Consider the following 72089-nt stretch of genomic DNA (forward strand, 5'->3'; position numbering starts at 1 on the left):
CGAAGTGTGAAAGAAAATCTGAGCCTAAGATGGGGTAGGTCACGTCAGCAATGATGAAAATCCATCGAAAGATCTTACGAAGCCCTAAGTCCAGGGTCAGAGATTGTCTGCCATATGTTGGAATGTTTGAGCCATTTGCCGCGACGAGATGCGAACCGGGCAATGGACGTCGCCTCTCTGCATGTGTAGGTGGAATTACGCACATTTCAGCTCCTGTGTCGACGAGGAAACGGCGGCCCGTTATTCGGTCTGTGACGAAAAACAGACGGCTTGTTGTTGGCCCGACGTCACTTGCCGCCTCTAGTGACGGGTCGGAGCGTTTCCCTGCCATTCGCACGGCTGTTGGCACTTACGTGCGTCGCTACCGAATTTCTGGTGGTACCAGCAGAGGACGTCAGTCCGTCGTTGTGAAGGACTGCGACGCCGAGAGGATCTACTTCTCCGACGACGTCTCGAATCGTTTCTCTTTGTGCCGAGTGCTGCGACGGCGGTTGTCAGGGCGTCGATGCGGGCTTCAAGGGCTCGCATGGCGGAACACTGATAAACGTTATCCGTGACGCTTGACAGGGCGGGCGCAGCATACTCCGCGACGCAATCAGCCATCTCGGCAAGGCGATCGAGTGGAAGATCGGTGGCTGGTGCAAGCGTCATGCGAATGCCTTGTGGCAAGCGCTGGAGAAACAACTCCCGTAGAATCAGAGTGTTCGTGTCCGAAGCTTGCTCACCTAACAGCTGGCGCATGCGATGAAGTAGCTGAGAGGGTCGACGGTCGCCCAGCTCCTCTGTGTTCAGGAGCTGCTGTAGCCTTGAAGCCTCTGACTCCGTCTTCCTAGCGAGGATCGTCCGCTTGATGTAGTCGTAGGCGTCGTCGGGAGGGGGAGACGCCAGTACGTCGTCCAGCTCATCAGCCACCTCTGGGGGAAGAGCAGAAACCACATGGTAGTAGCGGGCGGTCTGGCTTGTGATGTGCCGCAGGTGGAATTGTGCTTCCACTTGGGAAAACCAGGCCCGAGGGTTTTTCGCCCAGAAGGCTGGAAGGCGGAGGTGGACGGTGGAGAGAGCTCCGTCGCCGTTGGAAGAGGTGCCAGCAGCACTCTGGTTCATGTTGGTCGGACGTCCGGGTCACCAATTTGTCGGCGGTGTTCTATAAACGCCGGAGAAAAAATGCAGGCGTCCGAACCAGAGCTTTGGCTAGAGTCAACTTCTTTCTCTTTATTTTCCTGGTTCCCAAGCCACGAGCGCACCTCATCACTCCCGATGGCATCGAACCTCTCCCATCTAAGGTGCAAGCCATACGAGACTTCCCACAACCCAAATCTCTACGTAAGCTGCGGGAATTTCTGGGCCTCATTAATTTTCATCGGCGCTTCATCCCACATTGTGCACAAATCATTCAGCCTCTCACAGACTTGCTCCGAGCTCCAAGCAAGTCCTCGGCACAACTATCATGGACCACCAGCGCAGTGGAGGCTTTCACCGCGGCCAAGCAAGCCCTCGCCGATGCCACACTACTCGTGCATCCTATGTCAAACGCCCCGACGCGTATCATGGTAGACGCGTCCGATGTTGCTGTCGGCGCTGTCTTACAGCAGTACGGCGAAAATGGGTGGAATCCACTTGGATTCTACTCACAAAAGCTCAAACCTGCAGAGACACGCTACAGCACGTTTGGACGCGAGCTCTTTGCAATTTATGCGACCGTTCGGCACTTCCGGTACTTCTTGGAAGGCCGAGTTTTCCACGTGCTAACTGACCATAAGCCCCTGATTTACGCATTCGTGGGAAATCACAATTCCTACTCCGCCAGAGAAATTCGACACCTCTCGTATATCTCCGAGTATACTACTGATCTACGCTATGTCGCCGGAAAGGACAACACGCCAGCAGACGCACTCTCACGCATTGACGGTGTTTCAACACCTCCTGTTGTCAGTTTTTCGGAACTGGCCTCCGCACAACAGGGAGACTCCGAGCTGCAAACGCTACGAGCGTCCTCTACATCTCTGCAGCTCCAACCCATCACACTGCCACTCGCCAACTGCGAGCTTGTCTGCGACGTGTCAACCGGCACACCTAGACCATACATACCCGAACGATTTCGACAAGCCATCTTCCATTCCATTCATGATCTTAGTCATCCGGGCATTCGTGCAACGCAACGCCTCGTTACGGCACGATACATCTGGCCCCGGATTAATTCTGACATCCGTCGATGGACCAAAACATGCAGCAAATGTCAACGTTCCAAAGTACTTCGACACACGAAGACACCGCTGCATGCATTTCGACCTCCAGATGCCAGATTTGATCACGTCCGGGTCACCAATTTGTCGGTGGTGTTCTATAAACGCCGGAGAAAAAATGCAGGCGTCCGAACCAGAGCTTTGGCTAGAGTCAACTTCTTTCTCTTTATTTTCCTGGTTCCCAAGCCACGAGCGCTGGCAGAGGCTGGCGCTCGTGAGAACCAGCATTGCGAGCCTAGCGCGTCTGTCTGTGTCACTATAACGTCATCAGTGACGTCACTGATTACCTCACCGGCATCCGCATCGTCATCGTCATCATCGCTGATGACGTCATCAGTGACGTCACTGATGACGTCACCGGCATCCGCATCGTCATCGTTATCATTACGAATGACGTCATCAGTGACGTCACTGATGACGTCACCGGCATCCGCATCGTCATCGTCATCGTCGCTGATGACGTCATCGGAGTCCGCATCGTCATCGTCACTGATGATGTCATCAGTGACGTCACTGGTGACATCATCGGCATCGTCACGTGACCCCCCCCTTCAGGTCCCTTCACCCCCCCAGTACCCTTCCCACCTCCTCCTCCTGAAGAGCTGCGCTCTAATTCGGTGTTACAGGGAGTTGTAAACGGCTTTCACTTTTTCGTGGTGCTTTTGTAAAATACATAGGGGCGCGTGGGGAAACTATGATGATTATGCACCCAGAGCACCTAGAAGCGATGTGAGCCACGTGAGCAGAGAATGAAATACTACTTTGTTCTATTAAAAAATATCGCCAATTAGCAAGGCTGATGCTTATTTTCGATTTGAATTGACCGGCACCTTGTCAAGAAGAAACCTCAGCATCCAGCTAAGCTATGCCAGTATATCCCTTTATAAGCAAATGTTCACGTGTGTACCCGCTTCTCTAAGCCAGTCTGGATCTGAGTACGAAGTTGCTTATAGATTAAGTGAACGATTTCGATCACTCCTCTTGGCATGATTCTTCGCCTGCATCACGGTGCTGAGTGTACAATGTAGGTTAGGAAAACAAGCGTTGTGATTGCCGCTCGGTGTTTCTATAAAAGGTAAACTGCAAGAGCTTGTCCTAATGCTTTCAATACTTTTTTTTAAAATATGATTGCGCATTCCATGATTTTATGCACTTTAATTAATGCAGTTCAGAAGCACAACTATGATTCAACTTTTAAAACTGCGACGCAAAGTTGTAGGTAACACGGGTATATTAAGCGAGCGAGCTCACTTCGTGACAACCTGTCGACCCAGGTAAAATATATGCGTTTGATGTATACAAATGGTTATTAAGTCGTATAAAAACGACGCTTTGTATGTTAATGCAGATTTTTGCTGTACTCTAGCGTTGAAAGGAAATTACACAGTTTCTCATTTTCAGTATCTGAAAATAAAATAAGATTGTACAAATTGTAAAAAAAAAGAATATATATATATATATATATATATATATATATATATAATTTATCGGCAGAAATAGTGCCTATTGCCTAAACAACGCGGAAAATATATTTTTACTTTAGCGGTTCAAACCGGTTCGAACAGATTTGAAAAGTTATGTTTGCTCCCCGGAACTGAACCGGAACTGAACCGGATGCCGTGAACCCGAACCCGAACCGAACCGATAATAATTTCGGACGACTCTGTAATCCACATAAGAGGGCTTCGAACACCACAGAGATAAGGAAGCTTGGCAACAAAGGAAAAGGCAAAGTGAGCGACAGCGGCTGCTCTCTTTGCAGTCCTTGCAGCGTGACACTACCAGAGACTGTAAAGCTACCTTAGCTGTAGTGGCAAAGCGCAAAGAGTACGACGTAAGGTATCAGCAATTCATGCATTACGGATGACACACGCATTCCTTACCGGTAATGAAGCAATGACTACAGACGCGGGCGTTGTGGAGGTTCTTCAAATCCTTCCGGTGTATGCGGACAAGTCAGAAGCTCCGGTGTTTCTAGGACAGCCGTTTCGTGCGCCCAAACTATCGGTTTATCACTTTAGGCAAAACATGCAGCCTCACATATGCCATTGTGTTACTCTCTTTTGCGGAAGACTCGCTTCTGCTGCTGCAACCCATAACATCGTGTACACTGCCCTTACTGCTCCACTGTGACCGCTAGTGCACATAACACGAAAACAGGAAAGAAGAAACGCGCACCAAAAACGAAAACAGCCTGAAACAGAAACTGTCAGTATACCTGGTGATGACGGCGACATATCCCATACGCCCCCCGGCAGTGACGTTCGTGAAAACTATGTACACTCTATTCCGTGTGCCAAAATGACGCCATGTCGTGCGATCTCCAAGTGCTCACCTTGAATTCGTCGAGTTGCTCTGTGGAAAGACTGAGCCGCTTTGCGTGGTCGCGTTCCAGCGGTGTCTTGTCGACGAGGCAGACGCTTTGGTCGTCCAGGCATCTGGCGTAGCAGGGATCGCAGAGCGAGTGCGTGCATCGCAACTGAACCACAGTCTCTGGTATTACGCCGCAGAGACTGCAGATTCTGAACGAAGGAACAGACTCTTGGAACACCGTGGGCCTCCAGTCGAAGCCCCGGCAGAAGCCGGAGACGCAGTGGACGTCCTCCGAAGCCATCAGGCTGCGAGTGCCCAGAAACCGGTAGGCCAGCCAAGAGACTTCTATAGGATTTGAGGTTCGAGGCTTTCGAAATTCACGTGATCTTACAACTGACGTAAGATTTTCGTTTTCTTCTAATACGTATGGCAAGAAAGTCAAAGCTATGGAAGCACGTGCGCTTGCGCTTTTGGGCACTACCAAAGCTGTGCACGCGCACTCTTCGCTTATTCTGTAATGTCACAGAAAGTTGTCCCCGAGTGTACAGGATTTCAAGTAGTGATGTAGGGTGTTTGGCTGCCACCATTTCTTAGCTTGTCGGGGGAAATAAGTGCGACGGACGACCCGTTAGGAAATCTCGCGCTCTTCACTCAAATATCAAGAAGAAACGAAAACTGCATAATTAATGTACCATATTGAAATCAAGTCAGAACTCGAAAGTAAATGAAAGTAATGTTTGCTACTAAAAACATTAAAGGGCTTCTCCAGCCTAGAAATAGCGATTGTCGGCCTTCATGCCTCGCACAAATTTCTTCACGCCTCACGCAATCAGGAACTTCGTTCGAAATGCACGGATTTCGATACACTTTTTTTTTTCGATTCTTCATTTGACAAACCCCTTGACGTAACAAGATATTAGAACCACTAATCGTGGCGATAGCCTTTTTCGGTTCCAACATCGAGCCGCTCTCCGGAGACATCCGAAATGTATGTTGGACCAGAGCCTCATGAGATTATAGCAACGTTGGTGTTCAGTGGCGGCCATAGCTCGCCGCTGCTGAGCACGTGCTGACAGCAAGCTTCCACAACGCTTCCAACACGCACTTTGCACACGATCAAGATTGTCTTCTTCGGAAGGCCATAAATAAAAACTCATCTTGAGCATACGCTGTGAGCATTCACCTCAAACATGGCGTCCAGTGAATACCGGAAGCGCTGATCGGACGAACTGGCAGATGCCTCTACGATCGGCTGTAAGAGCATCGTAATGCCCGTGTCCCACTAGAGCGACAGACTGCAGAAACAAAAGACAGCGATAAGCCTCAAATTCATGCAGCATGCTCACGATGGTACCTTTGCAGGCGTTTATGTGTTCGGTGCTCGTGAAGTAAGCACGAGCGATTGCAAGCCTGCCAAAGATACCCTCGCGTACATGATGCTCGTGTTTGAGCCATTACCTTCTTTATTCTACAAACCCTCTCAAATCGCGAAAGACTCTGGTTTGAGGTTTGTCGAACAAGACTGTCTCTGTCAACGTAAGGATTCACTGCCCAGACTGTGGTTGTGATCCCTAGTGAATAAAATGCGTTTTAGTGGCACAGAGGGGCGAGCATTTAATTAGAGAAATTACTGAGGCAGAGAAGATCACGCGACTCGATGACAAATGTATCCGTTTCAATGTGATGTCAATGTGATATGATAAGCGCAGTCAATGTGATGAGAGCAGATTTCCAGGGTGATTTTTTGTTGTTTTCTTCTTGTCATCTTTCTTACAAAAAAATGAAAGCCGTTTACAACTCCCTGTAACGCCGAATTTGAGCGCAGCTCTTGAGGAGGAGGAGGGAAGGGTACTGGAGGGATCAGTTGACCTCGGAAGGGGGGATCACGTGACCTGGGAGATCACGTGACCTTGGGGGGAGGGGTCACGTGACCTGGGGGTCACGTGACGATGACGTCATCGGCATCGGCATCATCATCACTGATGACGTCATCGTCACGTGAACCCCCAGGTCACGTGACCCCCCCCTAGGTCCTCCCGAAGGAACCCAAGGTCCTCCCGAGGTCCTCCCGAAGGAACCCGAGGTCCTTCCGAGGTCCTCCTGAAGAAACCCGAGGTCCTTCCGAGGTCCTCCCGAAGGAACCCGAGGTCCTGGGGGGGTCACGTGACGATGACGTCATCAGTGACGATGACGATGCGGATGCCGATGAAGTTGTAGCGGCAAGGTAATCCGAGCCGACGAGAAGAGGACGAGATGGTCAACTAGGAAAACCAGAGGCGCGAGAGAGGAGCTCGAGGACGGCAGAACGATTCCTGATCTTGACGGTGACAGACACCCACCTATCTGTCACGCAATAAAGGATCCTACAACTGGTGACCCGGACGTGATGGGAGGTGGAGCGTTGCCGAGATCAAAACGAACAGTTCGTTGGGCATGCATGGGAGCATCGGAAGGGGAACTGTTCGACGTTGAACTTGTGATATTTGAGCTCGGGCGTTTTGGGATGGCTTCATCAACGTAAGCTGGTTTAAGACGGTCCAAGGAAACGACCACCTCTTTGTTTTTAATGTCAAGAGTAAAGTGCTTTGGACCACGGTGAAGAATCTTGAAAGAGCCGTCATATGGATGTTGTAAAGGTTTGCGCACAGCATCCCGACGTACAAAGACGTGCGAGGAGGTTTCTAGATCGGGGCTGACGAATACACGGGGTTGACAGAAAGCAAGTGGTTGCCAATGTTCACCAACTTCACTTATGGTTGACGCTTAATATACCGCTGTCGGATAGGTGCTCCAACAATTCGTTGATGAACATTGGCAACCACTTGCTTTCTTTTCGAAGACATTGTCACAAACTGAAACACGCTCCTACAACTGATATCGCTCGAGGCCCCTCTGAGGCGCCTCAACGCTAGGGGGGGAACCCTGTAGCGGCAAGGTAATCCGAGCCGACGAGAAGACGACGAGATGGTCAACTAGGAAAACCGGAGGCGCGAGAGAGGAGCTCGAGGACGGCAGAACGATTCCTGATCTTGACGGTGACAGACACCCACCTATCTGTCACGCAATAAAGGATCCTACAAAGTCATTGGCATCCGCATCGCCATCGTCATCGTCACTGATGACGTCATCAGTGACGTCACTGATGACGTCATCGGCATCCGCATCGTCATCGTCATCATCACTGACGACGTCATCGTCACGTGACCCCCCCCCCCCCCCTAGGTCCTCCCGAAGGAACCCGAGGTCCTCCCGAGGTCCTCCCGAAGGAGCCCGAGGTCCTCCCGAGGCCCTCCCGAAGGAACCCGAGGTCCTCCCGAGGTCCTCCCGAGGTCCTCCCGAAGGAACCCGAGGTCCTCCCGAAGGACCTCGGGTTCCTTCGGGAGGACCTCGGGAGGACCTTGGGTTCCTTCGGGAAAATTTACCCATAATGCATTGCGCGGTTACGCCGACGGCGACGGCGACGCCGACGCCGCTCAAGCCGGAAACGGGCGCCTAAGAGCTGCGCTCTAAAAGTAGAAATAGAAACATGCCGTGTAAGTCATCGCCAACGTTACTAGAACCCTCAGTTGGGAAACTCACCGTTGAAACATGGGCCGCTGGCGTCCACCGAGACCGAGCTAAATTAAAGCCCCTTCATGTTTCAAAAGTAGCGCAAGGTTCGTCGATGCACGAGGCACGTGCAACGTGCAGCCCTTGGGAAGATCATGGCGGCACAGCGCAGCGCTACAGCAGCACTGAGCTAGATTTCAGGCGCCATGAATTTCCCAGAAGTGGCGCGCGGCACGTGCCTCGAGCATTTCCACAACAATGAATGGCGCCACTTTTCCCAGGATAGAGGGGCTTTAAGCTAAATACGACAAAAGCGCCACACTTTATTATTTATCTTTACTGTGGTCACCTTCAACTTTCAGACGCACGTTTTTGCGTAAAAACCAACGGGAAAAAAATCTCTTTTTGTAGTAACTTTTATTGGAGTTTAGTACAAACTGAGGGCGCGTGATGTTTTCTAAAATATTTCGTTTGCAAAGTTTTGCGGCACAATTAAAATTGTTTTATACAACCATGCCTCAGCGGTGATTTCAGGTAGCGCGTCCTGACCTGTGCATCTTAGCTTCGGTAGTACTTCGCGACGCGACCGCTGGGGAGACGGGGGTGGCGCCCCCGTAAACTCTTCCACCGTATCGATTTCGGCGCCATGGCCATTAGCTCGGTTCTGGAGGACGGGTCGGTGCCACTTTTTCAGAGCGTCTCTATGGCTGTTTCCCAACTGATTGGTTTAGTAACGTTGGTCATCGCTGTGTTTTCATTTTATGTTCCCTCTCTTTTTGTCCTTGTTTGGGACGAGCTGTTGCTGATAATGCTGACATCCAGGGCCGTAACCAGGGGGGTGGGGGGAGGGGTTAGGGGGCTCTGCCCCCCCCCCCCCCCGAAATTTTTTTATGGGTACGGCCCTGGTCGGTGCACTTGCAGCCAGCCGATTTTAATCTCCACCTCTGCGCACGCGCAGTGGCACCGGTCGGCTACCGGGTACCAAACCGGGACCGGTTCTCCGGTTTGCTATAACTCTCCATTATATGCCACCGATGCACATGATTCATAGGCGAAAATAAGACAATAGACAGTTTCAAAATGGCCGCCGTTGTCCCCGAACCCAAACCCCCTCCCCCCCCTTCCCCCCCCCCCCCCCCCCCCCGGCCCGAAATATTTTTCTGGGTACGGCCCTGCTGACATCATGAGCACGAGAAGCGCAGAGCGATGCGACGCGACCGACGCGATGACAAGAGGCAGGGCCGAAGAGGGCAGTGGAAGGAGAGCGCTAGGGTGACGGCACAGTATTTGGAGACGGCATCCTGATCCTGTTATGTCACGGCTCCTTTATCGAGTAAGTTGCGATACGAAACTTTTCGTGGACACTTCCACGAGGAGGTCCTGGTACCTGCCACAAGGTTTTTTTTTTTTTTTTTTTTTTTTATATATAACTACCCTTCTTGTAGGCTGAATTTCGTGGACACTTCCACGAGGAGGTCCTGGTACCGGCCACAAGGCTTTTTTGTTTTTATATATAACTACCCTTGGTAGGCTGAAGATGAGGGGCCATGAAACCAATGCAGGACTGGGATAAATGATTTTAATTTGGGACTTTACTAATGCCATATCGTTTAGTTGCCCAAAAGAAAGAGGGTGGAAAGTCAACAGCCAGCTTTTCGGTACGAACATTTGAAAATATAGCGGACTATTTTGTACCTTCTTGCCTTCGAAAGCTCTCCGCCTTTTCACTATGATACATCCGCGGTTCCCAAAGCGCGTCAGCGGTGCCAACCTGACGTCAGCCGAGCCCAGCTCACGCATTGGACACGAGAACTGCGTCACTCGGATGTATGCGCTCGTCAACAATCAATCCGTCGACGAATATTTGGATTCGCGTTCGTGGCCAATGAGTGCCCTGACGGAACTTATCGTCACTGGGGAATGACAAGTTCTATGGTGTGCATAAAAAGCACGGTGGAAGCTATACTCTATTTCCCCTTATGATGTACCGCAGGGAAGGCTACAAGCGCGAGCTCCTTGCTCTAGGGCACGTCTCGGCGGCACAAGCTCTCGTGCATTAAAGGGCAACTCCACTCCATTTTTACAATTTTTGGGTTATGATCTGTTTAGTCGAAGCCGGCGACCCTGAATCACGAAATATAATTTGTTTTTCGGTAGTGTGTATAGTTTTGTAGATATCGCGAATGCAAGAATCGGTCCGGCGGCACGGCGAAACCGAAACTACCGGTTGAAGCAGCTTGGCAACACTGATACTATTGGCGCGTCGTCGGCATGACCTAGTTCTAGTCCCGCGCTTCTGAGCCGACGCGCCGACAAGGTCGGCTCAGTCGTACGTGGAGTTTCAAAACAGAAGGTTAGATGCACATTTTCTTTTTTTACCGCTTCATTTTGTTAATATGCACCAAATGTAGTAATTTTTAGTGTGTATTTATAAATTTGCCGGCCGAAAAGCGAATCCGACTGCTATAAATATGACACGGTCGGTGCCGGCACAGCGTGACTGTATTTGTTTCTTGCGCGCGGACCGAGAAAACGAAATAATGGGAGATAGATGGACGGATCTATCCACAAGTGGTCTAAGTTGTTAAAGCCAAGGTGCCTTTATGTGCACGCTAGTTAGATCCGCCGCGACCTGCTGCGTCCGGCCGATCGTGCTGGAGCAGCCGGCTGACGGTACGCGAACAGCGACGGCACCGCATCGTTCTTCAAAGACGCCTGTTTCGTGGTGAAACCCGCAACAGTCAGCAGCCGCAGATCCCGTGTGTAGTAGTCTGACGTAAAGTGCTGGGAGCAGAGCTTCGCGTTGGAGCTCGGAGTCAACGGTCTTCCGAAGTCTATCCGGCGAACGGCACCGACCCACACCTTGTGCCTCTCCCGGTCTCTTGGGAACTGGTGGAACCGCAGCTCCGGGTTGCGGACCGGGTTGTTGGTGCAACCCACAGCACTACAAATCCTGCTCGACATTGCCCAACGCGAGACCGGCGAATCTCTCCGGCTCCACGACCCGCGCGTGAGCGAGCAGCACCGCTTTGCTCTCTTCCGCGCTGTCGCGGAAGCAATGCTGAAATTAAAGGAACTGCCTGGACGCTAATAAAAATAGGAGAACACAGGATAATGTGGTAAACACCTCGTGCCGTCAGCAGAATCGCAAAATGCCACGGGAAACGAAGCGTCCGCGACGTCCGTACGAGAGCGTAGGACTAGACCTACGTCATTGCCCAGTGTTGCTTCACTAGCTCACCCGGTGCCAGCGTTGCTCACCCGCTTTCGGGCCGCTAACCGAGCCGGGAAAACATTTTTAATATTGGTTTTAATCGGTAACGCGGGGTCAGTTTGACGTGATATTTTGGGTATGACCGTATTTTGACTTGCTAAAGCGATATCAGTCATTTCGATAGGGTCGACTTTTTGAGTGGAGTTGCCCTTTAAGGGCAGCTGCCGACGCTATGAGCTCGCGCTTCTAGCCTTCGCTGCGGTACAATATAAGGTGAAACGGAGTATAGGAGTCATCGCACCGGTGCCGAAGAATGTCACGGTGACGTGATTTCACAATTCGCATTTGAGGATTAAAGCTAAGGAGGAAGAAGTAGGAAAATCGTTTCATGACCCCTTTAAGCGGTTTTCGTTCTAGTATGCGGGTATTAGAGCAATAAAAGGTTAGTGAAACTCTACTTTTATAGTAATTATTTATTCCGCATTTTTATCAGTGGTCGGACAAATAAATCAAACTGCCAATTTAAAAAAAAAAAAAAAACTTATGTATTTACGTCGACTCGCATTTCTCCTGGAAGGTACATAGTCGGTCACTGTTATCATCGTGCAATCGTTCTTTGGGCTACCTAAAACATTCACCTCGTTGTGCTCCTTTAAAGGGCAACCCCGCCCAAAACTCAAAATGAAATAAATTACTGGTACCGCTGTAGTGACACAAAATACGACCCCAGCCAAAATATTGCGTCCATGGGACGCCGTATTCTCAACTAATCTCGATAATAAACATGCGACCCGCCGCGAGCCGCTGCTCCTTAGCGGGCGGCCAGCGGGTTGCCGATCGCTAAAGCAACATTGGGCCGTGACGTCAGTATCGTTCACCTTTTTTCTTCCGGTCCGGGCGTTGCGCGGAGTGCGCTTCTTTGAGCCGCTACCACCGCTGCTTCGGCTTGTGACTGGCGTGTTTAACCATTGCTTTTATCTGTAGCCCGTGTAGCTTCGGTATAGCCTTCTGTTCATTTGCTTGTGAAAACTCTAACACTCGTTTTAACAAGCAACTCGGTGCGCCCAAGACTGCTCAGCTGTTCCTTGAAAGATGCCGAGTGCAACTTGTAGCGCTGTGGGCTGCTCAAACAACCCGCTGCGCAACACGGAGGTCCTTTTTCAGAAGTTTCCAACGGACCGGAAATAGGAGAAGATGTGGGTGGACGCTGTTCGACGAGTGAACTTTGGACTTCGGCTTTTACGCGCCCGAGGAAAAAAGAACGAAAAAACAGACGTGTACAGCTCAGCCCACGTGTGTTCGGGCGCCGCAACCCACGCCGGAAAGCCTCAAAGCTTTGTGTCTGGGACTGACCCGCAGCGCAAACGCGAGAGGGGCCCCAGTACTGTACGTCACTGACAGCGCGGCGTAGAGCAACGCCGCTCCATTCACGGAGCCCCGATGACAATTTAGGCCTAGGGACGAGTACGGAAGACCGCACACACGGCGACAGCCGCCGAGTACGGCAGCGAACGAGTTCACTCGTTTTCCAGTCGCTAGCTTTTGGGTATAAGAAGTATTCACTGGACGCCATACTTGTGGGTGCTGTTTAGAGCGCATGCTCAGAACGAACTCGTATGGAATGCACGTTGCAAAAAAACTGTGGAAGCTCGCCACGAGCGCGCGCTCAGCAGTAGCGCACACGGCTATGGCCGCCAGTGAATACTCCCTATACAAGCGACGAGTATGGCATAGCGCACGCACGGCAGCGACCGCCGAGTACGGCACCGTACGAGTTCACGGGTTGTCCAGTCGCTAGATTCTTGCTACATATGCTGGATAACTACCACGTATACACGTATACTACCACGATCCTGACGTCACGTCCACATAGCGGCTGATTTCCAGTGTTGCCGGGGCCTCGAACGGCTAGTTTCGGTTTTGTCGGCCGCGCCCCAAACAAAACTTTCAGTCGTCGATATCTTTAAAACTACACACAATAACGAGAAAAAAAATTACACCTTACAATTCAGAGACGCTGACTACACTAAAACAGTCATAATCCCAAGATCGAAAGTATGGACCGGAGTTGCCCTTTAAAGAAAACTGCATACCTTACATTGATTTGGCCGAAACTTGAGTACGCATTGAGCATCTGGGATCTTCACCAAGCATATTTGTTCACTGAAATAGAAGCCTTTCAAAACCGTGTCGCGCGCTTTATTTTATCTGAGTATTCTCGACATTCCAGCGTCACCTTATTAAAACAGAAAGCCGCAAGCTTTCTTGCTTATGCCTTTTTCATCGCATTTACTATGCACCATTTCTTAGCCAAGGAAGCCTAACACAGTCGCATTTCATTACACCTCGTCTTAATCACTCATGTAAGAGGAAATGTTTCACCTGCCGCACTTCCTTTTTTTTTTTTTTTGCATTCCTTCTTCTCCGAAACAGCAGTGTGGTGGAATGATCTAACAGAGCTCATCGTCACCGAGATTAACCCTGATAGTTTTCGTTTTCTCATCAGCAGCCATTTAGGTATTGTATGACTTGCAATTTCTTGTATGTTTGCACTACTGTGCAAGATTTTCTTTTTTGTTGCTTGATTTACGATTTCTTGTATGTTTGCACTGCTGTGCATGTTTTTATTTTATTACTTTTTGTGTGTTTCATATATGATGTAGTTACACCCTCCCCCCCTCTTATGTAATGTCCTTCCCAGAAGGACCTTTAAGGTATTTCAGTAAATAAATAAATAAATAAACAAATATAGTGACAAAGAATCGCTATTTTCTAGTTAGTGGGATATAACAAATTAATCCGATTAAAAAAAGAATACTCTGATTTAAGTTAAATAAATTTGCTTTATTTTATGTTTCTTTTTTTTAAATCGTGACTTTTTTCTACTTTATCGATTATCTGAGGCTACCGAAGCTGTCATATTTTGGCGATCGACAATGCTATTTCGTTCACTTTTGAAAAGGGTCTTTGCAAGCCTGTCAAATGTGCCCTCACGCGTATATTGCACCTGTTGCAGGCATGGGGCGACAACATGGGAGAGCAGTCTAGTGTGTATGTATATACGACTCGATAATATCTACGCTAAAATCGCCAGCTCTTTTCTTATAGTCCCCGATCACTGCAAATCGATTCATCTGAGCCTTTCTCATACGTTTTCTGCCGACAGAACAGCAGCGATAACGAATAGAAAACATTTGTTGCAGACAGGCAGCTGAACAATGTGATCGTCCTCTTGTGCCGGCGGCACCATTGCTGCAAAATTTGTACAAACCCTTCAGCTTCAGCCACCCTACTAACCGTACAGACTGCATTAGGGTACGCCTACTGAATTGATAAAAATAATAGTGGTCTCACATAAGGAATAAAATGTTTATGTAATCCCACATATGTATTTGTTGTTTGCTATTCTCTAGGGGATATCATTCCTTCTAGGCTCCGGTCGCTGTCTTAAAGTCCGCTAATTCCGTTCAGCTCGTCAAATTTCTTCAGCAGTTCCTGTTTCTCGTGAACTGGCAGGAAACTTGCCAAGATGGCGGACCGGTTCTGTGAAAAAATGCAAAGCGAAATTAGTTGTACGCTTCGGTAACGTAACGTAACGTAAGAAAACGATGAAGCGTGAACCGTGCCTCGAATAGTGTACACGAAAGGTTGTACTGTAAACTTACAGATTTCACGATGTCTTCCGGGGTTAGTCCGAGAGAAAGTGCGAGGCGGTACTCGTCTTCCAGAGTGGTGTGAGTCAGGGTGGGTCCATCCGTACTGATAGAGAAGCTCGCGCCGTCCTTGCATAGCCTGCGTTGACGTCGGAAAAAAATGCCCCACGAAATTTATCGCAGGCTGATCGCCATGACAAGCGGTAAAAATATCTGACAGGCTTCCCTACAAGCAAAAGCCGTATACACGAAACCTGTCGTTTTACGGTGAACACGTTGTACATGTCTCGGGCAACTTCTTTTTGATCCCGCAACTGCATCGAGTGATCCGGTTCTCGCTGCTTATCCTGGTAAGTTTAGAGGTTCAATACATCGCTAAGCCTGAAACATCAAAACTGGTGATAAGACATACTTCGGCTATAGACTTTCTGGTTTTAACTTAAAGACATCGATAAACATCCGTCGGTGTCAAAATTAGTGGCGGTTAAAACCGAAAAGCACCGATAAACATCCGTTTCTGTGAAAGATACAAAATAGGTTAAAACCGAAGCACACCGATTTATGCGAATCTTTTCTACAGAAGGGACTGTTTTCGCCGAAATCCTCTCCGTTTAGACTTAAATTTTTAGTTGCTTTTATTAGCTATTTTTCGCCGTTAATCACCGTTGTTAGCGTCGATCAGAGTTAGATCACCGGAATACAACAATTTTTTGAGACCAAACAAGCATCAAAAAAAAAAACATCCGCCGATTTCTTTATAAATAAAAATAAACACTGGAAAATTTACGGCATAGTCATTCTGTGATTCCAAGCAGATTACTTCACATTTCTCCTCCTTGAAGGTATCACAGCAGTGGCCATCATATTTGTCACTGTATGCCAATGACGACCATACTACACCAACAATACGCGTACGAAAAGTAATAAACCACTTTCAACATCTCAGACAGCTGTGGAAGTTGTAAAGTTTTTAATCAACTGGTCCTTCGGTGCACGTTCTGGGCCAGCAAGTTGCCTTTCTAGTGCGCCTTTTTGGCGATAAAGAAGCTGTTTGCGTCAAAAAGATGAGCTTAAAAGGACCCCTTATAGGTCTTTCACATAAAACCATTTTAGGGGTGCTTAAAATAACGTTTTACGGTAAAAATAATAGACTAGCCGAAGAAGCCCTAAGAGTTCTTTTACGACCAATTCTTTTATAGAGTGCAGGCTTGGCAGGCTTCTTTTTTTTTTTTTTCGCATGGTCTAAGTTAAGACGCTGACTGTAACTAGCCCACCCTGATCACAAAACGATGTGCTCATGGCACAGCTGACCAAAGCGGTCTTGCGTCTATAGGCCACACCAGCAACCACAGAACCACTGAGTATATCATCCGGAGAGAGACGAACTATTTCTCATTTAACCCAATATTTCATTTACGGCGCTTCATTAAGTATAAACTCGTTTCTAACTATTCTTCAATATCCTGTAACAACTATGTAGAAAGTGAATCTTTGATCGCCAGCACTGTGTGCGCTGTGGTTGACAAGTTGAAGGCGAACGACCAGCACGCTATACTTCACTTGATCATAGCAGTTCTTGACATAACGCGAGCTGGGGTTACTTTACCTACGAATCGCACCAGTGAACTATGAGTATGTCACATGACTGGAACGAAGGATTTCCGCAATCAAAACCTCGTTTGTTCTTTGTGAGGTCTGAGTAAAGATTCGCCGATGTCGCAAGTCAGATGATATTTATTTGTAAATATGTACTGCGCCTGCGGTGGGATGTGTGCATGTTTAGACAACGGAAGGTTCGTCAGCTCCAATGGCCTTCTGATGTTTCCACTGTAGATGAGAACTTTTGCGACTGCAGTCTTGACTGCTAGCCTGGCGTCTTTTCTTTAACGCATAAGAAATCATAAGAAAACCTAGGCGTTTTTTAGTATTTCTCCGAAGGTGGCTACCTCTCTGCGGCCGTGCTCTTTTTGGCAACTGTCTCTAAACTCACCTGACGAGAGGATGTTCCTGGTCTTTCTTGACCGCACCCGTCAGGTAACTGCAGGTAGGGCAGACCTCGAAGTGGATTCTTCGGCGCAGAGCGAGACGATACGTGCTGCCGTTTTCCATGATGGCGCTGTAGCCGTGGCCTATCCGCTCCGCCCCAAGTACTTCGATTGCACGTGCCACGTTCGACGGTGGACCAGACTCACCGGCGTGTATGGTGCGATGAACGCCAAGCTGAGATGCATTCTGAATAGAAGTAGACGACACATAAATGAAGCGTCTAATAACTGTCGACACCGATTATAACGAAGTCAAAGGGAATCGGAAATCACTTCGCTATATCCGCTATTTCGTTATAACCGACTTCGGTTATAATGAAGTGCAAAAGGGAATGGAAAAACGTGATCGCTTCGCTGTAGCCGCTATTTCATTATAACCGAATTCGTTATAAACGGTCTTGACAGTATATGAATGACACAGCTAAAATAAAATGAACACTTATTAAATATTAGGAGATTGAGCTCTGGGGGGCGCTTTGTTCAGCTTGTTTTTCAGAGAGCCCCTCTAGCTCACCAGGTAAAATTTCCTATCGCGGTAACAGTCGGGGCAACATGGTCTCCCAACGTAGAACATTTTTCTAGCATACGGGTAGCAGTGTTGCAGTAGCAGTTACAACACTGCGTAAGGATCCGCTCCTAAAGCAGAGCCGGAACGGTGTCACATAATCGTTCAGCAACCAATTTTGAACATTATAGCCGCAGGTTTTTCTTTTAGGTGCATAAAGCGTTGCGGATTCTTCTAACACGATCGCATACCGGACGCCTTGCATTAGAATTGTGTTCAGAAAATAATTGACACGACATAGTCGCGGCACAAAATGTCTTCTGAAGCGTGTTTCACGCGATTTCTGCCGTCGCGGCGCTCTGACCAGCACCAGCGGTTGAGTGGCACGAGCGCCGCGGCGGCAGAAATCGCGCCGCTCTAACCGCTCATTCACACTGGAAGCGGATCCGCGATCGCAATGCGGTTGCGAACGCGGTTGTATAAAGATCCAGTACTATTGCACGTGCATTCAATGACATCAAGTACGCGTGCAATTGTACTGGATCTTTATACAATCGCGTTCGCAACCGCTTTGCGAACGCGGATCCGCTGCCAGTGTGAATGAGCGGTAAGGCCAAAGCCGCTGCATGTGAACCACGCTTAACATCAGTGTAAGAATATCGCGGTAGTAGCTAGACCGTGCCAGGAATGCCCACCCCTGAAATGGTGACACGACAGTTTTTCAAACTGCTGCAAAACATATTCACAACAGTCACCATGATAGATTGATGCATGCAAATGGTAATGCGTTTATGTGTTTTTTCTTTCTTTAGGGCGCAGCTCTTAGGCGCTCGTATCCAGCTTGAGCGGCGTCGGCGTAACCGCGCGGTGCATTATGGGAATGTCCCATAATGCAACGCGCGGGGAGGGTCACGTGACGTCACGTCACGTGTTGCCTTACGGGAAATGTCCCATGATGCAACGCGCGGGGAGGAGGAGAGAGGAGGGGTGGAGGAGAGGAGGACGAGGAGGAGGGAGGAGGGGAGAGGGTACGGATCAGGAGGCCCGGGCATACCCTCCGCTCAGTGCCCTCCCCCCCTCCTCCTCCTCAAAAGCTGCACTCTAATTCGGCGTTACAGGGAGTTGTAAACGTCTTTCATCTTTTCTTTTTTTAAATAACTGGGCGTTGATTAGCGGAAGAGACGATCAAATCACAAGGAAAAGACGTGTCACCTTTAAAGCTTGGATGATTTCCGGTGCGAGGACTTCTTCGCCTTCTTCGGCGGTTGGCATTCCCTTGATGCTTCCGCAAGCATCGATGCCAACGACACCACGGTCACGGTACTCGTAGCATAGGTTGAGCGCCTCTTCGGCAGTCTCTGCAGTATACGGAAGGTCCAAGGGGAAAGTGTCAATGACATTTTTGAAGTTCTATCAGAATTGTAAATTTTTAGTCCTATTTTTGACACAGAGTATTTTTTTATCAGCCCACTTCCGCGAGAACTCTGTTACGACGAACCGCCAAGTAAATGTGGCCGCTAAATTTAGAGTGGAAAATATTACCAGGTGACCACGCCAAGTGACAAGGCCACTTGATGTCAGTTTCCCCAAGGAAATTGACGGGACCACGTCATGTCAACTCAAGTCACGTGACGTCAATTTCTGCGAGGTGGTAGTTTGAGCTCTACAGATTCTTCTCAGCATAATCAAACTTGTGTAGGGTAGGGTGACCACCCGTCCCGCAAATCGCGGGACTGTCCCGCATTGAGGGCTCGTGTCCCACGTCCCGCAAGAAATACCAAAATTTTCAAAATGTCCCGCATTTCACATTGTCCTAACATTCACTACACAAATTATGGCGCTTCCAAACAACGGGGCACCGGGAAGCACGGAGGTCACTGGTAAGCGTGTGAATCTTGATGGTTATAACATTTTCTATCTGAGCACTGCGGAAAGCGACCGTCGTTCTTGCAGGAGTCCGACGCGCATGCGCCATTGTGCCTCTCCCCTCGATGGCAAAATATTGCAAGCGAAAATTTCTCACAAAAAGTTGAAAAATAAACTATTGGAATTATTTGCAAATCCTACTCTGTCATGCAAAAGAATCGTTGTAAAAAGTTGTTGTTGTTGTTGTTTTGTAAAAACGGCTGTACAAGGCAAAAAGCCTGCAACTCCCAAGAGTCGGAAAAAATAACACAAGGTTCTAATTTTATGTAGGAGCATGTTAGTATAAGAGTAGTGTCGACAGGAAACAATAAGCCGAAAAAGATTTACTGTTTCTTAGTTCCTTTTAATGCATTGGGGTCTGGTGCAGTCGATTTTTATGTTATTAACCTAGACAGCTTTAATAAAATGTTTACCATTACAATTGTCGCAACACAATTTTAAGGTGTTTAATATTCTTTCGGACAGCACAGGATTGCGAAGTGTGCGTGCTGATGAATTTTCTTTAATACGTTCTTCTTCAGTCGTAAAAATGACGTCCTCCTCTTCTTACCCCCCCCCCCCCCCCTCCCGGGGTCAGGGTGTCCCGCATTTTGACGGCAGGAAGGTGGTCACCCTAGTGTAGGGCGGACTATTTCATACCTCCTTCCCATCGAAACCTCTCCGCCTTTTCACTGTGATGCATCCGCGGTGCCCGCGAGCACGTCATCCGAACCCAGCTCACGGGTTGGAAACGAGAACTACGTCACTCGGACGTATGCGCTCGTCAACAATCAATCTGTAGATTTTGATTGGCGCTCGTGGCCAATGGGTGCCGTGACTGCACTTGTCATCACTTACGAAGAACTGGCCCAGCTCACCACCCTTCTACAAATTACAGGGTGTGCTTAAAAATAACGGTGGAAGATTGGAATCATTGAACCCGGCGCCCAAGCACGTGACCACCACGTGTTTTCTCATTTCGTTTTTGAGTTGGGAATCAAAGCTAAGGTACAAGAAGCTGAAGAAAAAAAATAATAATTTCCTGGTTTCTTTAAAGACCGACGACCAGTTCGCGCTTTCCACTTTTCCCCGCTTCCTCCTCTCCCCCTTCTACTCTGTCCGCCGTTGCCTGTTTCCTCCTCCCCCAGGGTAAGGAGGATCTTCTGCCTTGCAGAATCTCGTATCTGGTCGTCGGCCTTTAAGGAAGGAGTTAGAGAAAACCCCGCCTCCAGTACGAGCCTTCGTCATCGTCGGGATCCCCACGATCACTTAAGAGAATTTGACAATTCAATCAATTCATCAATCGATCCATAACTAGCGTATGAATTGGTTTCTTGTCGATTGATTGATTGGTTCATTGACTGACTACTTGATTGGCTGGCCGATTCATTTCGGTCCTGTTTTGTGGAACTGCTGCTCCCAAAATAAGGAATTCTAAAGCGCCAAACACACGAGCGATGAATACGGGCGGTGCATGGTTACCGTATAGAAACCGTAGTCGACGCTGTGACGTGACCCAACACTCTAAAAAAGAAGGGTGTACTTTTACACCCTTTGTCCCATATAATACACCCCAAAACTTCAGTTGGACGTACAGCGCACTTATGTCGATCTGTCGGTACTAACTTTCACGAGAGGCTTGATAGCCGTGTGGTGCAACTTATTAAAATAATTAATGCACCTGTTACTGACTAAAAAAATAATCGGGGTTTTCTTGGCCCTACTGCACAACCTCAATGTTTTCTTTCTGTGGTATTTGATACGTACTGTAACTATTGCATAAGTTATATCGCACCGCTGTCAAGCCCCTCGTAAACTTTGGAGCCGTCTGTTCGACTACAGTGCACTGTACGTCGAACTGAAGTTTTGGGGTGCATTATATGGGACAAAAGGGTGTAAGGCGATACCCTTTTTTTAGAGCGTATGACGCGCCACCACACCCCAGCGTCGGCGACGATTGCTATGGTGACCGCCAACCCACAACGAAGCCTGGTTGGGTAGCCTCGATGAGGGACCGTATAGTGTGCACCTGGTAGCGCCCTTGCTATGACAAGCACGAGTCTCAGCTTGATGTCCTTCTCCCGCTCTGCCTTGGCGAAGCCCTCCAGCACTGCTTCGACCACCTCCGCCGCTGTGCGGAGCGAAGAGCCCGACGCGTCGCCGACGTACGTAGTCGTGCCGAGAAACATCTCGCCGTAGAGCACGCCCTGGGCGGCCAGATCCACTCCAGCTTCGTAGGCGATGCGGACGACAGCGTCTCGGTCACCTCTGTGCGAAGGTCGTGATACAACTAATGTCTCTTTACACAAACATTTTTGTTTTTTGTTACAGAATTTTTTATACTTGCATTCACCCCAAGAACCGTATGAAAAGGGTCCGGCCCCTCTTAGAGCATTACTAAATTTCACCTTTTGATCGACAATTAAGATATATTTAGGGGCATTTTAGAGTAGATATATGTTATCGTATCAAGTCGTGCACGTTTAAAACTCCAAGAATATCGCTTCTTCCTCGTACAGAAAATATTGTGAGAACTACTTGGCGTGGTGTATTGACAAAGCGCAAAACTTACTGTTTTTTTTTAGGTGAAAACGAGTTGAGAAATTGTTGCACAGCGCGTAATAGACATGTGCAGATATATGCAGCAGACAAGACAATCGCAGCTCTTCAACTAACCATTTGTTGAAACTATGTCCAATAAAGAAAACAACCACACCATAGTCTCGTCAACCGATGCTCAAAAAGGCAAACTTTTTTTTAATAAACCGAAAATGGGTTTACATATTTATTGTCCACCTGTCTGCTTACGTCGTACGCAAAAATGTACGCGATGTAAAGGGAGGGTGTGGATAAATACCCCCAGCATCACAGATTTGGCCAATCATTGGCCAATGGTTGGCAATGATACTTTGGCCATTGGCCACTGGCCATCAGCCATCGGCCAAACATTGGCCGATGAATGGTCAAAAGACCATCGCCAGACATTTGCCATTACCAAATATTGGTGTGAAACGGACTTAGTGTAAAACGGGGTATAAAAGAAATGTTTCTTGGAGGTCTGTGTGTCGCCTGAATTCCTGACATCGTAAGACGCAAAGCGGCTAAGGTTCTTATTACAGAACGACGGTAAAGAAGGTCAATGTACCTTATAGCTTTCGCAACATTTGCTATCTCCTTGAGGTAATTGGCCAGCGTCGAGCTGGGTTCAGCTTTAGTCTTCTGGACCACGTCTTCGATGCTTTTATAGCCCAAATCGAGTTTTTTCTTCCTGCAAGAGGAGCAACACGATATTCGAACAACGATGACACGAAAACCTTTGTTGAAGCAGAGTTTAATTGGAATTAATGCGATACTCAACTGGACCAAATCCCAGATGGTAGAGTGCCGCACGTGGGTCTCCAGGTGGCCGTGGAGCTGAATCTGTGTTAAAATACAGAGAACAGAAAAAAAAAAAAAAAAAAACTAAAAAGGTTCTTGGCGGTAAGGGGGTGCGGAGATATGAGGTGGTTTTGTTATGTATTATAGTATGCTGCCTAGAACGCGTCTTCGACTGGTGTTTTTAGCATCCTATGTCCCGGCCATAATCAAAAGTGGCCCCAAAATGGTAACAAATGTCGTCACAAAAGTCGGAGTTTCCGGCTTTCGGATGTGGCGATCCTGGCGTTTGGTCGTAAAATTGCCGGCGAAAAGCGCGAGCGAACGCGGGGTGTCGCTGCCGTCGCGGCGTCCCAACTCATGGCTGCCTAAACTTCCGTGTACTGTCACATCGGAGAGCGACCTGCGGCAGGACAGGCGTCTGCCATCTCCGCCACCGCTGCTGGGACACCGCCAGGATCGCGACCGGCGGCAGCGTGATACCTCTATGACGTCATCAGGCGGAAAGCGAGGGACCATACACTTTTTCGGTCGTGGTAATTACACCGGGCGAAGACGCGCGTTACAGGCACCGTGTTGGGGTCTTTTAGCAAACTGTTACCGTGTTCCGCGTACCGTACTACCGGAGCCTTTGAAGCGTGCTTTTAAAGGGATACTGAAGCGAAACTTGAAATACACCTATTATGGTCAGAAATAGGTTCAATATGATCAATGATATTCATAAATCATAATCGCGCGTTTGTATTTTGAACGGATGGCTATATTTTTCACCCTGATGGGCCCGATTGGGCGCGCGCTCAAAAATCGGCCATCGGAGAGCGCGATGCGTCTTGGGATATTGGGCGCATTCGTGACGTCACTTGTGCCGGTCGGGAAAGGCTACGGCGTGAATGTTGTGGTTACGAGCGTTGCCACTTGGTGGCGCGTCGACGATTTACGACCTGTGACAACGTGGCCGTTTGAGATGTGCAAGGGCTGCACGCACGCTGCACCACGGGACCACGGCAGGTCGGCAACCACGGCAGCACTGACAAAACCAGCTCTGAGGCCGGATTCTCAAAGCGAATTCACGACGAAAAAAGTGCGTACGACAAATTTGAGAGAAAACCCGTGCTCTCGAAACGAAATTGTCGTAACCTTTGCGCAGGTTACGACAGAATCCTACGACAGCTCCGAAGCTGTCTTACGCACTTTTTACGATCAAATCAACAAGGCCGACAGCGTCGCTCACTTACTTGGTATCGGCCACCAACGGACATTTATTTTTCTTCGTACTCTTCTCGTGCGTCCCGACTTCGACCAGCAAGAAAAAAGGAAGGAGTACTTAAAACAGACCACGACGATCAAGAACGCAGGATCCACAAACACACGAGAAGAGCTCCAACAGCCACGATTCTGCCGACCGAGCGAGCTCGGCAGAATATATAGGCCTAGCAGCAACATCGACTCGGCGCACCGTTGCTCCGGCGGTCCTTGGCCAAGACCGTCTGTCCATGACCGGCTGGCCTGCTGAATGGAATATGCCCGCGCGACCCTTGTGGACCCTTACCGGATGAGTAGTTTGATCCCTGAACTAAATTTCAGAGGTCAATATTTTCCCCTTGTCATCTCGATCTCCTTGTTTTCCGAGACAGCGGTGACGAACGCTGTCGTCGAAAAGGGACTCTCATTGATTCTATCTCCTTGTTTTGTGTGATATAGAGCTCAAATAAACGCCATACGGATTACCTTGGCAACTCGGTATGTACACTGTTATTAGTATGCCATTTTTATTCTGACTCGACGCTACGTCAGTGTCGAGCTATAGCAGTTCGTGGGAGCTACGCGATGTCGGTCTAACCTTTCTTTGCCGAGTGTCATGTCAGTATCGAGTTGCAATCGTAAAAGATCGGTCCAGAAGCGCTTACCGAAACGCGGTCTAACAGCGAATCCAGCACTTCGATCAAACGCGCGTGTCCGCTCCGAGTGTGAACAGGTATTTGGCATTTGCGTGGCTCTTGCTGCCACCCTCGTAGTTCAAACATATCCTTTTTAACGTCGGCTTGCAGCTCGCGACTCGCAGCAACTAATACCGGCCGTGCCAGAAGCGTGCTCGGGCCGTGTCGTGCAAAGAGCCGCAACGAGAACGAGCTCACTGTGGCCAACTACGCTTTGGCTTTCTCCGCCAAGGCTTTGTAAACGCGTTCAGGCCTAGGCGAGTTCTGCCGGCACGCCGTATTGCCGCAGAACGGCGCTGCTATTTTGGCACAAGTGATGTCACGAGAACTTCCCCCCATCCACCAGATGAGAATTTGAAATCGTTTAATTATGTTTAAAATTAGTTCTCCTGTGTTTTACAGCGCAATATTTATATTTCCGAGGTGGTGCCTGTCCCTAGCCCATATTTATGCAACAAGATCGGCGCTAAAATTTCGTTTCACTACCCCTTTAAAGTAAGCGCGCACGGGTAATACCGTGACCACGGGGCGCGCGCTTAAAAGCATGCTTCAAAGGTGCGGTGCGCGGAACACGGCAGCGGTTTGCTAAAAGTCACCACTATGAGTGAGCACGTTCCTGACAGTGCACATATTAGGAGGGACGATATGTTAAAGTGCAGGGGAAATTTTATTCAATCGTACCTTGTACTTTGGTAGCTCCATGAAAAGTCTGGAAAATCAAAATGTAACACATATTATCAAATAAAATCAGTATTCAGAAAAGCCATACAATCTAAGTTACATATATATATATATATATATATATATAGAGAGAGAGAGAGAGAGAGAGAGCGAGAGAGAGAGAGAGAGAGAGAGAGCAGCAGGCTTCAGAGTCACTGATAGACGAAGCAAGTATCTGTAGACAATCGAATAAATCACACAAACAAAAAATAAAAAAAATATTTCATTATTCTTTAACCGGATTCCTCAGTTAATGTGAGTAGAAATTAAGTGCAACATATTAAACGGGTCAAGGTTAAAGGGACACTGACAGGGCATTTATGCTCGCCAGTGTTTTCATTTGCATAGGGCACGTGAGCGCCCAATTACCCAGAACAAAATTTGCAGATCCAAATTCGTTTCCTTTCCGTCCGAAAACCGCCGATCGAGAATTGGCCGGTTTGAGCCGCGCTCACTCTCTTCTCCTTGGTCACGTGCCGGTTTATATGGTTTAGACACAACCACCAAAGATAATCAAAGTCGTGGGTCACCGAAGGCACACACACAATATTAAAGATATAAAAAAGATGATGCCTATTTTTTGTGGCTTCTAAAAAGCTGCAAATACGTTGATTGAAAAAAAAGGGTGCACAGTTACGTGATCTACGGCAACGCTCTCCACCTCTATATTATTACTGCCTCCACAATCCAGTTTCGGTTTCCGTTCAGTTTCGAGCAGTTGCGTTTTTTTTTTATTTTATTAAAAATATACGTGATGCTGTAGCAAAATATTGTTTGGGTAGTCTTCTGGCAACGTTATATATCGCCTAACACACACACAAAAGAAATATATATATATATATATGTATATATATATATATATGTATATACAACACGGGCACTTCACGTCATTGTACGTGGTCTCCGAGGAGGATATGAACGACTATGTGCAGATGAATGAACCGTACTTAATCCAATGAATTAAAGAATCTAAGTTTTCAGGAACCCGCCGAAAGCCAAAAATTGGCGGAGCCAGGATTTGAACTCTGGGCCTCCCAATGTCCGGTCTGGGCCTCCCAACGACCGGACATTGGGAGGCCCAGAGTTCAAATCCTGGCTCCGCCAATTTTTGGCTTTCGGCGGGTTCCTGAAAACTTAGATTCTTTAATTCATTGGATTAAGTACGGTTCATTCATCTGCACATAGTCGTTCATATCCTCCTCGGAGACCACGTACGATGACGTGAAGTGCCCGTGTTGTATATTCAATAACGTGGCTCTTGATTCTCGCAGATGATGATGATACCGTGTCTCTAAAGCTCATAAACAAAGAATACTACTACATGTACACGGGGCGAGACAAACAGTGGGAGAATTTCTGGAGCACAAACGAGCACGTACCACGTGACACTAAGCGTCGTACCGCGTTCCACGCAGCGGCGTGTGTTTCCAGAACACCTCCGATTGGATACATTTCGTTTCTTGTGCATTAATAAGACAGGTAGGAAACGCCAGAAAGCCAAGGTGGAGTTGTGGTCGACGCTCTATTCTGACTGTCTGAAAATTTTAACTTCTTGCTAGGGCCCTTGTGGCCCTGGAAACCGCTGCGGAGAAGGCAGCGATTTTTCAAGTAAGATGAGCTCGAAGGAGAGTAGTATGACGGTCATTGGTGACCGGGTTAATGTTCATGAAGATGAAAACTCCAAGGTGTACAAGGACTACAGGATCATTCTGCCACGTCTACCGACAGGTATGCTGGTTTCCAACTCACTCTTTTTGCACGCGGATATCACCGGAAGACCATACAAGCCGACAGACTTCAAAGAAGCTCTTTTTTCGATAATTGAGCGTGAAGATCTGATCGCACTAGGCCCCTACCAGATGAGCCATGTATGGATGGCAGTCTTCGCCAACGGAGCAGCCAAGTGCAAAATCAAAGCGTGTGAAGAGCTCGTAATCAAGCAAAAAAGGTGCGTCGTGATCGATCCCACTAAGGACGAGATCAAACTTAAACTTCTATGGTTACCACCCCAACTACCGGACAGCGAGGTTAAGAAGGTTCTAGAGCCGTTTGGAACGGTAAAGGAAATCACAAGAGAGAAGTGGAGATTTTCTGATTTTGAGGAAACAGCCACCTTGACACGGGTTGTGACTCTTGTCCTTAAGGACCACCTCTCTGTTGACAGGGTACCCCACATGCTCAACATATATGGAGTGAATACTCTGGTGGTCATTCCCGGTCGACCTCCCGTCTGCCTACGCTGCAAAGCAGTAGGCCACATCCGTAGGCACTGCTCTACCCCACGTTGCACTCAGTGCTGGCGGTTCGGCCATTCCATGGAGGAATGTGTCGTGACCTACGCCTCAAAGCTTCAGGGTAATGCTTCACCTAGCGTTGATGTAAGCGAACACATCATGGACGTCGAGGAAATGTTCCCCAAAGATCAAGAACAACCAGAAGATTCCCAGGATCCCAAGGGCTCTGTCGACCAAACAAATTTGAAGTCTCCAGAACATCAGGAGAGTGGACCGACGCCCAGTTTGGACGACGCAGAAATGCAAGGTTCCCAAGGGGACACTCCACCTACAAACGTTAAAGAACCAAGAAAGTCTCCCGCCCAGACGACTCCACCTACAACGGCTGAGGATAAAGAAGAGAGACTGCGCAAGAAAGCGAAGGTGGAGAAAACTGAAACCTACCCCACAGCGGAACCCTGCTGTTCCAAAGACGACATCGCTGTGAGAGATGAACAGCAGCGAAGTCCCGACCTCCAAGAACAACGAGGAAGGTCAAAGTTCAAGGATAGACAGAAAACAAGCCAAGCCCGATCCGGCCCTAACGTTTAAATGACCACAGCCAGCTTTGGCACCACTCAGAGAAGCGATTTCACTATATGTACCCTTAACGTCCGAGGTATTAATTCACGAAAAAAACAATACCAACTCCTTCGTTTTTTGGAACCTCACAATTGTGATATATTCGCATTACAAGAAACCAAAGTGTCAGGAGACACGGCTTTGCTTTCAGCAAACACGGCCTGGGCTAACTTGTACGACATATACCACTGCCCAGCAAGAGACTATTCTGCTGGATGTGCCCTGTTGTTCAAAAAAAGTTTGCAGTACCGCATGTGCAGTTTGCTTGAAGGAATGGACGCAGGTAGGCCCCTCGTAGCTAATGTCCTTATACAAGACAAGCCCTGGCGCATAGTCGTTGTTTATGCGTACAACACCACCATACAAAGGGAGAGCTTGTTCAACCAAGTGAGGATACATGCAGACACTAGATTCGACGTTATTGTCCTTGGTGATTTCAATTGTGTTTTGCATGCAAAGGACAAAGTTCCAAGCAAGAAATTCGCTGATTCCAGTGTAGACATCCTTCGGGCCCTCGTCCAAGATTGTGACCTGGTCGATGCATCTACTACAACGAACGTTCTTCAATACACGCATTTTCAAGGATCGTCTCATGCTCGTTTGGACCGTATATACGTATCTGGCTCTTCTGGCAGTAGGCTTTGTGACTACAACGTGATCCCTGCATTCTTCACAGACCATTGTATGGTCACTGTCAGCGTAGGGCCTAGTCGCAAGCAAACGAAAAAAAAGCTACAGTCATGGGAATGTTGGAAAATGAACGAAAGCCTGCTCGAAAACGATGACTTTAAGACTGGAGTAGAACGTTTAATTGATGACCTCGGACAAGTTAAAACTGGGTGGTGCCAAAAGTGGGAACTGTTTAAGATAAAAATACGAGAACTCGCGATCGAGATATCTTCAATAAAAAGGTATTACGAAAAAATAGAAGAGAAACGCCTTAACAAAGACCTCTTATGCCTATACAATCTCGAAAGCCAACAACCGGGGCTGTATAAGAAAGAAATAAAAAATATAAAGGCACAAATCGAAGAACACGACAAGAAACGATATGAGGGAGCTGCTGTGAGGACATGCACCCTGCAACTAATTGAGGGTGAAAAGCCTACAAAGAGATATCTTTATGCTGAACGTGAATACGTGAAGAAAAAGCTGGTGCCACTAATACGGAAAAATGGCCAAGAGTTGACAGCGGACAACGACATTGAGCAGGCATTTGTGTCTCACTACGCTGACATTTTTGCATCGAGTACCAATGCCCCTGCTCCCCGACTGCGTGAAATAATAACAAGATTACCATCATTACAAAAAGAAACAACGGAAAAATTGAACGCGCCTTTCGATGCACTCGAAATTACACAAAATATCACCGAAATGAAAAGCCGTAAAGCTCCCGGACCGGATGGTCTACCTGCAAGTTTTTACAAGAAATGGAAAGAAAAACTAGCCCCTATTCTATGTCACGTGATCAAAGACTCTTATACAGAAGGTACACTGCCACTATCGTTTCGTAAGGCTCACACCATACTCATTCCGAAGTCAAAAGACCCTGAGAAGTTACAACAGGTTGAAGGCTATAGACCAATCAGCCTCCTCAACAGCGATTATAAGATACTAGCTCGAATGATAGCGGCTAGACTCCAGACTGTGATAACTCAAATCGTTGGAGATCACCAAACGTGTTCTATCAAAGGCAGAAATATACAGACCAATCTTCATATCGTTCGATCAATATTAGAGATTTGCCAGCGTACGCATGAATCAGCTGCTATATTACAATTGGACCTGGCGAAAGCTTTCGATAAGGTGGACCATTCTTTCCTATTTGCCCTTTTGAAGCACGTAAACATCGGCGACATCCTTGAAAACGGCATTAAGTTATGTTACAAGGACATATCAACGAAGCTACTCATCAACGGATCTCTTTCTACATCCATCATGGTGAAACGATCGGTACGCCAAGGCTGCCCAATGTCACCGCTACTATTCAATGTTTACCTAGAACCTCTTTGCAGGGATATCATCAACGATACTAACGTACAAGGTTTTCGTCTTCACGCCTGTGAAGTAAAGCTCCTGGCATATGCAGACGACTTGGTCCTCATTTGCTCCGACAAGCCAAGCATCACTACAGCAATGTCACGTGTTGCAGACTACTGCTCTGTGTCCGGTGCCTCCGTGAATAAGGAGAAAAGCAGTGGATCTTGGTGCGGGTCGTGGGGAACAACGCCAACCATATACGAGGACATCCGATGGTCAACGAACAAACCGAAACTTTTAGGCGTTCCACTAAGCGCTATGGACAACCCCAGGTCCATGTGGGACACTGTAAGAACTAACGTTAAGTCAGCTGCTCACATGTGGAATCTAAGGAATCTATTTTTGGGAAAGCCGCTGTCTGTAATATTTTCCTTTTGTCTAAGCTCACATACCTGCTCCAAGTCATGCATTGTTCCAGAGTTACCGTTAATGAATTCAACAGAATTTTTGCGACATTTATTTGGAATTCGTCGTATGAGCCAATGAGGAGATCTAACCTTTTTCGACGAACTGAAGATGGCGGCCTCGGCCTTGGCCATATCTTTGTGAGGCAACTTATCGCGAGATGGAAATTTTTTAGAACCTTACAGCACCCGTTTCTAGAAAGATGCAAAGAGTTTTTCTTGGCGAGGTACATAGGATCCAGAGTAGACGAAAAGCTTTCGGGCGACGCAATCACTTTACGTGGTTTCTATAAAGAAGTTGCCGAAACTATCGATTTCTTGAATGCACGGTTCTCTAGTGCCTATTTAGAGTCATGCTCCAAAAAGAACTTAGTTACATCTCTCATCAACTCTTTGTTTCCCGAACCATTGTATCGCTTAAGTGCGTTTGCGGCTCCTCACAATTGTAAGCAGGATGTCCTGAAACGGGTTAAACGTATGCCAATACCACCTAAGTGCAAGACGTTCTTTTTCCGCTTTCATTCTCGAACGATACCTGTGAAGCAATGGCGCGAATCCCGTGGGTTTGACGTATTTTGGAGCACGGACTGTAGACTGTGCAAGACAACTGAGACATTGACTCATGCCTTTGTACTGTGCGTTGATGCTGTATTTTTCTGGGACGTCTTCAAGCGGACACTGAAAAAGGACTTTGAAGTTGAAGAGTGCATTCTTCGTTACTTGCATTTTGGAAGCCAACTGGATTCAGTTCTTGACACACTCGTCGTGTTAGGTTTATATAGCCTATGGAAAACTCGAAAAGTGGATACGGATGGGGGTGTGGCCAAACCTTCTTGGGTAAACTTCAAAAACATAACCATATTCGTAGGCCAAAGCATGCTCGAAAATTATGAAGGACATGATGAATGGAAAGAAGTTGTACAAAGCCTCAGTCGTTCACCTGACATCATTTAGGTTATATTCAAAACACCTAGCTTATATAATAGCAAAACATTTTTATAAGAAAAGTTAAGTTTTAGTTGAGGCGAACTGGAATCGGTGTCAATGAAAAATAACAAATTTTGAAGTAATGCGCCCTAACATCTTGAGTGTAGAGTGTGTGACATGTGTAACCAGTTCTGTGAACAATTTATGTATAAATTGTAAAATAGTGTAAAAGTGTATATAATCATGTAAATAAACGTTTTGAAAAAAAAAAAAAAAAAAAGAAAAAAGGTGGAGTTGTGTAGTGGTTAGCACACCCGACCGGACATTGGGAGGCCCAGAGTTCAAATCCTGGCTCCGCCAATTTTTGGCTTTCGGCGGGTTCCTGAAAACTTAGATTCTTTAATTCATTGGATTAAGTACGGTTCATTCATCTGCACATAGTCGTTCATATATATATGTATATATATATATATATATATATTTTTTTTTTTTTTGCAAGTGTTAGTCGTTCTTTAAGCTATTAGTTAAAACAAAAGAAGTTAAACCACGTATTTATTGTCAAGTTTTTTTTCTTCCCATCATATTTTTTGTTTAATGTGTCAAAACAGATAATCTAACGTAGAATAGCGCTGATTATCTTTAAAGGCTTATGCTGTTTGGGGTGTTTTCGCTCCGCGGTATAGTCTTTCTTCTAGGATATATATATATATATATATATATATATATATATATATATATATATATATATATATATATATATATATATATATATATATATATATATATGTGTATATATATATATATATATATATATATATATATATATATATATATATATATATATATATATATATATATATATATATATTATTTCTATAATATGTTGGATTCCTGACTATGTCAACAGATTCGTTTAATTATCCGCTAACAGGTATTGAAGGCATTAGAAATGTAAACTGATCTGTGTCACTTTTTCAAAGGAAGCTCTACATAGAGCCTCCTCTGAAAAAGCGACACTGATCCGTTACTAGAACAACTCAGTTGGGAAACTGACAGTTTCCCAATTGAGTTGTTCTAGTGACGCTGGTTTGTGAGCAGACCTTCTCATTGATGACTCTGAACAAAGAACCGCCTTCGATCTGCCATGACGGATTGCGAGATGTGCTAAAGACGGTAACGAGTGCGATGACACCTGCTATCGGAAGCCTGGCCGCACCCAAAATGTACAACACGTCGCACTAGGTGACGCCTGACTAATTTTTGGCCCGACTATTTTTTGAGTTGTGCACCCCTGGTCTAAAAGACAGGACAGGCGTATTTTTTCCGGCACCCCCAATGACTGCGCCCCGCTGGCGTATTCGTGGCGCCATCTCTGAATAAGCTAGGCAAACGTGGCCGTCGTTCGATCTCCCTCCGACTAGAGTCACTAAATAAGCTACATAAGCTACGCTTTCAGAGTACCGCATTAATTTTCTTTGGCATTTCGCCGACAATAGAGTCGCTCTATCCAACAACAACAACAATACTGATTCGCTGCGGCGTCATTGGACAGCGGCAGTCACGTGAGTCGCTATCATCATCATCACGTTTTCTCAACGCCACCATCTTAGGTGCAGCTAGAGCATGGAGAATAGAAGGGTAGGAGAGGGCATGACGTCGGCCGCGTAGCCTCCACAAGCCATGCTCCCTTGACGCCTCGCCTCTTTCTCATTTTCCTCCTTACTCTCCTCACTTACCATGCCAACGTGACCACATCACGTGACCATAGCTAGACTTCGTCTTGCTGTGGGGTACTAGAATACACCACAGTCTAGACTTCGACCTGATAAAACCTACCGGACGGAGCGCGCGCAAGCCTGCAAGGAGTCCTTCTACAATCAACCATCCATCTCACACGTGACATGTCACGCGCACCAATCGCCAGAGAGATCTGCGGTCACGCTGGGCACAAAATCGTTTAAACTTTTTATGACTAGGCTTCACCAATATTGCAACGTGCCCCCTCCTAGTACTTCTAACCTCCTTGAGCTAGAGTCACTAAATAAGCTGCGCTTAGAGTATCGGCACTCCGTTCCCCGACATTGTTGTGGGCGCCGCCATTTTGGCTCGTATGCAGAACAGACGCAACGGCCGATCGTCTTGATTCAAAAGTGCGACTTACTCAGCATTAGATTCGGTGTTAGGAGGGTCATGTAATACTGCTTTGCTCTGTCGCGAACGGTTTAAACATTTGTGGAGGGCGGAAAAGGATTTCCTGTGATTTCAGATAAAGCTTCAGATAACTGGCAACCGTGATTTTAAGCCACAATATGGCCAAGTGTCGTTACTCTGAAGCGTAGCTTATTTAGTGGCACTAGGTGCAGCGGTCCTCTGCCTGTTTCTGTTTACTGTTTACTGCAGGCGCAAGCTGAAGTCCGTCGCTCAGCACGCGCGTTTTTTGTGTTACGTCGAGATTAGGGGTGTCGCGAACTTTTGTCGAACCGGATTTTTAGGTCGAACTTTAGGGGTTCGACTAAGTCGAACCGGTTCGACGAACCTTCGAACTTTTTACCAGATTCGACCGGTTCGACTTTGCGGACAGTGTGGCCAGACCTTGAGAAACGCATGTCTAGGTTTGGAGAATCTATTTTTATGCAAATGGTTATTTTATTTTATGAACAGTTGGAATTTAAAAAAAACACTTCTAATCACTAAAGACATTAATAACTTAATTTTGTTTGTACTGTATTAACTGAAATAACCAACCAGCGGTGCCCTTAATTCATCTATTAGCCATTACCATCCAATCCGAAGCCAACTGGCCAGCCTGTCGCGCATGCGCACACGAGTCGAACCTCAATACAAGGTTCGTCGAAATTTCTACGAAAAGTTCGACAAAGTCGAACCAGGTCGAACTCGAACCTCGGCCGGTTCGCGACACCCCTAGTCGAGATACGAACAACACGACCTCGATTCGCTTCCACCAGGCTTCCACAGCTGCGGCTGCGGCAGCTGGCGCAGGCGACGGCTACAGCTCGGCTTGGCTCGGCAAGAATCACTCGTCCATCTGCGCGTGTACCCAAGATGGCGGCGCCTGATGCGCTTCAGACGCCTAGCAGCTTTATTTCGTGACTCTACCTCCGACCGCTGCAGCTCCACCATTGAAAAACAATCATTTTTAATTATCATTTTAGTTTTATTTGAATTAGAGAAGTTCAATTTTAGTATGTTAAATGAACCAATAAAAGACGTACTTGAGAAACTTAACAGCTTTATACGTCAAGTGTCTTATTTATAAGGGCCGTTATGGTGTGTAATTTTTTGGGCGGAAAGACGCTGTATAAAGCTCAAGTAAAGCGAAGATAAAGAACGTAAATGACAGGTGGGAGATAGAAAAAATCGTAAACTATAATCTGTGTAGAACACAATTTGGTGAGCTCTATAGTTGGGAGAGACCAAATATACTTAAACATAGCTTATTATGTTCCGGCATCTTGCTTCAGGATTCGTTCTTCGGGGCTCTTAAAGGCCGACGACAATACACGAGATTCTGCAAGGCAGAAGATCCTCCTCACAATGGGGGAGGACGAAACAGGCAACGGTGGACATGGCGAGAGGAAGATGCGGGGAAAAAGTGGAAGGCGAGCGCGAACTGGTCGGACGTTCTTAACGGCACTCGCCACGCTACTGTGTTTCTTAAATTGTCAGCGACTATAATTATGCGAACGGTTGAAAGTTTACGACTTGCCTGTTTCACTGTAATCAGCTTGACGCGAGCTCACGGACACGTATAGAACAGGGACGACGTAGCGGCGCTTCCTCTTGAGGCAATGCTGAAATATCACTGGCGCCTGTATGCCGGAAACGCAACACCTGTTTGATCCTGGAGTCCTGCAGACATCGGGTGAAGTGTCATGGCAAACAGGTTTGATACGAAACGTCCCTTCAACTAAAACAACCTCATTTATCTCTTCTTTTTTTTTTTTTTTTTCAATTGTTCGTACGCTGCAATTTTGCCTGGGAGTCGCAATTTTTAACTTAAACGAGGTTACCCCTCGTTCTTCTTTCGAGCCAGTGTACGTAGGATATTAGATACGCCGTAACTCCGGTTTTTATTATCAATATTATTATTGGACGGGAGCTTTGTAAACGTAGAAGTTATATAAGTACCTGCAGGCGTTGAGATATTGTAACTCAAACGGAAATATGTATTTTATTTTTAGAAACAACTCATCGGTTCTGACTTCCAAAATTATTATATAATTTTTTTTTTTAAAAAGATAAAATTTGTTGTGAAGCACGTACCGTGCGTTTGAATCCTGGTAGGTTATTTGTTTTTGTTCCAAACATGACGTCGTGTTTTTTTAGAGACCAGGTCACACTGTTAACGGTCCATAGAAGTGTGATATTACACAGAATTGGTGAACCAGGCGATTTAACAGCAGACTGGATTGAGGGCAAAATTTGAAGGTGAAAACGTGAACGTTTCCATGGTAGGTGGTGCATGCTACTTCCCTATCAACAAGGATATATCCCCTACCATCTTTTGAACCATTTACCCTTGCGCGTATAATGAGGGTTTCTCTAATTATTGTAAGTGTGCGCACAGGACAATGACTAGTGGGAAGAAATACACATCAGTTCAAAGGCGGTATTCGAGTACAAACCACTGGGAATCTGAGACTAATAATACCATGAAATTATGTCGACATTATTGCACGCAAAGTAATGAATACATTGTGAACCATAAAAATGTTACTGAAGGGCCACTCGAGCAATACAAAACTAAATGCGTATAAAACATTTGTAAAATTTTTACTTGAGCATGCCGGTGTTGTTTGGGACCTGCACACAAAATATACTATTAATAAGTTAGAGAGAACAGATATAACAGGAATACGTCTATTTCAAATATGTCTGTCCAGACCGGTTTGCCTTTCTTGGAGAAACATGGATTAGTCGTCTGAAGTTTCTTTTGGATCTGATAAATGGTAACTTTTATTTGGAATATCGAAGCGCTGCTTTAATTTTAATACATCTAGAGGGACAAAAAAAAAACAACAAAAAAACAGCGAAACACTCAGAACAGATTGTTATGAATACCACTTTTTCCCACGTAATATTCACGAGTGCAACTCGCTGCCCGGTAAAATCGTGTCTTCAAGTTTAGAGTAGTCGTTTTTAGACCTATTGAAACGGTTGCCAAAAATGTTATATTTCAGGCTTATTCACTTGAAAACATTGTACCTATTGTTGTTTTTTCGTTTTTACTATGTTCTGTTTCTTTTTTGTCGTATAGAAAATGATAATGACGTGTTTCTCCCCCTATTTGTGCAGTGTTATGTTTATTTTGAGAGAGTGTAGTGTTGTGCACCAATTGTGGGTTCAGTGGTACCCCACCTTTGTATTTGCTTTTTGTTGAGATCTTTCTACGATGTTTTTTCTAACTTAGCTGCCCTTTGGCAGTCGGAAGTATGTATAAATAAATAAATAAATAAATAATACGTGCAAAAGTAGATCACTGTAGAAGTAGAATGGGCAGAAAGTACACATATGTTGACAAAGTTCCAAAGTGAGCCTGTGAAAGAAAATAAAAAAGTTGCAGGGAGCATTTCTTTTTTTTGCAATAGGACGAACGGTTTGCACTGTGCAAAATGGGAGTGTAAATAAAAAATAAAAATAAAAAAAACTTATAGGATAACATTTTTATCACGTTACAGTGTCACGTGTCGTCATGTGGGGTGACAATTTCCCCGCTAAATCTAGCGGGTCACAGCGTACATCGTACAAACACCGTACCTGATTTATTCGTAATCTCGAAGACGGTCGGACATTCAGTCGCGACCATTTTGTACAACGAAGTGCCTCTAGGGACCTCTTCCTTGGCGTCCCTGAACTACCAGTCACGTGTTCTAGAAATCCCTATCTAGGGAGCGCGGTCGGTTCCTCCCAAGCGTTCATCTTTCACGAAAAGAAGTCTATAAACGATGCGAAACGAATAGTGTGGCAAATATCAAACGGTTGTCACCGCTACTCGCGTTCGCTAGCGATTTGTTTTGAAATCCAAGTGTTCCATCACATTTCGCATGCTATTAAAGGCCGACGTACAAACTCGATTTTGTGCAGGGAAGCAAATCCTCTCGGCGCTCCTCTCTCCCAAGCTTCCGGGGAAGTATGCAGGTGGGGGCAGGGTAAAACATGGAGAGGATATAGGAAAGAAGGTGGCGGGCAAAGGTGGAACGTGTGAAGTGTACGTCGGCCTTTAAAGGCCGGCGACCAGTTCGCGTTTTCCACTTTTCCCTCTTTTCCTCCTCTCCCCCTTCTACATTGTACACCGTTGCCTGTTTCCTGCTCCCCCATGGTGAGGAGGTTCTTCTGCCTTGCAGAATCTCGAGCCTGGTCACCAGCCTTTAAGATAACTTAAAGACCGACCTTCAAAAGAATTTACTGCATCCTCCTCGCCACCCTTCCCGTTTCCTCCTCTCCCCCTGGTGTCTGGACGAAGTGGGGACTCCTTTTGCTGTGGCGTCTTAGGGCTGGAAAAGCCGGGAGCTCATCCCGGCTTATCCCACCTCAAAATGCAGCCAGAAAATTAGTCCTCCCACCGTCTGAAAGAGGGGGGAATAGGGAAGTGTGGCGGAAAGGATTTTCCCACCTTGCGAAAAAAAAAAAAACTTTTTGTAGGTCGGGCTTTGAAGATAATCTTGTGCGTCTTGAAAAAATAACGCCGCACTGTTCGGCATTACTGAAACATAATTTATACGGTGCATAGGTATACCCGATGCAATATCTAAAGTGCGTACAGTTGCCATTCCCAAAAAAACGATTTAATTAGAATTTGTTGGTCGTTTTGGAGCAGCGCCCACTCCGGATCGATCTTCGATCTGCCGATTTTCCCGGAGCCGAGCGGAAGCCGATCTCTGGGGCCACGTGACTTCCGGCCTCGCCGAGCATGACGTCGTGCTCAGATAAAGCTTCACACAACTGGCAACAATTATTTTAAGCATCAACGTGTCGCAGGTGCCTCTGCTTTGACGCGTACACCTAGGCTCTATGTTTCACGTTCCTTGCAAATAAAGACGTGAAACAAAACGCAGCGGATTTTATTTTTTTATGTTCTGTAATGCATGACGTGGAGCTTTTAAAATGCGATCGTTTTAATTTGTTTAGAAGACATTATTAAACAGTTCGTATTTAGGCAATAAAGATCTGTATTATTTAAACTAATTTGAGCGGAGAAACTGATTTGGTGCATTGTTCACGTGAAGTCAATTTTACCGCGAAATTTATCGAAGAAACTCAATTTATATATAGGGCACGTGGCCTCATGCCATGTAACGTCAATTTTCCCTCTAAATTTAGTGGAAAAAATGAATTGGCGTATAGTTCACGCGGCGTTATGTCACGTGACATCAATTTTTACACCAAATTTAGCGGAGAAACTAGACTTGAGTATTAGTCACGTGACGCCAGGTCACGTGGCACCGATTTCCCCGCCAAATTTAGCGGGAAAACTGAATTGGTGTAGGGGTCAATTAACGTCAGGTCAGGTGACGACAATTTTTCCGCTACATTCAGTGGGGAAACTGAATTACTCTTTAGGATACGTAACATCAACTTCCCCGCTAAATTTAGCGAGAAACTCACGAACGGACAGAGAAAACGGGTAACTAGGACGATTTTTCCAGCTACCTGATTCGAAGGAATAATCGGAACGCGGATAGCTTCCTGTTTAAGAAATGGTATCTCGTTTCCCAGATTCACTCTAGGTAATTGAAAAAAGTAATATTTTGTTCGCAACCGAAACCGAAACATCGTTTTCCCTAGTTTTTCCTCAGTTTTCTTGCCTTCCAAACGTGACGTCACGGGCGGGCACCGAGGCCCGGGGCCGGCAATCGGGTGGGTATGCTCGCGCCCGCCTTTCTTAGGTCTAACGTCGAGAAAGCTGGGGCATTCGTACTATCTGAAGTTGATAACAATCTCTATTTGCGCAACGTAGGCCTTTGCCTACGTGCTCCACAATGAGAAAATAAATGACGGAAGCAAATGGGACTTTGAGGAAACCGTTTTAGCAACTCGGTACGTTCGAGCCAGCGGCTCGAACGTACCGAGTTGCAAAAACGGAATAATGCACATGGTTGAAAAAAAACCGAGACTGCGGGTAAAAAGACACAACACTAAGAAGTCTCTATGTGCAATGTACACCAGCTCGTTTGCGCCCTTACTTTTTGGCTCACTAGTTGTGTAAATTGACCTAGCAAATCCGTTCTCTTTCTGTAAAAAGCTGGCAGTTGCGCTGGCGAAAAGAGGTCGAAGAGTCACGCAATATTTTTTTTTTACAAATCTATATTATATGCGTATATATAATCACACTCGGATATTGTTCCGCCGGCCAACTTCACGTGAAATGAAAAAAAAAAAAAGTTACGCCCAACGTGGGCGTAACGACCCCGAGATTAAGAGTCTCGTGCTCTACCGACTGAGCTAGCCGGGCGACGAGTTTCTCTATGGCGGACGGCTATCCGGACACGGAGGCCGTTGGTCATCTAACTTCTATAAATACACCCCTACAAATACCCCCTCTACAGATACACCTCCTTTCCACCTCCTCCTCTCCTCCCCTTCCATCCTCTCCCTCTCCCATCTTCATCCTCCTCATTGGGGGGAGGGGGGGTTGCCCCCCCCCCTTCTCGGCGTCATACTCCTCCTCCTCATCCTCCTTCTGAGGGGAAAAAGTATCCTCGCTAATCAAGAACCGGTAAGGCGTCACGTCACTTTACTTATCCGTGCCTCTGTGGCTTCACGCGTGCCTATGACGTAACGCCGGAGTGGTGACGCAACACCTACGACTCGATACGCACGTGCCCCCGTTGGGCGCCGAGCGAGGCGAATTTATTTTCCGTGCATGTACGGTCTAGTGTTACGGAAAGCACACATTGCAGCCAATACATCTGAAAGCCGCCGTGTTTATCTACTCGTGTGGGCAGGCTACTGAAGCCACGCTCACGCTGCGCTCGTTTGCAGTTTGGCAAAGGGGCGTGGCCAATGGCGTCACAGACGTCAAAATAACGGTTCCTGTTATTTAGACGTCTAAGTCGTCAAAATGGTATTAATTGTTATTTTGACGTACACAACCCGACTTATTTCAGGGACTCAAAGCGTAACCGTAACCGAAGCCGAAAGCCGTTTAGGAACGAAATTTTTACAGTATCCGGAACCAGAACGAAACTCGTATTAAAAATAGCGCAAAGAGACGGGACAAAAAGACGAAGAAGCACACAGGACAAGCGCTATTTTTAATATGAATGTCCACTACCAACTTGCCCAGCAGACCAAGCTTTTACAGAACGAAACCGTTATTTGAAATTTGTTAAAACCGTAACCGTAACCATGAATCATTCACCGGTAACTGAAATTAACCGAAAAATCAAAATATTTTTTTTTTTTCTCAAGAATGACCTTGAGGAGAGATCACGAAATGTCGTGTCCATTTCAGAGAGTTACCGTCAGGGAACGGAGCACCTTTTGATACATTTCCGTTCAATCTAATTTTATGATTAAGACTACTTGGTTGAAATCAGTGGTCAACCTTATAATAAAAAGTATATTTCTAAATCTGCCACACTCCTAAACTCCCCACATGTATTAAGCAAGTGTGCCCTTCAGGGTATTAGCTAATAAGTGAGAATTCTGAGATGTCCATGCAACACGGTTCTTTCAAAAGCACCGACGTTCCGAACTGCAGTAGCCAGTATGAAAAGGCGAGATAAATTGACTATCATGCAGAGCTATTCCAAAGGCATCATCTGAATGCGGATGGCCTCCTGATTTCGAAATGCTATGTCGTTCCTCTAGATTCACTCTAGTTAATTAAACAAAGTGATATTTCCTTCGCTGCCAAAACCATGCCTAGGCGCCCGCCGTTCTCGCGTAAAACAGCGAGAAAACAGGGGTGTTCGTGCTATCTGAAGTTAAATAATAATCTCTAGTTCTGCAAAGTATGACCTTGGCCTACGTGCTGAACTATGAGAAAAGGTAAAAGAAACAAAAAAACGCAACTAACTGGGATTTTGCTAAAACCGTTTTTGCAACCCGGTACGTTCAAACCGCAGCTCGCTAGTTTCGTGAAATCGCTAGCAAATCTGTTCTCTTCTTTATTAGAAGATGGCAGTAACGCTGGCGAAGAGAGTTCGAAAAGTCACGCAATATATGTTTTGACAAATTACCTAAGCACCACGGAGAATGTAGCATGCATATGCTCCTTCATGTTTAAGTTATTTAGCAAAATATCTATAGACTATTCCAGAAAAGTGCTTCTGGTCGGTGCCATGTTCAGTGTTCGTGCGTGTGGCGCGCACATTGCTCGCCTTCCAGAGCGGCGAACATGCGCATGCTGGGCTGTGACCTTGTAGACGTACACTGTGATTCTCGCAAACAATGGCATGCATAGAACGAAATGAACTGCACTCGTGTAGGCCAGATGGCAGGTTACTGTTTGTAAAACATTGTGTTACAATTAAAAGAACTCCGCAACCAGCAAGCTAAACGTCACGGTGCAATGAAAGGCGTATAAAATAAACATACACTATTCCTATTCAAATAAAGAATATTTCCTTGAAGATGCAATAGTGCGTGAAGTATAAAAATGCATCATAACATTTTTAATTCAAAATAAGTTAACTAAAATTACCCCCCCCCCCCCCCAAAAAAAAAAGAAGAAAATAATTACTTTTTTTTTTTTATTGTTGGAGTAGAATGCAACACGCTCATCACACACATATCCACGAGTGCACATGGGCAAGAGTGTAATTCGATACAAGATTTTTTAAAATAAGTTTTTTGTTTTGCATGCCTCTCCTCAACGACATTAATATTTTCATAGTTTTAAAACCACCTTCAGCCCTATAAAACATTTCTCCGCAATATAATAAAATAAAGACGTTTTCATTACCTCTTCTGCCAGAGAAAATTGCGTGTCAACCGTTTGACAAACCAGGCAATTGCTCTATCGCATTTTATGGGAGCTCAACACCTGCTCCCTAGAACTCTAACACGAGAGACGAATGGCGGTGTGTCGAAAGTCAAGTATAAATTTAAAAAAAAATTGAACTTTGCTTTGACGTTTCACCTCCCGTGTTTAACAGATCGGCCGCGTGAGTGGAACTCCGAGACTAGTGCGAGCTAGATTCGATGTTCCAAACAAACATAATGTTTATAAAAAAAAAAAAAGAAAACAGAAGGCGCTGAATGTCGGCTATAGTGCTAAAAAGCGCACTATTTTTTCTCGATATTATTAGCGCTCCTCTTTGGACGGATGTCGTAGTGGTCACCACCGGCTTGAGTTTGCGCTTGCCACTCTTGAAGGTGTTCAAGCTGCAGGATACTCAACTGGCAGTACGCGGCTATAAAGTATTCTGAGCATAAATGAGATTGTTTCACGTAACACTATAACTCCGCGACAACTTTTCTTGGCAATGCCGTGGAAGGTACAGGCCCGCGTCCCCTCTCCCATTTTGAGATTGCGCGGGCTCTCCTCCTCTCCCCGGAAATGGGGAGAGGAGGAGAGCCCGCGCACACTCAAATTGGGAGAGGGAACGCGGGCCTGTACCTTCCACTGCATTGCCAAGAAAAGTTGTCGCGGAGTAAAGTTTTCTCGGCAAACACCTCGCGCAAAAAAATTTTGTCGTGTCTGGCATCAACTGCTGTGTACTGCTGCCGGGGAGTGCTTTTTATTTTTCTTCTCCTTCGAAAACAAGGGTAAGAAAAAAAAAAAGATTTTCTCAGCACTGGTCCTACAATCTACCGCGGAGCACAGATTGCTACCCATTGCAGAGGAATTTTCAACCTTGAAGCTGTGAAAGAAATAATCTGGATCGCTGACGCCCGGAAAACCGCTTCGTGGCTGCCCGAGTCGCTCACTGTTGCCAGTAGAGACTCACCTCCTGGAAAACTCGCTGCCGGCGTAACTCAAAAATGCAATACCTTCACGGAAAATATTTATCATTTTGGCTATTAGTTTAGAAAGTATTATTGATGCGGTCTGCTAATTTCCAGCCAAATCAAAGTTTTCAACAAAAAAATGAAAGCCGCTTACAACTCCCTGTAACGCCGAATTAGAGCGCAGCTCTTGAGGAGGAGGAGGGAAGGGCATGGGGGGGGGGGTAAACTAACCAGGGGGGGGTCACGTGACCTTGGGGGTCACGTGACCCCCAATGCCGATGATGTCATCACTGACGTCACTGATGACGTCATCCGTGACGATGACGATGCGGGTACCGATGACGTCATTAGTGACGTCACTGATGGCTTCACCAGTGATGATGACGATGACGATGCGAATGTCGGTGACGTCATCAGTGACGTCGCTGATGACGTCATCAGTGATGATGACGATGACGATGCGGATGCCGGTGACGACATCAGTGACGTCACTGATGACGTCATCAGTGATGATGACGATGACGATGCGGATGCCGGTGACGTCGTCAGTGATGATGACGATGACGATGTGGATGCCGGTGACGTCATCAGTGATGATGACGATGACAATGTGGATGCCGGTGACGTCATCAGTGATGATGACGATGACGATGTGGATGCCGGTGACATCAGTGATGATGACGATGACGATGGGGATGCCGGTGACGTCATCAGTGATGATGACGATGACGATGCGGATGCCGGTGACGTCATCAGTGATGATGACGATGACGATGTGGATGCCGGTGACGTCATCAGTGATGATGACGATGACGATGTGGATGCCGGTGACGTCATCAGTGATGATGACGATGGCGATGGGGATGCCGGTGACGTCATCAGTGATGATGACGATGACGATGTGGATGCCGGTGACGTCATCAGTAATGATGACGATGACGATGCGGATGCCGGTGACGTCATCAGTGATGATGACGATGACGATGTGGATGCCGGTGACGTCATCAGTGATGATGACGATGACGATGTGGATGCTGGTGACGTCATCAGTGATGATGACGATGTGGATGCCGGTGACGTCATCAGTGACGATGACGTCATCGGGGGGTCACGCGACATCGGCGGGGGTCACGTGACCTCGGGGGGTCACGTGACCTCGGGGGGTCACGTGACCTCGAGGAGGGGGTCACGTGACCTTGAGGAGGGGGTCACGTGACCTCAGGGGAGTCACGTGACCTCGGGGGGGGGTCACGTGACCCCCCACGAGGTCACGTGACCCCGGTGGGGGGGCTCGCGCGGTGCATTATGGGACATTTCCCATGATGCACCGCGCGGTTACGCCGACGGCGACGGCGACGGCGACGCCGCTCAAGCCGGAAACGGGCCCCTAAGAGCTGCGCTCTAAAAAAAAAAATGACCGCATCTCCACGTGGTGAATGATGTTAATTGGGGCCAAGCTCTGGTGGTGCTTGTCTGCGTAGACGGTGAGCCGCAGCATGCCGAGCCTTTCGTTCGTTTTCATCCATGTCAGAAAGAGAATGTGTGGTATGGAAGGTGGTTATATACGCATTTGAGCAGTTGACCGCAGCGCTTTCTCGTCTATAAACGTTGAGCCAATGCATGCAAAGTTTAAAGCGATTATATACGCATTTGACCGCAGCGCCCTCTCCTGTATAGACGTTGAGTGTCTACATGCAACGTTTCATCCATGACATCCCCAGCTCTTGAGTTACTACCACATCTCAGAGCCCCCTACTCGTCCCGCAATCGTGACCAAGTGGTTAAGGCGATGGACTTGAAATCCATCTAGTATTAAACTCTTAATTTATAATGCATTGTTCAATTCTCGTATATCCTACTGTAACCTGGTGTGGGCAACCACGACCAGTACAAACCTTAATAAACTTTTTTTATTGCAGGAGAGAGCAATTCGAGTCGTAGCCAATGCGTCGTATTACGCACACACCGATCCACTTTTCTGTAAGCATAAAGTAATAAAAATACAAGAATATTACAAATATAAGCTTGCGACAGTATACGCGGCATCCCTTAAGTATTTTAACCACCCATTACTGCGGTTTTCTGGACTAAGTGTTAAAAATACGGTATACGGAGTGCGTAGCGCCGGGTCCCTGAGAGTACCTCGTCCTAGAACAAATTATGGGCTTCAAATGTTACAGCACACATTGCCAACATTACTGAACTTTTTAAGAGACCACCATGTCTGTCTTGATGCACTAAATAAGAAAACAATACGCACAATATTCACTTCTAACTTTTAAACCTTTTTCTCCTGCATGTTTTGTTTTTTCGCCTTTAAAATGTTTCTGTTAACGTTTCCTGTCTGCCGATCTGCCGATAGGGGGCAGGGGCTTTGTCAAGCTGCACATTTTGCAGCTTTTTTCCCTGTCTCCATCACCCATATGTACAAATGGGAGTAAATAAATGAATTGAAATTGAAATTGAAATTGGGGTCTCCCCGCACAGGTTCGAATCCTGTCAACTGCGAAAACATTTTTTTTTTTCAGTTTTTTTTTTTTTTTTTTGTTTTACACGAGCACGTGAGCACGTGGGCTCACGAGCACGATCACGAGCACCAGCAAGATCGATGTGAGCACGGGCGCCGGACGGACAAGGCTAGACCGTAAGAAGCTTCGCCCTTAAAAATCGGCGGAGTTCCCCTTTAGAGGGAAACAGCGGTCAATATTTTCGGATTTGGAATTACAACTGTTTTCAGCTCAGGCAGTGTCCCCGAATTACAGGATATCATTTTTTCCCCCGATATTGTGAAGGCTACAAGTTTGGTTTCGAGCGTCAATGGCAAAACCGAAACTATCTGCTAGAGGGATGGCAACACTGATCATCGGCCATACGGCCGCGACGTTACGTCACCGTGGTGCTGCGGTACACGGGGTACACGTCGCCCAGTGTTCCTTGACTAAAAGCTAACCCGCTTGCCACCCGCTAAAGAGCAGCTGGTCGCAGCTTTAAAATTGGTTTTAGTTGAGTACGCGGCTTCCCTTTGACGTAATATTTCGGCTGTGATCATATTTCGTGCAACCAAAGTGATAACCAGTCATTTATTTTGGTTTTGCTCTCGTCCGGAGTTGGTTTAAAAAAAAAAAAAAGTGTTAGGCTTTAAGCAGAAAAGATAAAACGAAAAAGAGGCAGGGGACTTTTTTTTCAAGGTGTGTGTTTTCTATATATATCGTTTGTTACGCGTGTTCATACCTCCTTCAGGTGTATTATCGAACTGTACTATTGTTAAGCTACCCTTGTGTTTTGCGGTAGTGCGGAAACATTCCACTGCCCTCATCGTATCCTCCGGTTTGTCGCTGGATTGCGTCAATATGATGAAGTAACACCTACTAAGCATGTGACTAACATGTGTACGTCCGCAACGATTGTCCATCTTACTGTGACGGCCGTGATACATGAGGTTTCGCAGTAGATCCTCGAGTTTGTTTCCTGTAGTGTCGCCGTGGCTGGAAAATCCCTCCGCTAAATTAAGTGGGGAAATTTCTCCACTAATTTTATCGGAAAGATTCCTCCGCTAAATTTTGAGGGAAGACTTCGCCAGTAAACATCACGGTGCCACATGACTTCCCCGCTGAACTGAATGAAAATATCTGTTTGGATTACATTTGGCATGAAATCGTCTCCGTATAATTCGGCTGGAAAAATTTCTCCTCTAAATTTAGTGGGACAACTTTTCCGCTTGATTTAGCCTGCCAGTTCTCATTGGTTCCATTGAGCTGTACGGTGACCCCGATTAAGCTCCCAAAACGTCACTTTTGTGCCCACTGTACTTCGTATTTGCCCCCCCTTCCCCTTCCCTTTTCCCCCCTTTCCCCAATTTCATAAAGAGAAGCTTCTTCCTCATAATTCCCAATGACTGTTGGCTCGAGTTTCTTGAAAAAGAAGTCTCAAGCCAAGTCTCCAACAGGGGGCAGTACTCTTCTCAAAAAGCAAAAACTTTTTTGTTGTTCTTGTTGTTGCATATTCTAGATTTACACTTAAGGCTCATTCACACTGCCCCATTAGCTTACGTTAAGTTACGTTACGTTTAAGTGACCGAAATATTCGTGTCTCGAATGTCGCGTGTCATGCTTTTTCCTTCAAATGGTAGCCTCGCTTAATATGAAGTACAGAGGCCCCGGTGACTTCAACATAATATTTAGTAACGCACTGAAGTCGATTCTGAGATCGTCCTTTTGTGGTGACAACTCAATCTAGACGCTTTAAGCACCCCAAAACCCGAAACCACAACCGTGTGTAGCTTATTTCCTCGTTAAAAGCGTGGGAAAAGATCGCGACACGCCCTTTTTGGGAAGAATTTCCTTGCGAGTGAAGTGGTCGACGAAGGGCGCTTGTCGGCGAGTTGCAAGCGATGGCTTCGCCCGCGGTGAAAAAGAGGAGTCTCAACCGAATGCGTACCTAGCAGACTATCTTCGAAACGAGTTATGATAAAATCATGCGGTATCTGCAAGTATTGTAGGGCTTTCATTGGTCCAGACAATGTAGTCCGCGAGAAAAAATAGTCCACATGTATTTCTATAGAACTTTGTATATGTGGCCTAGTCGTTCCAGCCACCGAGGCGGCTGCTTTCGTACGAATTTTGAGTGACGGGTTAATCTTCTGTAATCTTGTAAAGGGACAATAGCGACTTCTGCGACACACAAAAGGCATTCTAGGGAAGAGGGGAGTTCCTTCTTCCCCTCTCCTTTCGTCGTGGCCGGAGGCGAGACAACCTCCGTCACTAGCTGTCAAGGTTCCTAGACGAGCATTACAAAGGAGGCGTTAGCGACATCCACCAGGTGCTCTTTGCTAATTCGTTTTAAAACTCCTTTTCGAGACTTTTTTTTAACAAGGTATTGGTATCTTCGATTTGATACTCCTCCTTTGAACACATACAGACCAAAAAATGAGCGCCGAAATTTCGTTGTAGTATTCCTTTAAGCGACGAACAACTGACGAACGCCGCCCGACGGCAAGCTCGCTTCGCGCGCGACGTAGCAGCCACTGTGTTGATTCCACGCGCTGGGCAAAAGCCGCCGGGCAAAATTCGTCGGTTATTCGCAGCATATTCGTCCCATGAAGTGCAGCCTTTAAAGAATAAAGGCTCGATCACACTGACCCATTTTCTTACGTTAAAGGGGTCATGAAACAAATGTTGGGCTGGGATAAATTATGTTAAATTAGGACTTTACTAATCGCATACCGTTTACTGAGCGGAAAGAAAGAGGGTAGAAAGTCAAAAGCCAGCTTTTCGGTGCGAACATATGAAAATATAAAGGATTATTTCGTACCTCCTTCCCTTCGAAAGCTCTCCGCCTTTTTACTATGATACATCCGCGGTACCCAAAGCACGTCAGCGGTGCCAACCTGACGTCAGCCGAGCCCAGCTCACGCATTGGAGACGACAACCGCGTCACTCGGACGTATGCACTCGTCAACAATCAATCCGTCGACGAATATTCGGATTCGCGTTCGTGGCCAATGAGTGCCCTAACGGAACTTATCGTCACTGGGAAATGACAAGTTCTATGGTGTGCTTAAAAAGTACTGTGGAAGCTTGGATACATCACACCTAAAGTTCCTGTATAGGCTCCCTACGGGAGCCAGAGTTGCGCGTTCATCTCAGTAGAGCCGTCTTTCCTGCACGGCATGTTGATCCCGCTCGTCACGTAACTGAACTCGGCGAATAGCAGAGCCGTGCGTTCGAGGCGCGCGGCGCGCTCAAAAGCAAGGGAACGTAAAGCGCGATCCAAACCAACGCTTCTTTTTGCGCCTGTAGGTCGTGCGGCTGCGGATGTGACGTATTTTCGTGACGTCGCGCCGCTTCTTCGCTCCTTCCGGGCGCGCATAAAAAAGTTGGTTGATTTCAACTTCTTCTCAACGCGCACAAAAACGCGCGGTGACGTAGTAGGGCGCTCCTGTGTCCCGGCCAATCGGTGGAGGGCAAGCTAGTTCCGGCTCCGCGTTTCTCGCCGTCTGGCTGCCCTCTCCTCCCCCCCCCCTTCTATTCTCTTCCAACATGACAACGCGATCTCTCTCTCTCTCTCTTTCTCTCGCCGTCTGGCCGGCCAGTCAGTGTTGCCAATTTAGCGATTTTGTCGCTAGATTTAGCGATTTTGTATACATTTAGCGACGGATTTTTTTTAATTTAGCGGCTAGCGATTTTTTTAGCGACTTTGGTGTTTAACCGTAATCTTGTTATTTTGAACAATTTTAGAGATGCTCGCGGGCTAAACCTTTTTGCTTCTCTAGCCGAGTTTGCTTTGGGTATATGCTCAATTTAGTGGCGCACTTTTAAAAAAATGTCAACACTGTTAACACTGAAGACCATCTCTCCCGCGCCCACATACCCACGTACTCTCCGCCAAACGTCATCCTGACCTCAAAGCTGGCCTCAAAAGGCACGCAAAAACGTGTTTTGACTAACGAACTCCCAGAAGAAGTTGTTCGGCGAATTGGCACAGCTGAAGCCTACAAAGCTGGCAACGAACCGTCGACACCGGCAGATTTAGGTGACTTGAGTACAGTCACCATCGAGGAAGAACTCTTCTTTTTCTGGATTGTTCCGTTGAACTGTTCTTGAAGGCAAAGCAGTCATTATTTCCATGGTAAAATTAACAAGTACCCATTTCTTATTCATACTTTCGTACTTACCGCCTAGTCGTTTCCCCAAAAAACATTACAAATAAAAAAGTCCTAGTTGTTTTTCAGTGCAAATTTAACCTCTCAAAATACTTGCGATATGATTATTTGAGGTTCACTTACTTTAAACGGGTTTAATAAGCTTTTGGAATTCAGCGAATAGTTTAGCGACTTCCCGGCGAATCTAGCGACTGTTTAGCGACTTCCCCGTCTCAATTTAGCGGCGCGCGCAAAAAAAAGATGGCAACACTGCGGCCAGTCTGTCGCACTTGCACTTTGCTTGTGCGCTCGTGCCGGCGTGCGCGCGTGCGCGCTCGCCCGAAGTTTCGCGTTTCGCCCGTCCAAACCAAAGCGCACGGTTCTGACTCAGAAAGCGCGCCCGGAAACAGCAAAATTGCCACGAAATGCGTCACATCCGCAGCCGCACGACCTACAGGCGCAAAAAGAAGCGTTGGTTTGGATCGCGCTTAAAGGGGCGATGCAACGATTTTTGTATTTTGCGCAAATACCGCTTAGAACGGATCCCTGACGTTCATGACCTGTGAAATACCCGTTTGTTTTTCACCACACGCAATCGAAGTCACAGAAAAAAATAAAGAAAAACGAGCAGAGGTCATCCCCTCAACTCGCAGCCAGAACAAGCGGCCACGTGATCTGGAGCCGATTATATGCCGCCAGTGTTGATCATAGCCACGCGCTGGGGTTGGCAAAGCACAGGACACGCGCTGAGTTCCAGACATTGTTATGACTCGGCTGTTGTCGTCGTTGCAGCGATTGGACACGGGTCACAACCCGAATGCTTCTCGAGCTAGCAATTGTCACGAGCCCAAGTCGAGTGCCCACGCAATGCTCGGGTCCAATCTATGAACCGCATTCAAATATCGTCACTTGGGTGTACTGGGATCCCCGAGTTACGTCATCAAATTTTGCAAAGGAGAGATTGAATGAAAATGACCTCTTTTGTCCTTGAAATTACACCGCAACAAAGGAGTTTCTTGGCCAATGGCGTTGCGCGTGAGTATCCTTGAGTCCCAGCTGTGCCAGTAAGCTCGTGTAGAGAGAAAAACATTCCAATTGAATATCGTTGCACAGCTCCTTTAAGGCTTTTAGGGGAACGTACGCTGGGGCGCGTGCAACGTCTGCTTTCCTGTACGGCACTTGATCCAACTCCTCACGTGATCGGATCTCGGTGAATAGCGGCGCGGCGGCACGTGGAAAACAGACGAGCAACTCTGGCTCCCCTAGGGAGCCTATACAGGAGCTCTAATCGCACCGGTACCCAAGTATGTCACGACGACGTGATTTTCTCAATTCGCCTTTGAGTTGAGGATTAAAGCTAAGGAGGAAGAAGTAGAGAAATCGTTTCATGGCCCCCTTAGTTATGCCATGTATAAGTCACCAAAACATTAGTGTCTCGAATGTCGCGTGTCATGCTTTCTCCTTGAACTGGTAGCCTCGCTTAAGATGAAGCACAGAGGTCCCGGTGACTTCAGCGGAATGTTTCGTAACGTAAATTAACGTAAGAAAATGGGGCAGTGTGAATGATCTTGGTTGCCGAGACACGAGCGAGCTTCTTGCTTGCACGTGACGTCAATGAGCCATGTCGGTTGTCATTTCGGCTTGGTCTTACCGAGGAAAATAATACCAGCGATGCGAAATGTATGCCGCGGAAGGTACACGCTCACTCGCAAGGTCACCAGAATGGTAGCTGACGTTGCGTAAATGCAAGACATGTATAGGAGTTGCTGTGGCCAGTCCTTCACGATTAACTAAATGTTCGAAAGGATTCGACCGCGCCTCGTAAAACACACTTCCGAAGTCACTGTCTAAGTTTTGCGTCACCTGAGGTCCATATCACACTTTCCCCAAATATCTCTTCCAGAGCAAATAATAATAATGCTAATAATAATAAAGATTTGCAGTTTACGGTTACGGTCACTAAAGAGGTAGTGCAAACATGGTTCGATTGAACCATCTTCGATTCAAATGATCAGATAGAGACAGTTAGCTGAGGGTTCGATCAGTTTAAAATGAAAACAACACATCCCGAATAGATATGGTCGCCGTTCCGTGTCGTAGCTTTACAAAAAAAAAACAAAAAAAAAAAAAACACCGGTTTGTTTAGCAGTTCTCCGTGGCTTGTTTGCTTCCGGCCTTCTTCTACTTCTACAGGTTCATAAGATCATGGGTAAAATATAAAGGCAGCCCTACCGAATAAAACAGTATAATGTTGAATTAACAGCGCAAATACGACGAGGAAGTATTGACAAAGGAGACAGGATAGAGCGCCGTCTCTTTGTCTGTGCTCCCTCGTCGTATTTGCGCTGTTAATTCAACATAATGATCAACCAACTAGCCCACCAGATGATCGTAAAACAGTATAACTTTTCAGAACTAGAAATCTAACTGGAATTGTTTCTGGAAACCCGAAATCCGTTTGCAGACAAAGCAGTAATTTCCGAAAACCTGAAATCCAGACAGAATTCAGGAAGAATTCCAGTTCCATAATTTAGATAGCGAAAAGTTGTACTGATTTTTTTTTTTTTACTAGGGAGGTAATCTTTTAATGGTCACAATTACTAAATAAGAACGAAACGAATAAACATTTGAATAAATTCAACTTGCAGAGTTTGGTCTCGATCAGTTAGAGCTGGAGGAAAGGTCACCCAAACGAATTTTGCAACGGCCGTGAGACGACGCTCCGCAAAAACATCCGTTGCGTGCTTTGGTTCTTTGGCTCTATGCTCATCATTAATACCTAATGGAAACAATTAATCCGAAAAAAAAAGACGAACGGTCGATTAAATAAATAAATAAAGCAGCCCCGTGTTAATCCACAGTACAGGCACTGCGACAGTTCCGACACTTCACGGCGAAGTCGTTCACTCAATATGCCGAGGAAACGAGGGAGGAAAGGGAACGAACGGGCGGCGACGTCGGCGGCGCGTCTTTCGGACTCTCACAGCCAGCGCAGCCTCCTATATACTGACAAAGCCAGGCAGATCGCCACGAGAAGCGGCCGCCGAAATGGAAAAGGTGGAGCGGCAGACAACGGATGAGGGGAGAGCCACGTGGCTGGCGCCCCGCTGCGGCGAGACGCCGAAACACACTTCTCCCGAGCGAACGAGTGTGTTTCGGGTCCTCGCCGCTGCAAACGCTGTGCGCTGACGCCCAGGCTCCCCAAGAAATGGCTCTTTGATGCTCTGTGCTACCATATCCTCGCGCTCCAAATCTCCGTCGTCGAACTGCCAGGCTTAGTGCGTACAGAGGAGGCTATGGCCGTACTCTCGTCGAGTTTTAGCGCGTCGGCCGCTTGTGACTGCTCAGGGATTCACTAACGATGACGTGATGCGCGGGTATGGTGTAGCGCGGGCCCTTCTGCTAGGTGATATTGGATAGATGGACACAGCTCAGCCCTTTTAACCGGGCGGCGCCTTGCGCCACCTATAGCCGAAGCTTTTAATTTCAACAATTAACTCCGGTTAAATTTGGAATTACTTAATAGCATCTTCGATCAACTCGCACCGGAATCGCCCTGAAACCAGCACAGTGCACAGCGCTCCTCGGTCGTGCAGCGCGATGTCGGTGCAACATCGAGGACAAACTGCGCCGCGCCGGTGCACCGCGGCGAGCTCCACCTTGCGTCACTTCGCGTTTTGTTCGTTTTTTCTTGCGTAGGTCAGCGCACGATGCCCGTCTGCTGTCAATTTCTTTTATTTCTTTACTCGCGGATTTGACGGTCCCACAGAAATAAACATCGTGGACGTGATTGTCGATGGGTTCACGAAGCGGGTGACAATTCCACATGTATATGTTGGCCATCATTATTGGTTCAAGAAAACGAAACGCCAGATGATACGGATAATACCGTACCTCGCTGTCATCGAAACGCCTCGCGCCGCTTTCCACGAAGTTCGTGCTTTTCGGGCGCTCCTTGCCACCGCAGCAATCGCCAGTAATCGCGGCGATGGTGAGAAGCTCGTCGTCTCGCCGTCAGAAGACCCGAGGAAATCATCTAGTGCAACTGCAAGGCGTGTTCGTTTTTGCAAGATCGCCATCTCGATAGTCTGCGCGTCTGCTACTCCCGCCATCTTCTCGATTCCCGCTCCCGGCCGCAATGCCTGATGGGACTGCACCCCGGCGCACCGCCGATTTTCTTGGTGCACGTTGGGGCAACGAAAAGCCGCACCGGGAGGGTGCGCTTCGTTGATCGAGGACGTCCGGTGCGCACCGGTGCACTTGATCGAAGATGAAGGGGCGCACCTCAGTGCCCCGGTGCGCACCGGTGCGGATGATCGAGGATGCTATAAGAAACGACGTAGAATTTTTTATCGGAACTTCACAACAACTGCGGCCACCTAGCGGACACTATACGCTCGAGACTCATACTCACGTTTGTTCTACAATACCCGTATAATAAAGCGGATTGCCAACGCCGTGGCGTACACGAGTGGTTAACGCTCACGCTTCGGCGGACTCAGGTTCGATTCCTGAGAGTGGCAGGCCGCCAGGCGTTAATTTTTCTAGCAGTTGGCAGGTTTGTGACAGGTGCCCTGCGCCCGCCACAACGTCCGGAACAACTACCCGTACTGAACTACCAGCAGCAAACGTCACCACCTGTAATAAAAAATTAAAAAAAAAACATAGCAGCAAAAAAAAAAAAAATGGCCCAACATGGTTTAATATTAGACGGAGCTGGGTCACGCGTTATCAATGTTCAGTTTGCAGCTGCTGCGTGTTGAAGCTTCGCCAAATCATCTCTTGCCATGCTGCTTTTGCTCGCTTTTTGTTGCCTTCTCCTGGCCCTGTTCTGGTTCTACAGGTCTGTAATGTCATTGTTATTCATGTTATCTATTCAGAGATAAGGACTGGTTTTTCATAAAACAAATCTATTATATTCTGGTTTGTACTAAGCTATAACATTTCCTATGTTTAGAAACCATGTCAGTGTCATAAAACGCAAAATATGCGTAATTACGTTTTTTTTTTATATAACGAATCACTCTTTCAGGCCTCCATATACCGTTAACATCTGGTGTAGATAGCACGGAAGCAGTAGACTCCGGTAGAAATAATTCTGTACGACATCTGCTGGAGTGCCTTTGACAATGAGCTGGCATCACCTCTTAAGAAATTTTCAGTGTTATAGTAATGCTCTTCACGAAGTTGCTTTCGACGTATACAGTTGCGAAAAGAGAACAATATTGTCGTAACATGAGCATGTGAAACATGAAGCTCATTGACATAACCCATACTTTATGTTTAGGTCGCAACATTTTTTGTTACCTCATCCTTACATTTTTATTTTTGCCTCATCGACATGACTGGGGCACCGAGCGCCGTGTAGAGGAGGAGATTAGGAGAAGCACACAAATGTTCTGAGTGTAGTGCGAAACTAAAGTGCGATCACTTTCCAGGTCCAGACAGAGGCGATTTTCAGACTTCGAGCGCCTTGGCATTCCCGGACCAAGGCCTAGTTTCCTGTTCGGAAACTTAGCCGAACTTATGGAAAAGGTAAAATGTTCATAATCTTGTTCCTTTCTTTTTAGTTCGGAGATGAAGTATAGTACTGTTATTGTGGTACTATCGGGGAAAAATTGAAATGCGAACAGAGGAGCGCGTGGCTCGCGGTACAGGCTGCGCCGCCTGGAAGTGAACCTAGGGGCGAGGGTGCGTGGCCTACTTCGATGTGTTCACGCCCTCGATTGGCGCTCCCCCAGCTTCGGCAGTGCGCCTCTCAGTGCGCTGTAAGCTGTCACCGCTATCTTTGCCTGCTCGGCGAGTGCGGCGAGCTTCTTTGCACCGCACGCGCTGAGCCAGCAAAGATAGCAGTGATAGCTTTCAGCGCACTGAGAGGCGCACTGCCGAAGCTGGGGGAGCGCCAATCGAGGGCGTGAACACATCGAAGTAGGCCACGCACCCTCGCCCCTAGGTTCACTTCCAGGCGGCGCAGCCTGTACCGCGAGCCACGCGCTCCTCTGTTCGCATTTCAATTTTTCCCCGATAGTACATTCTGCCAGCCTAAACGATAAATATAAGTCCGCCCTTCTACATTTTAGAACGTCGCTTCTAATTTTATTTTCCTCTCGCTCTCTTTCTTCGTGTAACATCTTCGACAGCTTAAACCTTCTCTCAAGAATGGCTTTGCTGATAGGAATGTGAACAAGAATTAAAACAGGTCCTCAAGACTTGGGGAAACCCAGTGTCGCTGCACATCGTGGTTTGGTGCTATTTTATTCCTTTTCTGTTGGGTTACAAATCGCCTTTATCAAGAGAAAACGACACCACAGGCGCGCTTTGTCGGCTCAGTTTTGTTTTTGTGCCGCCTACAAGGCTGACATTTCTCGCCCTCTAGTGCCCACTAGAATATGTTTATTCAAAATTGCGCGTCACGGCTAGGTTATAAAGAGGTCGAGCTTCTATTGTCCAGATGCCCCCCAAAATCCATATCTTAAATGCAAAGTTCATTCAAATGATTGAGTCAATTAGTCACCTAATTAACCAATTTCACCTGTTTGCTAGTGGCCCCCATAGCCTCCAACTTAACCCGAGGACTAAAACATACGTCATCAAAAATTTCCTATAAAAAAAAAAAATATGGGCCGAAGTTGCTGCTGCCGCCACGCTGATTCTCGAAGAAATGCGTGAGCATTTTGCGCAGCGGTTATATATAACAAAGCATGGTCAAAGCAGCCACTCAGCACTTTTTCGCGGGGTGAAAATTCCCGATACCCCTCTTTTCGTTAGGCTCAGGCAGATCAGGTCACTTAGCGTGTGCGTAAAGGACGTGCGCGCGATGCGCAGAAAACTGCAGAGCCGTTTCATCGTTGTGCGTATACATGTCGTGCATACGGGGGCGACGACTGCGCATCAAGAACGGCCTGGCAGGCCAAAGAACGGAACCGTGGTCCGTCTACCTACACAGGAGTCCAAAGTCGATGGCAGGAACTTCCAGGACGACCACTGAGATTCGGTACTAGGGGCGCCGCGAGGAGGCTTGTACGGGTAGCCCATGGCTGGATTAATATTTTCTAATGAGCCATCCGCAGGATGTCGCCGCGACGCGGCGTGAACGGGGGGTCCGGTGTAGGCTGACAAGTGCCCAGTAGTACACCCACCGTCCCTTACTCCACCAGCGGTCTTCGATTGCATCCCGTGGCGACGTGGCGACCTCTATCAACGCTTCCATCACGTCCAGGGTCGGCGCATGTACCAGGGAACTAATGCTAAAGCATTAAAGAATTACGGTCCCTCTAAAGAAAAAACGCGTTGCATTATCGGCGACCGCTCAGCCACGTTTGCTTTTCTCTCCCAGGAAGCCGTGAAGGTGTTCGACGAATGGATCCCTAAGTATGGCGACGTGGTTGGGTAAGTTATCTTTTGGTGCGCGCGTTTAAATATAAAAACTTTACATACACCCCGCAAACCTGAATAAGATTCATCGCGTGGTTGGCAGGTAGGTATAAGTGGCATAGTATGCCAAAGAAAAAAAAATTGAAAGCCGTTTACAACTCCCTGTAACACCGAATTAGAGCGCAGCTCTTGAGGAGGAGGAGGGAAGGGTACTGGGGGGATTGAAGTGACCTGGGGGGGGTCACGTGACCTTGGGGGGTCACGTGAACATGCCGATGATGTCATCAGTGACGTCACTGATGACGTCATCCGCGATGATGACGATGGCGATGCGGATGCCGGTGACGTCATCAGTGACGTCACTGATGACGTCATCAGTGATGATGACGATGACGATGCGGATGCCGGTGAGGTCATCAGTGACGTCACTGATGACGTCATAAGTGACGATGACGATGCGGACTCCGATGACGTCATCAGCGATGATGACGATGCGGATGTCGGTGACGTCACCAGTGACGTCACTGATGACGTCATAAGTGGCGATGACGATGCGGACTCCGATGACGTCATCAGTGATGATGACGATGACGATGCGGATGTTGGTGACGTCACCAGTGACGTCACTGATGACGTAATCCGTGATGATGACGATGACGATGCGGATGCCGGTGAGGTCATCAATGACGTCACTGATGACGTCATCAGTGATGATGACGATCACGATGCGGATGCCGGTGACGTCATCAGTAACGATGACGTCATCGAGGAGGTCACGTTACCTCGGGGGGGTCACGTGACCTCGGGGTTCACGTGACTTTGGGTGTCACGTGACCTTGCGGGTCACGTGACCCTGGGGGAGGGGTCACGTGACCTCTGGGGGTCACGTGACCTTGGGGTGACCTTGGGGGCCACGTGACCTTGGGATGACCTTGGTTACGCCGACGCCGACGCCGACGCCGCTCAAGCCGGGAACGGGCCCCTAAGAGCTGCGCTATAAAAAGAAAGGAAAGAACTGAGTGGGGGCACGCAGCCATATTGATGCCAATCGGGTCAGTCTTGATGGATTGTAAATTGTAGCTCATCTTGATTTAACAATAAAAAACGCGTGATATAAGTAGTATAGGAGTTTCCGCACTTAGCGGGATAATGACTTTGTCTAAACGATGCAAAGCTATCACTTCAGGACACAAGTTGGCAACGGCCTATGGACCTTTCGCATGCATCCGACTATTTTACCCCAATGATGCCCATTGGTATTACTAAAGTATGCACAAATAACAAAAAGCTATACACATAGTAAATGCTTTGAGGCGGTGATTTTCATTAAGTATATTATCAACTCGCTATTGAATGAGGGTAATGATTGCGCAATTTATTCAAGGTTCTATAACGGAGCTTCGCCTGTATTGATGATAAAAGATTTGGACGTGATTAAAGCAGTTCAAGTACACGACTTCTCCAATTTTTACGAACGGGGGGTAAGTCTTTCCGGTCATTCCCAACACTTTTTTTATTCATAAAATGCATGCAAAGAAGCTCAAGTACGGTGTTATGGTAACCTTGTGGTCATGAAATGTGAGAAAACTACTTAAAAAGTTAGACAAGAGGTGACATCTCAACGATTTTTAATGCGAAAGCCTTATACTTGTCCTACAGAGCGATATGCCGGCGTTGTCTGTAACCAGAGCTCCGTCTGTAACCGTCTGTAGCAGCAAAACGGCAGTTGAATTCCCATTGGTCAAAACCACAGCAACGCAGATGCATCGTCACTGAAGCCGTGGAGGCGGTGGGGTTCGATGCGCTTGCGCAGTGGGGGTACGTGATGAAACCGCCGGTGCGCATGTGGCTCCATAGCAACGGCGTCATCGTTGCTAAGGGGCCAGCCGAACTGATCGAAACTTTAATACGTGTAGAAACATTACTCGAAAACATTTCAACCGCGGGACTATGATGCTTTCGCATTCCTACACGTAAGTGTCCTCCTGCAATTTTTTTTTTTAATTCGGGCTCTTGAACATTTACCCCTTCTACAAAAAGCCTTTTATTTCAAACATGTAAAAAATATTTCAGGCATTAGTTTTAAAGTGCGTAATATACACGATATACTGTAAATATAGATGACAATCCTAAAAAAAATAAGCCGCTGATATTTAGTCATAGATTAACGTGATCCCAAGACGGGGGCGGAAATACAAGGAACTACAAATCAGGTAGTCACGTTAAACAATTTATTGTTATGTAGCTTAATTTACGGCTCTCTTAAAATAACTTTTATGGAATTCAATTGTTCGTAGAAACGCGCCTGTGATGCTGCGCGAGCATCACAGGCGCGCAGCATCACAGCATCATTTGTACCCTTGGTACAAAAAACACACAAAAAAAAAAAAAAAAAAAAAAAAACGGAGTATGGTTATGATGCTTTTTTGGCAAATCACACATGTACCTTCTCAATATTGACGAGACAGCTTCACGCGTACGACATAATTCGCACGCTTGAGGACAAAGCCAACCCAATCATGACGTTCGTTTTTTGTACCAATTAGATCCCCCAGCTAAAAATCGAACGCCAAAGTACACTGCGTGACACAGTTAGCGCGAACGCGACTTCGACGTTTTTTCGCATTTTTATTCGAAAGGGTTCTGGCTGGCATCAGAAACATTCGACCACTTTGTAGTTTTGATAACTGTCCTTCATTACTGAGATCGGAAGTTTCCTCGTCAGCGCGAAAGTGAAAATGTGCCATAACGTGTTCATGGTGACCGTGCATTAGTGAGTATGATTCAATCTTTCCTAGGTTACATCTACTATTCTTCGAGAGCATAAAGTCACCAAGACAAATCTCCAGCACGCGGCGGGAGAAAGCTGGAGGAAGATGCGGGGTGTTTTGACGAAACAGTTCCCACCCAGCAAATTAAAGAAGGTAATGTCGTCATCCGAATCGAGCAATGATAATATTTTATATGCATCTATGACATCGAACTTTTTTTTTTTTTTTGTTTCGTTGCCAACATTTGGATTTTAGCGGACTGTGCACTCGTGCAGCGTAACGTTTCGTACGTGCACGAGAGATGACTGTAAAGATTTGTGTTGGTTAATCGAGTGAAAACATTCCCCCAGTATACTATCAGTGAATACAAGACGTAAAATGACTTCCAACGGCTATAAGTTCTCAGAACCATCGCGCACACTCCTCTGTAGTTGTGACCATATGGGTTATGTTTTAGAACCAAGTATCTCTTTGACGTTACGTTTACCATGAAGTTGTTGCTGCTCTATCATTTCTGAGTATAATTTGTCATTTCAATCAAGGTTCCGATTTGCTCTTATGATATTTACGCATTTATTCAATGCGCACACTGTCAGATTGTTCATGGTCCTCACGCCTTCCAAGTGTTCATTTTGCTTGCAATTGCGAATCCTTCTGGGGACCAAATACACACATTATTTTCAGTAGCAATATTAACATAATGGCCACAACATGAGCACGGGACTCAAGTCTAGTGTTAGAAAAAACCTCGAGTTGTTAATCATGACAATATTACACCAAATAATTTTAGGAGTGAAGCAATCACGTCATAAAAACTGAAGCATTTTTGACCAAGTAGGCAAACGAAATATTCGACCATACTAAATAGTACGAAGGTTTTGCAAGCAAAAATGGCGTTCATCAACCTTCAACTTGAAAGCCTGAAACTATAAATCTACGAAAACAGGAAAGTGTAGCAGCCAAAATAGTGCATTAGTATTTGCGGCTAGCTATAGTGCAGGGTGCGGCAATAACTATTCACGTTTTTGAAAGTGATATCTTACTTGCAAAATACCTCTTGGAAGAATTTTAGTATTTTTGTCTGCTCAAGTCTCTCAAATAGTACCTTTGTGATTTGGTTGGGCAGTGATCGCAAGGGTTTACTTTGTCTATCTCAAGCTTTTCAATGCTTACACTTCAATATTCTCGGTTTTCTTCTCAGCTAGTACCCGTGATGGACCAGTGCGGCAATGAATTCATGGATGCCATAGAATCGCTCCATCTTCAGGAAGAGCCGATTGACATCCTGGAAATTTTTCAGTCAGTGTCCTTGGACATAACCTTCCGATCAATATTTGGTGGTCATGGCCGATCTGAACTCAATCAAGAAGATACGAGAGTGAAGATCATCAAAAGCGAACTGAGGAAGTTCATCGCAGGTGTCGGAAACGGATGGCTGAGATTCATTATCGGTGCGTCTTGGTAGAATAGTAGTACCAAAGATAATTGCTAAAGAAAAAGCTTATTCAGACATTGCATAACGCAGGAAAGCTTATAGTCATGGGCTGAAGTCATACTGGCTCTGGATTGCTTAACAAAAGCTTAGGGTGACATGCCTTAAAATCTTGACTAGAAATCGCTAATATAATAATAAGTTTCTTAAAAACCGCGTTTTTTTTGTGGGGTATTTAGTTCAGATACAACGACAATTAGTTATAAAGATTGCATTTTCGGGTTTTCTTTTGATCATTATAAGTGGACTGCACTGCAATAGCTGCCCAGAAAATCTTTCTGCCTTCGAAAATTGTTTGTTTTATCGCGTGATTTTTAATAGCCAGTTTTGTGTTTCCACTAAATTTGCCCTAATCGATTGCATGTCCCATAGTTATTACTTAGACGCAAGGTTGTTGAGTCTTACAGTCTCAATATCTTCTATCTTACAAGTGCCTCAAATGTAAACTTGTGAAACTGTCAATAAAACAAATAAATAAATAAAAGTGTCCATATAAAGAAAGGTGGCGAGTTGTTAAGTTAACAAACGAGCAGGGAAATATGCGGAGGATTTTTATTGCTATCTGCCCATGAATACTCTGCTAGCAGAAGTCAGGCTTTCAAGAGTTGATTCAGAAATTTATAATTCAAAAAGAAACTCAAATTATCAATCAAAATGTCATGAATAGCTAAGATTAAGAATGCGCAAAGCATAAATTTCCAAGCAGCACACCCATGTGCTGTAGCGAGTTTACTTCCGTATATAAACCCTAAGCTGGACAGCCTGGAAGCTCTGAAAACGACCGTTGACAACATCGCAGAAAAATGCAAGAGGCGTCTGACAAGTACGATGACGTAAACTTGCTTGATAAGGTCAATTAGGTAGCGTCCGGATTGCACCTACTACCCTTAACACTTAGCGAGGTGGTTAACTTGCTGTACATAGATTACGCACGAAACGTTAGTATACCGTCATTTGCGGTGGTGACTTTAAATTAAATATGTTTTCTGACAGCTCCACTAAAAGGGAACTGGAGAGCCTCGTTGCCTTGAATGGATGTATAAATACCATCCCCAACCCCCAACAATTACTCTGCAATTAACAACTGTTTTAGATTTATTTACAACGAATTTTCATACAAATCGATGGAAAAATCTAGTAATTAGTTGTAACCTGAGTGGCTATCTTCCATTTTTGTTTTGCGCGCGCAATATAACTTATGCAGCAAGATTATGAAACACCAACCCAAAATTTCCCCATATATAGAAAGCAATAGTCTTCACGTCTTTAGACGGGTGCAGCTAAAATTGGGACACTGTTCTGATGCAACGTACTGCCGACGACGTTTATAACATATTTCTAGAAGTTCTTAAGTTGTATATATTTATATATCACTTTAAGTATTAATATATAAAACAATCAAAAAGGATTTGAAAATCATCGGGATAACCTGTGCCATGTTAAAAAATGCGCATGAAGGATGCACTATATATAAACGATTCCTTAAAAACAACGATCTGGACGCCCTCCGGAACTTTAAGTCCCATCGAAAAAACCTAAATAAAGAATTAAAGAATGCAAAAAAAGCTATTCCTTTCTTTTTTTATTTCTGCAGCAATGGTCCTGTATCAAACGCCATTGAAATGTTGCTGCATAAAAATGTTTACTTAAACGGTCAAGACTTGGCGAATGTGTTTAATGACCATTTTTTGATAGCTGGCAGTGTTGATAGCCCTGACATGCAAATATATTCAAAAGAGAAACAGCGATTCCACTTTTAGAGCCAATTATCAGCTCAGAAGACAAAAATGTGGTAATGCAACTAAAGATTAGCGCATGTTGTGATGCTGATCAATACAAGTTCGTCCCATTAAATATGTCATCGACATAATTGCTCCAGTTTTAAAGCAAATATTTAATCATTATTTTAAAGCGGGTGTATTTCCTAGAAGAATGCAGATAGTGAAAGCTTCTGTTTTATACAAAAATGCTATAAAAATGAGTTATGCCAAAGATAGGCCAATTTCTATGTTGCCCGCTCTTTTCTAAAGATTTTTGAAAAATAATTTATCAGCGCTCAGTAAAGTTTTTAAACAAATATAACCTTATTACCTCTTCTCAATTTGGTTTCAGAAAAAAAATGTTCTACTGAGACAGCATTACTAAATAAAAAAAAGCTCATTTTAAAAACAAAATGTTCTGGGGTCGTAGTTAGATTTTACGAAAGCATTTGACGGCCTCAGTCATCATGCCTTATTTTAAAAAAAGAATAAAAATTTACGGTATCCGTGGGCAGGCACTAATGATTTTAAATTCCTACATACAATATCGTGAATAACATGTATGCGTGAACAATTACTCTTCCACAATAAAATCTATCACGTCAGGTGCTCCACAATGAAGTATTTTAGGAGCACTTCTGTTTAACTTGTACGTAAACGAAATTGCTAACGTTAATAAAGAAGTGAAATTTTGTCTACTACGCAGATGATACAAGCATATTTTTTTCTTCCGATACAAGTGATCATTGGGTATGTCTGACCTGACTTTATTCAAGCAAAAATCCTAGTGCGATAGTAACTCTTTAAAAATAAATAGTAAAACAAAAATCGGCATTTTTTTTGTCCGAAAAAAGAGTCGGTTGTAGTATCTAAATCACTAAGTTTAAATTCCTGTCTCGTGGAAATAGTCAGTTCCTTCAAAACTCTCGTCGTATTTTTTAATGAGGACACGTCCTGGGGGATTGTCATTTAAATGATCTTATTCCAAAGCTATCCTGAGTAATGGGGATCCTAAATCGCTACAGTTTTTTATTCCCCACGATTCAATTGTTAAATGGTTAATTTACACTCTCTATATTACTATGACTTGACATACTGCCACCTAGTCTGGGGTTCATCAACTCTGACCAATATTGAAAGAATGATTTTGGTACAGAATATATATTTGTAATGCCCCTGGCGAGGCCTTTAAGGGATAATAAATGAAAAATATATATTAAGGGGCGTATATGTTCCTTATGACGCTCACACTGCTGAAATATTTAAGAACTTTATGATGATTACTATTTACAGGTTATATGAATGTAGATTACAGGTCCGTTTCAAGAAGGAAACAAGTAATGAGGGGCTCATGTTTTTTTTTTTTTTTTTTCATAAAACGTTTCAACTTTGGATAGAAATTCACCAGCGCACCTCATTCCCCGCGCAGAGAAGTGAAAGATGGTCACTCAGAAAACGAACGACGAATGACAAACGCTTAAATTTGCACTTTCACATATGTTAAATCATTTTTATATTAATGATGTGAATTTCGACTTTATAACTTTTGAAGATTTGCGCTTGTATTCTAGCACGTGATTTATATTTTCGTTTTTGTTTTGGTTCTTTCATGGGTTAAAATGCATAGTCATGTGTGTTTCAATTCCTTTCTGCGTGTGTATTCCTTTTTTTATATTTCCTACACGCTTGCAGCTGACCATTGGAGGGACCTAAGGACCAGTCAAGCTGCACATTGGAGCTTTTTTCTATGGGTCCTACCACCATATTCGTTTAAAATCAACATTTATTATTATTATTATTATTATTGTTACTTTAAATCAGCGCAATGAACCACTCACATACAATCTCGGCGTCAACGGCCTAAGTTCGGTTGCTAAATGCGTAAACGTTTCTCTGTTTAGACTCATTTCCGGAATTTTCCTTTTTGTGGAGAGGCCTTCTATTCTTGAGAGGACATATCATGAAGTTTTCAGCAGACAAGATACAAGAACAAGTTTACGAACTAATTTGCGAGCGGTTGTCCAGTTCAACGGTAAGCTTCCAAGTGCTTCTAAAGTTCGCTACCCTCTTATGTGTGTTGCGACATATTTGAGACTTCGAAATCCTCATGTTTTACGTACATCGTCATTAACATACTACATTAATTTTATTAACAAAATATTGTCTGCAAAAAAAAAGGTGGGCTTCTAAAATGTATTGGAGACGACATAAAATAATGCTAGACTTGTAAAAATCCTAAGATAGAAAACATAAATACCAAATGATGATCAGTTATTCCGAGACCCATATTTATTGAAAGGTAATAGGGAATTGTAGTACACCGTTTCCGCAGCCCGCTAAGCACCCGGATAGCGCTCCGTAATCCCCCACAAGACCTTGAACTATGCAAAGAGGGCTGGGGGCGCGCATGCGCAGCTGTGGCATTTTCTTCGGGGATATCGTAGCGGAGGAGAAAAAAGATCTACTACAACTCCCTATTAAGAAAATTCCAACAATAGGTACAACCACCATCCATTACAACCACCATCCATTTGGAATTCCCATTCCTTGACAGAGAAGGATTCCGCTCTTATTGTTCTGTATCTTTCTTATCTGTTTTAAGGCAAACGCCCTACTTGTCCCATTAAGCGAAAACGCGCCATATATGGCCATAAAATACTATCGAGCGGCACGCGTTGCTCAATCGTATGCTGAAGGACGACGCTGTCGTTCGCACAGTCTTCAAGGTCGTCTTAGAGGTCATCTAGCTGAACCTCTAGGACGACCTACTTGTCCCATTAACCGAAAACGCGGCGTCGTTGTGCCCGAAAGATGGCCATAAAAATACGTCATCAAACACGCCCCTCACTCTCAAGTGCGGGAACGTGATGTCACCGCCGGAGCGCCGTGTGCAAAAGGTGCACTTCGGACTTCATCCGTGCTCGATATCTAGGACGTCGTCCTCGACGCCGTCTTATACCTTGTCCTATACTTTAATACGTGTAGAAACATTACTCAAAAACATTTCTCCCGTGGGCCATAACGCTTTCGCCTTAATTCCTGCACAAAAGCAGTCTTGAGTGTCCTCCTGTAATTTTATTTCTTCCATCTAATCCTCCTCAACTACAAAACTTCCCAGAACAGAGGAGAGAAATTGAACGGACATGAACACCGCCGTTTCATTTCTTTTTGTTTGCGTTTTTGTACCCCAGCTCCCTGCTAAACGCTCCAAAACGTTTGTGCATCAAAGAGCTCGCCTGGCATTTTTGTTTTCTAGCTTCGAGGACTACCGAAGGATAAATCACTTTTGAAAAATACAAGGGAGGTAAAGCTGTTGCAAACAAACAACGTGATTAGGTAGAAATAAAATTGTGCCAAAACTTTCCTCTTTGAAACCGCTAGCTTGCATGCATGATGGAACTATAAAAAGTTACTTCAGAGAACATGATGATAGACGTTGTACAATAAGAAATACTTTACTGCGTTAGGTTTTGCATTTTTTTACCATAAGGGACATTGAAGTCTTCAATGTCCCTCTTTCTTTATCGTAAATTAGAAACCAACACGCTCAACCATCTACATACAGGTTTTGCACTTTGGCTGTTTCTGATATATTTATCATCTTACCTTTGAATTAGTCATACCGTACTTTTTTTATTTGTACACACACTTGTGTGATTTTAGGAGAGTCACGATGACCTGCTGCATGTGCTTTTAACCTCCAAGTTTGATGGTGGTGGATCCGTCAATAATCAACGGCTTTCAATGAGCAATGGCGATGCAAGTCTAAAATGTAAGTTTCGTAAGATTTGTAGTACTTTTTAATAATTGGCTTCATTCAATTGGGGTAATTTGTACTTACTCTTGTTAAAGTTGTAATGTCAATATTCATGCAAGTCATTAAACTTTCTGCAATAGGCCTGTTGTGATAGCTCCTAAAGTGGTACTTTTTCATAGATGATCAACTGAAGAGGAACAAAGAAAAAAGAATTTCTGAGCCTTGTCGAAATCCAATCAAACATACACAGCACTCTGATTGATGGGTAAGCAAGCAACTTCCGAAGTGTTCATAGTTCTAGTCTTTCTGATCTTTTGAGTGCTTCAAAGCGATTTTGAGCTGGCATGCTTCTCAGTGTTTCAATAGAACTGTCACGTCCTGATATTTCAACAAAATATTCCATACAAATGTTAGCTCTATAATTCCACAGCCTCTGGTAGACTTAAAAAAATGGTTTCTTAAATTATCTAAAAGCGCTCTCTAGAACCAGAGTCCTGTACGTCTTCTTTGATGATTTTTTTAAGCACTTGCAAAATGTTTTTGTTTTTACCTAAAGTTCGAAGCAAGCCGAAAAACATTCTTAGCAGTTGTACCTATAAAGCCACTATATATTCCCGGTACGAAAACACCCAAATAGAGTTATTTGTTTACCTTCTGCTGCCGAGATGGAGAACCAGAAAAGGTGTGATTTTTCATTCCGAAATGCCTTCGTGTGAGCTGTGTAAGTAAAAATATGTTTATTCGTGAAAAAAAAAAAAATGAAAGACGTTTACAATTTTTGTAATGCTGAATTAGAGCGCAGCTCTTGAGGAGGAGGAGGGGGAGGTACGGAGGGGAGGGCATGCCCCTCCTTCCCTCCTCTCCTCCTCTCTAGCTCTTCTCTCGTTTAGCGGGAAGTTTTCGCTAGATTTCCCGCTAAATTCAGCGGAAAAAATTCCCTGCTAAATTTAGCGGGGAAATTTTCTCGCTCAATATAGCGGGAAAATGTTTCTGCTAAATTTAGCGGGGAAATATTTTCGATAAATATAGCGGGGAAACTTTTCTGCTAAATTTAGCGGGGAAATTTTTCCGCTAAATTTAGCGGTGAAATTTTTTCGTTAAATGTACGGGGAAATTTTTCCTCTAAATTTACAGGAGATGTTTTTCCGATAAATTTAACAGAATTTTTTTTTCCGCTAAGTTTAGCGGAAAAAACTTGTCTCCTTTTCCTCCCTCGTAACTCTTGTGACGTTACTCGTGACGTCAGTCGCGACGTCACATGTGACGTCATTATGGGAAGTGTCCCATAATGCAACGCGCTGTTACGCCGACGCTGACGGCGCTCAAGCCGGAAACGGGCGCCTAAGAGCTGCGCTCTAAAAATAAAATCCGGTTGCACTATAGCATAACCTAACCAAAAAAAAAACAAAAAAAAAAACATTTTTTTCAGGCCAGTTTACTCCAAATGGGAGACTAGGAATCCCATTAGCTGGAGTCTTTTAGAACCGCCTGAATGCTTTAACCACGCTCGAATATATCTGTCGGCCTGTTTTTGTGGGTCTAGATTTGCAAGTGTCCCGTCTCTTCTTTTTTTTTTTTTTTTCTGAATTGTTTACAATCTCATAAAAGATGGTCAGTCTTGGCTGACGTCCTTTCTCTGCAGAAGGTGGCTCCGGCGTGAATTGTGTCTAATTTTTGTCTCGTGTCTTCCATTTCTTGACAAGGTACAGAGAAATGACGCTGGCAGTCCTTACCCTTCTCAAAATAACTGTTCGATGTCTACCTCCTCACTGGAATGAATTCTTGTTCTTTTTTTAGTTGCCTTTTGTCTCCTTTATGGTGGCTGTTGAGTCACATTCAATGTTCCAATTGTTTTCGTCAACGGAGTATGGGTGCTCTTGTTTATAATGATTCGCGTTTTCGGAAAGGATAATTGGCGACTTTGTCAGCAATATCGTCTCCCTTGATTCCCGAGCGTCGCAGGATCCAACGGAGGATTCTTGTTTTGGTTCCCGTTCTTCCGTATTGTCATCGCTATCTTCAGTATATATATATATATTTTTTTTTTTGTCGGAACCGCGTCTTGGTGCTGACATCGACGACTAACAAAACCACCGGTTAAGGCCCGTTCGTGCACACTTGCCGTCGAGTAGGACCGACTGAGACAAGAGGGTTCTTTAAGACTCTTGCGAAGCGTTTGGACCATCCCCGCGGCAGCGCATCCGGTCCTAGGTCCTACTCGGTTTCAAGTGAGTGAAGGTGCCTTTAGGTGCCACACGCCGCCGCCGAATCAGCCGAATCCCCCCATGTATACGTCGATCAAAATGGCGCTGACGTGAAATCGAATGAAACCGAGGCAGGCAAACCAAACAACGCCTGCTCTATTTCTATATATATATATATATAAAAAGCCGCATGGCATGGTTATTAACGCTCCTTGCTTTGTGATTTGGGTTTTCGGCCTCGCTATCAGCTAATGCCTCAATCCTAATGTCCACTGCAAGATATTAATATGCACAGGTGTCGCCACACTTGCGTTTCTTCAGGTGTTTATGACTATATAATAGACCAACTCAACTCTCTGACGTCATGCCACTGCGGTGGCGCTGCTGTCGGCGCTGCGCATGCGCAGATGCTTCGCCACGGGCGAATCTGGTTTCTGCTCAGTGCCAACGCCAGGTGTGAGCAAACGCGGGCTTGTTTATGCGAAGCGCAAATTCGTCTGCTTCTTTTGCAACGGTTTTGGTGTCGTCAGAACGCAGAGCTCTGATTGGTTCCGAATGAAGGACAGTGGGTAGTCCTCAAGGCAGCTTGCTTTGAGGTCTACCCACTATCCTTCAGTCAGAGCCAATCAGAGCACGGCGTCGTTCTGACGTCACCATAACCCCTGAAAAAGAAGCAGACGACTTGCTCTCCACATAAACCCTGTGTCGGTCGATAGCAGAAAACAAAACGCTTATCCACTTCCCGTGGCTCGTAGTTTTCAGGATGTTCAAAGCTGCCGCAGCATCCGTACTTATTCGTTTCTGCGTGCGGTGATTGTTATTTTATCTCTAGGAATTAAAAGCTTAATATGTCCGACATTATTCACTAAGAAATATCAGTGTGTATTTTTTTTTTTTTGTATAGTTCAGGTTGGAATCTATGGAATGCGATAGCTGGAGCAATCATGCAATTTCTATGTTGTCCTATTTGAAAACTACAATCAAACCTAAGTTTTCAAGCACTAAAGGTTCGCTGTGCTCACATTGGTTTAACGAGAAACTTTCTGTCAAACGTAATAAAACGTGCTTTTTTTATGAAAAAATAATCGATGAAAATGTAGTTGCATTCGATTCTAGTACCGGCCAATAACATAAATCTCTGTTTTTGCTGCCGATTCTATAGTTCCAGCTAGACCGGAGCATGTACTCTGTAGCTCTAGCTATACCAGTCACGCAACGGAAACCACAGTCGTCAACATGTTCGTAAACCTAACACGTGTTTCTACTCGCTCGGAAGCCGGAAGATCCGGACGTAGAACTGTCGTAATGCTTCCGTTATAACACTCATACTGTTACTTTACGAGCATAATAACTCAAACGTTCCATGTCCAAGTGCATACACACCTGTGTCAAACCGTTTTGTTTGTTTGATTTTTCTGGTCGTTTTGATCGTTTCACCAGTAGTTGTTGATGAAAGACTCACGCTTTAGTAGATGGTGTATTGTGGAAATATGCTTTACTCTATTTGACTTTATGTTCGGCCACAGATGACGCCACGGTCCGATGGAACGAATCAAGTCGTACCAAAAGTGCATCGTGAAACGGTGTAAAGTGAAACGGATAATAGTATGGGGAAATGAACCTCTTTGCGCTTTCGACGCACGCTTCGAGGCGGATGTCCGGAGCGGTGTCGGTGGTGCCAAAGCGATTTTATAGTGTTCCTATTAGATTTCCGCGCGCCTTGCAGCGAAGAAGATTGGCCTAGGTACATTTATAGTGCGATCAATGCCGCTGTAATCACTGAAACTTTTACACGTTCACCGCGTCGTGGATCACCGCGGTGGCAGCATATGCCAGCTTGCGTACGGCGCCACGAATATTCGGTCCTTTTGTGTAGTGCGTGAGCGACGTCTTCGAGAAAGAATGAACGCTGAAAGTGCAGTCGATCCCTTTAGCCATGAGCAACCTCTGTGCGGGGCAGAATTGCCGTGACCCATCGGTGACCCACAATGTAGAAACCACGTCTCAGACAGAACTTCGAAGAAACGCCTAACTTGACCTAAGTTTGGCAATCTAGAAGCCTGACGTGGGCCTGACGGAGGCTAATTATATTAGGTGTCTCCCCAATGCGTTGTTTAGTGCCAAAATACTTTTTATCGGTTTCGTTATTGCTTTTTCATGGTTTTTCTATGGCTTTGAAATGAGTCAAAGATGACGCGTATCAAACGAGCGACCATCAGTGAAGTTCCAGAACTTTAGAAATGTAGGCTTCATGTGGCCAGGTGTAAAGAGAACTCTTAGAAATAATTATCCATTTCGATATTTCCTCGGAAACTAAAGACCAGAGAAGCCAGGTGAACCCCAAACAAGAAGGTACTGAAGTCTAACTCTGGTATACTTGTTTGGCAATTTACGGCCAAAATGCCTAAAAATATGGAAAAAAAAAAGATCAAAATTGGTTATACCATGGCCATTTTGGGGCGTTCACGAATTCATGTTGCCAAAAGG

At 45.8% G+C, this 72089-nt stretch overlaps 1 protein-coding gene across 2 annotated transcripts; it reads right to left on the minus strand.

The window, feature by feature from the left end:
* Positions 1-14669: 14669 nt before the first annotated feature.
* LOC115312056 (adenosine deaminase) lies at positions 14670-54766 on the minus strand. Of its 2 annotated transcripts, XM_040216928.1 has the most exons (10): positions 54731-54766; positions 35413-35555; positions 25421-25448; positions 22786-22847; positions 22573-22695; positions 21457-21695; positions 18735-18880; positions 16963-17204; positions 14985-15111; positions 14670-14862 (listed from the first exon to the last, which is right to left on the minus strand). In XM_040216928.1, exons 3-10 carry the CDS (start codon positions 25439-25441, stop codon positions 14767-14769), a joined length of 1056 nt encoding a protein of 351 aa, XP_040072862.1. In that variant the 5' UTR covers positions 25442-25448; positions 35413-35555; positions 54731-54766; the 3' UTR covers positions 14670-14766. The 2 variants fall into 2 exon arrangements, with proteins under 2 accessions (XP_040072862.1, XP_029826808.2); XM_029970948.2 differs by lacking the exon at positions 54731-54766 and having other exon boundaries at positions 35413-35657.
* Between the last annotated feature and the right edge of the window lie 17323 nt (positions 54767-72089).

This window comes from Ixodes scapularis, unplaced genomic scaffold (genome assembly GCF_016920785.2).
Source record: "Ixodes scapularis isolate PalLabHiFi unplaced genomic scaffold, ASM1692078v2 PGA_scaffold6__148_contigs__length_123643588, whole genome shotgun sequence".
NCBI classification, from domain to species: Eukaryota; Metazoa; Arthropoda; class Arachnida; order Ixodida; family Ixodidae; genus Ixodes; species Ixodes scapularis.

What these genes read in the sequence shown, in the direction of transcription:
- LOC115312056 (XM_040216928.1), bottom strand. Translation starts at nt 25,441, where the DNA reads ATGGAGCTACCAAAGTACAAG. An exon ending in AATGTTGCGAAAGCTATAAG is followed by an intron (nt 21,696 to 22,572) that starts GTACATTGACCT and finishes ACCTTCGCACAG; the next exon opens with AGGTGACCGAGACGCTGTCG. An exon ending in CAGGAACATCCTCTCGTCAG is followed by an intron (nt 15,112 to 16,962) that starts GTGAGTTTAGAG and finishes ACGTCAACGCAG; the next exon opens with GCTATGCAAGGACGGCGCGA.